Source organism: Cryptomeria japonica, chromosome 10 (assembly GCF_030272615.1).
Source record: "Cryptomeria japonica chromosome 10, Sugi_1.0, whole genome shotgun sequence".
NCBI lineage: Eukaryota > Viridiplantae > Streptophyta > Pinopsida > Cupressales > Cupressaceae > Cryptomeria > Cryptomeria japonica.
In genome coordinates this window covers 246,681,384-246,753,472 of record NC_081414.1, presented here as the reverse complement: position 1 = coordinate 246,753,472, position 72,089 = coordinate 246,681,384, and the positions used below count along the sequence as shown (strand labels likewise).

The following is a 72,089-nucleotide window of genomic DNA, read 5'->3' as shown; positions in this document are numbered from 1 at the left end:
TCTCAAATGAGGTTCTCTTCTCACTTTTTATATCTCATGTTTGAGGGAGTCACAAGAAGATAGGATTGCTTTCAATGATCAAGAATGACAAATATAATCTCAAATTGTTGCTCCCAATATCAAAGAAGAGAAATGTTCCACTGTCGTAAAGAAGGCTTGTTGTATCTGAATAAACAATAAAAGGCCAGTGTTGGCTGGAGAAGTCAATAATTGCACCTATTTTGCATTGTGCATTTTGCATTGTATTGAACTTCAAAGCTTTGATAAATAAACAAATAAGGGCAATATTGACTTGAGAAGTCAATAAATGAAATTGGCAAGTGAAAAGATCAAATCCCCAGTTTGCATTGTAGCGGTGAAGGATTCGATTAAATTGCAAGATAGTCTAAGTTTCATTTTGTTTGTCATGAGCATGAACTATCAGCACGAGCGCATTCAGGTAGGTAGGTTTATGGTAGGCATGCTTCTGTAGTGCATCCCAACTTGCCAGAATGTTCAAAGCCATACCCTATTGGTGCTATCTCTCAAGTGCCCTAAGTCCAAAAATCTGTCAAACTTTGACAGACCATTTCTTGGAATCTAGGACACATACAAATGATCTATTTGAAGCTATAGGGTCATGTGAGGCCCATCTACAATTTGACCTATCTCAAATTTTGAAGACAAAGCCATTTTCATAGGGTAGCATTTTTTAGTTAGTGCGAAAATTGTCAGATGCATGCAATGCAAGGTTGCAAGATAGGCTAAGTTTGATTTCATTCATCGTGGGCACAAACAATCAACACGAGTGCATCCAAGTAGGTAGGTTTATGGTAGGAATGCTCCTATAAGTTTGATTTCATTCATCATGGGCACAAACAATCAACACGAGTGCATCCAAGTAGGTAGGTTTATGGTAGGAATGCTCCTATAGTGCATTTCAACTCACTGCAACATTCAAAGCCATACGCTACAGGCGCTATCTCTCAGGTGCCCTAAGTCCAAAAATTTGTCGAACTTTGACAAACTATTTCTTAAAATCCAAGACACATAAGGACGATCTGTTTGAATCTATAGGGTCGTGTGAGGCTCATCTACAATTTATTATCTAAAATTTTGAAGACTCAGAGCCATTTTCATAGGGTAGAATCATAAATTAGGACGTGTACTTATAAATAGTCATACAAAATTAGGACATGTACTCATAAATAGTCATACAAAATTTCAAGTAGAATCATAAATACAAAATTCATCACAAAATTCCATTTATGCATTTATAATCAAACAATACAAAAATTACATATACAAAAGTTTGCCTCTAAATATGGACAAATCAGCTCATGGCTATTTAAATTTACAAAAATTTTATGTACAAATTTGCTCATGACTATTTAAATATACAAAATTTGGCATTTAAATATGCACATTTCATCTCATGGTCACTTAAATATACAAAATTTGGCATCTAAATAGGCACAAATCAGCTCATGGTAGTTTAAATGTACAAAATTTGACCTCTAAATATGTACAAATCAGCTCATGACCATTTAAATATATAAAATTTGGCATCCAAATAAGCACAAATCAGCTCATGGCCATTTATATATAAAAAAATAAATATAGAACAATTCGCCAACGATATATACAAAATTCTCAAAATCATTCTACCTTGAACTGTAGAATCATGCTTCATTGTAATGCTCCAACACACTAAAAACTTGTAGATGACCCAAAATCAATCAAGTGAGCTTGTTAGATTGTCTCTAACCCTTATTGTGTCAATTATTGCCTCGTGGTTAGATTCACGAACTTTCCATAAAATCTTGTTATGAGGTCTACCACGGTACTTAATCAATTGAATATTTGTTGCAACAATAAGGTTGGAGAAATGAAGAATATGTATGTGTGTTTCAAAGTCCTCGAATAACCAAACATTAGAATTATTGATAAGGTATCTTCTAAGCCATGTCCTTGTCATGACAATAGACCCTATTGGGTACCCAATACCCTCTTTGTAAATGATTGTGGTTATCAAATTTCTTTTAGGCTCAATACAAGACACAAAAAGTAATTTGTTCCTTCTTCATTGTTCTCTTCTGCAACAATTGCGTACACATGACTTACATTTTATATAATGATAAGTCAATACCAAAACAATGTGAGATGTAATAAAAGGAACCAAAAAATTAAAATAAACTAAAAAAATCACCTGGTTCCACTAGGTCTGATACATGGTTGAAATCCATTGATGCTTCCATCTAGTTCAATTGCAGTGCTTTGGAAACTTGATATGTATCAATGGGAACTAACGATCTACAAGATCATTTTTCAACCCAATCTTGTGATTCACATTCTTCCCACAAAACATACATGAAGAGCAGAAACATGCAATCTCTCTAGTATAAATTACTACTGAACTTGCATTTGAACTTTTAAATAAGTGCATGTCACTGGATCTTACAAATGTACAAGAATCTTGATAGTTTTCAAAGTTAGATTCACTGATCAACCAAAAATATATATGAACCATAGACGTACTTGCATTACCTAGTCCCATCGTAGAGTTACACCATCTCCCAATGTTTGTTGCATCTGTCAACTCGGCACCACCAAAACGTACTTCAATTCTTCTCTATCAAGGGCTCTTTTTACGCATGCTTCCGTGCCATCATGTTCTCCCTTTCCATGTCCAACCTTAGTGAAATTCCAAAAATGTTGTACATCGCTTGTCACATGCATCCTAGTCAACCAATAGAATATCCTTGCATTCTTGAATTGTGAGGTGCAATTATCTTACCATATTATATATTGTTTGTATCTTATGTTTATTTCCCTTAAATTATCATAGAAAAAATTAAATAATCCTTGCACAAACTCTGACAAATGAGTATGATCATCACTGATGTTGAAAGTGATACTCTCTTAAATCTTTCTATCCTCCTTTGCGCTATCATTTGCATGCATGAATGTTATATGTACAAAAATAGTAACTTGTCTAGAATGGTAATACATAGATTGCACTTCATTTTGAGGTTGTCGTGTATAATTCTCAGCAAAATCAATGATAGAGACAATGGTACCAAGAGGAAAGGTGTCCTTACATAACTTGAATTTATCATCTAACCACCGAGCTCTATGTGTATACATTATGTACTCATAAACTAGTTTCTCTTGAAACATTTTCATAAATTCAGGTACACATATATCATTTTTCACTAACTCACATCTCTTCAATTCCTTTCCATTTTTAACCCCATATGTGATTCTCTTGTATTTAAAAAAAAAAAACTAGTTTCTTACCAATTTCATGTGTGCTCTCTAAATTTAGACATCTAGGTAAATGTTGCAAACCACCACATGTAGCACAATAAACTTTCACACACATCATCTTATAATAAATGCAACCATCATCTCTTTTACATAGTACACTTGAAATAAATTCTCTTGGTGACTTAGGAGGTGCTTGTGTACTACATTCTTGCAAAACATCATTAATGTGCAAAGTACAACATATATGATGATAAATACCATAGTGCACATGGAAAATTCAATATGCATCCTACAACAACACATGGTGCATATATGATTAATCTTAACATAAAAAGGTTTTGCCATTTCAAAAAATCTTTGACTAATTCTTATTTGAGGAAAATTTTGAAGGAATCTTTCATATAATTTTGTTTGAGTCATATCCAAATAGTGTTTGACATGTGCTCACAATTTCTAGATCTAATTCGCCTTCTAACAACATCTCTTTGGTTGGGTGAAACCCTTGTGTTGTCATGGCAATAAATTTTAATTAATATTATTAATGCATCAACAACAACCTTGTCTTTGCGTGGTAGTCTACCTGAGAACGCCCAAAGAGAATTATAATTAGGATCCTCTCTTTTCTCTCGCCTCTCTAATGCATTTCGTAATGTTGTTCTAATTATTTTTAATGACTTGCTTGTTTTGCTTATTAAACGATGTTTTTTTAATTTTCTTTCTTATTATGGTTGATGTAATAACACGTCAAGTAACATTAGAATATTTAGTACCTGATATTGAACCGATTGCTTGATATGCATCAAATAAATTTGTCACAATAGTTCTTTCGCTATTGTTTTTGGATGATCTTAAGCCAAGAATTTCCACTGTCTCTCTAAATTTCAAATTTATATTCATTTCAACAATTAATTGGCATCTTGCAATTTGATTTAAGCTTTCAAAATAGTGTTTCCATATTCTTTGAACCATTCTTCTACAAGTTCGTTTGTGTATTTTATTGGGCATTGGTTTCAAAATATTCTCATCAATGTCAATTAGGTACTTTGGTTTCCTATAAATAATTCTACGAGGTGTTAACATTGGTGCATTACATGCATTAGGTACATTTGTTACATCAAATTGAGTTGGTGTATGTTCATCATTTGATTGATTATTGATTGTGGTTTCTTCTTCAATTGCATTAGGTTCATTTGGTAAGTCGAATTGAGTTGGTGCATGTTCATCATTTGATTGATTATTGATTGTGATTTCTTATTCAATTGCATTAGGTTCATTTGGTACATCAAATTGAGATGGTGTAGATGGCGTACCTTCTTGTCCCATTGTTCTTAGTTCACGTAATCTCTTCATACACTCCCTTTGTCTTTCCTTTTCTGCCTATTGTTGTTCGGATGTTCCTCACTTGTTCTTTCCCATCGTTAATAACAATTGTCCTAAATAGCATTATTTTGCACATGTATATTATAAAAACTTATACAATCAAATCACCATAAAAAACATGTATTGTCATTATTTTTAATAATCAAAATAATATTGAAAAAACTAATTAGTAGGACAATTCAATCATTTGAACTCACATAAAACAAAAGGTTCACTTACTTTGACATAAACGGTCGCATAATTGCATAATTAGTTGCAATGGGGCCTTCAACAAGTTCCAAAAGTGTTTATGCAGTTGTTGACAATAAAATTTATGTGAAAGAAACACGTATGGGTTATGTTTGATCATTCATGTATTTAGTCCCTAAATTACCCCAAGGAACCAACATTCATAATTCCAATAACCCGTATGGGTTTTTTATTGAAAAAAACCTTGTTCGCATTAGGAAGGAAGAGAGAGAGATAGAGAGAGAGGGGGGGTGATGAGGAGGGATGATAGAAGGTTAGTCTTCTTTGAGGTTGGTGGGCTTTTGTTCTCAATGTTCTTCCCAAGTCAATCCCTAGGCACAAATGGGATTCTTCTAAACCTTTCTCCTATCTCCTCCTCTCTATTCAACACTGCTTGCACCCTATTGTATTGGACATCACTCCTCCTTACCTTCCATGCTAAGGCATTCAAGTCTGAAATGAGGTCCTCTTGAGTGTCACCAAAAATGAACAAGTTTGGTTGTCCAACTGGCTGAATCTCCTCTCTTCCCGGAATGGGCAACTGTTGGAGAACCATGGTTTACCTAACCTTATTTGCTCCTTTAAGGATTTCAATCATATTAATCTATTGATTGAACATCAGGACAGGTCTGCAAGGTATGATGACTGTCCTTCACTTCTCAAGAATGGAAATTTCTCAATTTGATACAAGGAACGTAGGGTTACTCAAAGCAACTTTCTAGGTGCAAAAGGTCAATTTGATCAAATGGCTCAATACAATGCTTTGGATATTGTAGTAGGGTGTCTCAGGTCTCTACTCATCAATTTTGATGATTTGAAACAACCAATTTCTTCCCCTTCCTTACCGATTTCATGAATTGATCAAATTTGCTCCAAAAAGGCTACTAGAATTAGCCCTAGTTTTTAATGAAATTTGTTCACCCTGCTCAACCTGCTAAACTTCATAACAAACCCTTGGAGATGTGGTCATTTGATGTTGAAAGCTCAAGGATTTTTGCTATGGCAAGTACTGTACGGACTGTTTTAGTGCTGTCCCACAAAATGGGCACTTTTCAAGGGTTTTTGAAAGTTTTAGTGAGGGTTTGCAATTTACAAGTTTTCTTCATGATACTAGGCCAACTTAATGCTTCAATCCTTGCTTTAATACATATCAAACCCCTCCAAAGATTCAAAACTTATCTTCTAATATTGTCATTATATCAAACAAATGCCACACTGCTGCCCTTACACAGAAAAACAGTCTAGATGACTGGGACAACAGCTTTTCAAGGTTTTACATGCATTTCCAACATTGGGTAAGCAAATACAATGAAGGTTAAACAAATCTAGAAGCAAAAATGCCTTGTTAGAAGTTGTAACACCCTGCAATACAATTAGGAAAAGAGTTTTATTGTGACTGTTGTTCCTTCATCCGCCTACACTGCACTTTGGCTGCATTAAACTGTTACAACTGTCCTTCTTGGTTTTTATTACTCCTTCACTCTATTTCTGGCCTGCAACAGGTGTTAATGGCATGATATAATAATGCACATAACCTCTCCAAAGGCTTGTAAGTTTGAACATTCAAAAAGGGTGCCACAAAGTATGACAACATTATATTGCGGTGACAAAGAGCACACTGTTTTAGGATCCTTATTTAGGTCCTTTACAAACAACCTGTGTAACTTGTCATCTCAACATTGAAATCACTTGCAAATACATTTTCATGATGCAAGAAAGAGGAATACATCATTCCATACTATCTATTTAGAGAGGTTGGCAATGAGGATCTAACAATGAAATAGTGACTCACTGTTTTGTAGTGCGTTTTTCACCTTTGCCTCTTGCATCCAACCAAGTCATGAGAGAGACAAGGATGGTAAAGTATAATGCTGACTTTTGCCAACTTGATTCTCCTTCAACATTTCAAAGGTACAATGCTATGAACAACAAAGTACCATTCAAACAAATTTGAGAATACCCAAGCCAAGTTGCTCACTTCACACACTTTCCATGGGCTTACAAACACTTGTGCATTGCTAGAAAAGAAAAATGGATGTATGGTACAGTATGTACAGATCCAAAAAATTCCCTCAAAGCCATGGATGAAGAGTCTTTGAAGAAATTAGTTGGATCATGAATGGTCTTCCATTGGAACCATAAAACAATGCCTTTCTCAAGAGCACTTCAAGCAAAACTTGTTCCAAACCCCAAGAAAAGATCAGAGATCACTACTAAAAAATCAAAAGAGATCACATCACTCAAAAACAGGTTCAGTACGGACTCATGGAGCCATGGTATGGACTGTACTCTTAAAAGTGCAGAAAACTAGTTAAAAACTCACAGAAAACAAGAGCAAAACAAGTATTTTTCTTAATTTTCCAAAATGAACAACCCATACAATGATTTTAACATGGTTTATATACATGTTCAAACTTGTTGAAGCCCTTGTACGGACAGGTACAGGCTGGAACTAACCAAAACCACCAAAAACCACTTTTTTTGACAACTTTTGACAACTTTTGTTGCTCAAAAATTGCATTTTGACTTCCGGTAACTTGGCACTCAAACCAATGACTCAACATCATTTAGAAACACTAAATAAACATGCTCCAATGCCTTTCAAGGCTTTACAACATCAAAAATTAAAAAATGCTCATTTGGACCCAAAATTGACAATTTTTGGCCTACTGAGCAAAAGACAAAAATCTTGGAAACTCTTAAACACAAATGAGTTCCAAGCCTTATTACACCACAAAACAAACCTATTAAACCTACTAGAAGCATAAAATAAACACACATGCTTAATTTTCAATAAAATGTTATACCTGCTAGGATTTGAGCATTCAGGTGCTCAGGTGCTCCTGCACCAGGGGGGGGCAGGGGACACCATATGACCCCTTATGACAATATGATGTCCTATTGTCCTAAGGGGTCATATGGTGTTCTTTTTGGCATTTGGCATAACTGATGCAAATTAGATCATGCAGTTGAAGTTGGATGATTGTATCGGTAAAGGATAGAAGTCTATTTGTGATGAAGAGATTGAGATTCTATGAATAGATGACATGATCAGTTATTTGTGTTGTCATAGTTAGCAACTGATGTTCCTGATATTTTATTTTGTCATCTAAGAGATTTGGTTTACCGGAAGACAGGGTTTACCAACAGTGAACTAAAGTTTGTGAAATAGGACTTTAACTAGTAAAGTTGAATTGTTTTGATTGGATCGGTCGATTGGCGATTGTTGATTTGCAGTTTTGATGGTGAACTTTTATCATGGAAAGGTGTGTATGATCGGAACCAGAACTTGTGATGATTACCGGAAGGAATGTTTCAATTTCTGATGAAGTTTTGCTAAGTTTTTAGTAGGGTTTAAGGACCAGTGAAGAAATCATCAAACCGATAATGATTTCTGTTATGACGGTGATCGACAGTGAGTCTACATAAAGTTGGTAACATGACACAACCCGCGTGAAAGATTTTATAGTTGTTTTAGTGCAATTCAAGGAAGATTTTCTAGGGAATCAACGAAATGCTTAGTAGAGTGTTTTGAGGATGCAGATTGGATTCCCGTGATGAGTTATGATCAATCAACGATTGATATTGCATTGTAATTTTTTGTAATGATCTAGATAACGATCTACGATGATATTTTGTGATCTTATTGTAAATTCATGATGTAATTAGGTTTTGTGGCCAACCTAGTTGAGATGGCTATTTAGGTTGACACAGTTGTTGTTTATTGTGTTGGTGGTCTCAGAGAATGTGTTAAGTCATCCAAGTGAAGTGTGAAATCTGCCTGAGAGTTGCAGAGTGTTGTATATAACTAGATTTGATCAAGCAAGTAGAGAAGTGCAAGAAAACATATCATTTTCTTACTATTGTTCCCTAACAGTTGCAACAGGTTAAATCCATTGACTGGGTAGGTTCTAACAGGCCTTAAACATTTAAGTCCCCCTAATAGGACAGCTCTCAAAAGAGTGTTAAATCCTCTCACGAGGTTGATCCTAACAGATCATCAAGCTACTAATAGAGTTGCAAGGCAAATCCCCTGACAAGGTTTGCTCTTAATCGGGTGTATTGTAAGCTTCTAACAAGGCTAAGCTCCTAACAGGGCGTACTTCAAAAGAGTACAAATATTTGTGGGTGCCAACTCCCACCATGGTTTTTTACCTATTTGGGTTTCCACGTCAAAAACTTATGTTGTTCATGTGTGGAATGGTTTTCATGTGACGTTCTTGTTTATATTTCATTTCATGCATTATTTATGAGACACTGGTTATGATGTTTTATCAAAAGTTTATCAGAGGTTACCGGTACAGCTAAGAAGTTGTTTGAGAAAGTATTTGATCTTATTGATAAGGTTAATGAGTTGGTAATTGATCAAGTTAATATGATTATTTTGGTGGTGAAAGTATTGGTAAATGATTTGATTAATGTGTTAAGCAAATATGATAAAGAGGTTATTAGATCTGATTACAAAAGTTGAGATATTTGTTAAATGGTTTCAGATCTGAGGTAAGCTCAAATAAGTTTGATTTTGTGTTAAAGTTTGAATTGGTCTTAATACTGATTCACCCCCCCTCTCAATATTAACTGGATCCTCATAAGATTAATAGTTCTAACACATGTGTGGCCCCTTAGGACCCCATATGACCCTTAGGACACCATATGACCCCTCATGACACCATATGACCCCTCGTGACACCATATGACCCCTTAGGACACCATATGACCCCTCATGATACTATATGACCCCTTTTGACATCCTAGTACACAACATGACCCCTTAGGATATCATGTGGCCCCTTAGAACACCATATGACCCCTTAGGAGAATATGATGTCCTAATGGGTCATATGGTGTCCTAAGGGGTCATATGGTGTTCTAACACATGCGTGGATCCTTAGGACCCCATATGACCCCCAAGGACACCATATGACCTCTCAGGACACCATATGACCCCTTAGGAAAATATGATGTCCTAATGGGTCATATGGTGTCATTAGAAGTCATATGGTGTCTTGAGGGGTCATATGGTGTCCTAAGAGGTCATATGGTGTTGTTAGAGGTCATATGGGGTCCTTAGGGGTCACACATGTGTTAGAACACCATATGACCCCTTAGGACACCATATGACCCATTAGGCCATCATATGGTCCTAAGGGGTCATATGGTATCGTTAGGGGTCATATGGGGTCCTAAGGAACCACACATGTGTTACAATACCATATGACCTCTTAAGACGCCATATGACCCATTAGGACATCATATGGTCCTAAGGGGTCATATGGTGTCCTAAGGGGTCATGTCGTGTACTAGGATGTTAAAATGGGACATATGGTGTCTTGGGGAGTCATATGGTGTTGTTAGGGATCATATGGGGTCCTAAGGGTTCACATGGTGTTGTTAGGGGTCATATGGGGTCCTAAGGGGTCATATGGTGTCTTTGGGGTTCATATGGGATCCTAAGGGGCCACACATGTGTTATAACACCATATGACCCCTTAGGACATCATATTATCCTAAGGAATAATGTCGTACATAATAGGATGTTAAAAATGGTCATATGGTGTCTTGAGGGGTCATATGAGGTCCTAAGGGGCCACACATGTGTTAGAACACCATATGACCCCATAGGACATGATATCGTCCTAATGGGCCATATGGTGTCCTAAGGGATCATGTTGTATACTAGGATGTTAAAAGAGGTCATATGGTGTCTTGAGGGGTCATATGGTGTTGTTAGGGGTCATATGAGTTCCTAAAGGGTCATATGGGGTCCTAAGGGGCCACACATGTTTTAGAACACCATATGATCCCTTGGGATATCACATTGTCCTAAGGGGTCATATAGTGTCTTAAGGGGTCATATGGTGTCCAGAGGGGTCATATAGTGTCCTAAGGGGTCATATGGTGTCGTTAGGGTCATATGGGGTCCTAAGGGGCCACACATGTGTTAGAACATTGTATGACCCCTCAGGACACCATACGACCCACTAGGACATCATATTGTCTTGAGGAGTCATATGGTGTCCTAAGGAGTCATATGGTGTCTTAAGGAGTCATATGGTATTCTAAGGGGTCATGTTGTGTACTAGGATGTTAAAAGGGGTTGTATGGTGTTCTGAGGAATCATATTGTGTCCTAAGGGGTCATATGGTGTCGTTAGGGGTCATATGGGGTCCTAAGGGACCACACCTGTGTCAGAACACAATATGACCCCTTAGGACACCATATTACCCATTGGGACCATAAACCCATTAGGACATCATATGGTCCTAAAGGGCCATACGGTCTCCTAAGGGGTCATATGGTGTCGTTAGGGGTCATATGGGGTCTTAAGGGGCTACACATGTGTTAGAACACCATATGACCCCTTAGGACACCATATGACCCATTCAGACCATCATATGGTCCTAATGGGTCATATGGTGTCCTAAGGGGTCATGTCGTGTACTAAGATGTTAAAAGGGGTCAAATGGTGTCCTGAGGGGTCATATGGGGTCTTAAGGGGCCACACATGTGTTAGAACACCATATGACCCCTTAGAACACCATATGACCCCTTAGGACATCCTAAGGGGTCATGTTGTACATACTAAGATGTTAAAAAGGGTCATATGGTGTCCCGAGGAGTCATATGGGGCCCTAAGGGGACACATATGTGTTAGAACACCATATGATCCCTTAGGACACCATATGACCCCTTAGGACACCATATTGTCCCAAGGGGTCATATCGTGTACTAGGATGTTAAAAGGGGTCATTGTTGGAATCATCAATGTCGTTACACCAAAAGCTCGAGTTGTCAGTGAACAAGAGAGCATCTAGAGACAAGGATCTATGGGAGGTGGGAGGAAGCCATGTCATGAACCCGCAGGAGGTGCTGACCACCAAGTCAACAATCCCCCCTCAACATCGACTGAGGGTTCCGCACCGACAGAATGAAGGGGACCTCTTATGATCTGAACCCGTAACCCAGCGTTTTGATACCTTTTATTGGAATCACCACTACCGTTACACCAAAAGATCGAGCTGTCAGTGAATGTGAGAGTGACCAGAGACAAGGATCCACAGAAGGCGGGAGGAAGCCATGTCATGAACCCGCAAGAGGTGCTGACCACCAAGTCAACAATCATATGGTGTCTTGAGGGGTCATATGGTGTCCTAAGGGGTTATATGGTGTCATTCGGGGTCATATGGTGTTGTTAGGGGTCATATGGGGTCCTAAGGGGCCACACATGTGTTAGAACACCATATGACCCTTTTGGACACCACATGACCCCTTAGGACATCATATTGTCCTAAGAGGTCATATGGTGGCCTAAGGGGTCATATCATGTACTAGGATGTTAAAAAGGATCGTATGGTGTCCTAAGGGGTCATATAGTGTGCTAAGGGGTTGTATGGTGTCGTGAGGGGTCATATAGTGTCCTAAGGGGTCATATGGTGTCCCGAGGGGTCATATAGTGTTCTAAGGGGTCATACATTGTTGTTAGGGGTCACATGGGGTCCTAAGGGGCCACACATGTGTTAGAACACCATATGACCCCTCAGGACACCATATGACACATTAGGACATCATATTGTCCTAAGGGGTCAAATGGTGTCCTAAGGGGTTATATGGTGTCCTAAGGGGTCATGTCATAGACTAGGATGTTGAAAGGGGTCATATTGTATTGTTGGGGGTCATATGTGGTCCTAAGGGGCCACACATGTGTTAGAGCACCATATGACCCCTTAGGACACCATCTGACCCATTAGGACATCATATTGTTCTAAGGGGTCATATGGTGTCCTAAGGGGTCATGTCATGTACTGGGATGTTAAAAGGGGCAATATGACATCTTGAGGGGTTATATGGTGTCCTAAGGGTTCATATGGTGTCGTTAGGGGTCATATGAGGTCCTAAGGGGCCACACATGTGTTAGAACACCATAAGAGCCCTTAGGACACCATAAGAGAGAGATAGTACAATCTTTGAAGATATTGAGAGATGATATATATATATATATATATATATATATATATATATATATATATATATATATATATATATATATATATATATATATATATATATATATATATATATAGACAGATAGATAGATAGATAGATAGATAGATAGAGCTATGCATACACACACACACACACACACATATTATATACATATACACATAGACATGTTATATACATATGTATAGACATACTATATACATACATATATATTTTTATATATTGGTATGTTTTTATGTCAACATAACCTGCATAGGTTTTTAGAGCTAAAAACCTCGATCGAGCTTTTATATTTAAAAAACCCATTCGCGCTTTTATTTAAAAAAAAACCCCAATTGCATTTAGGCTCGTTAATAGCTTTGAACGACAAGGTTGAGGCTTAGGAGTTTAATTTCCCTTTTTTACGTGTTTTGTTTTATCAAATTGGTTTCTCAACTCCCTTGTCATCAGGTTGACACCTCATCAACTGGGTATTTGTAAAATTACCACCATAATTTCACACTTCTTCTGAGCTTTCTAACCATATAATTTTTTCTATATATGGACAACAATAACAAATTAATTTATTTTTTTTCCCAGTGTCTCCATAGTTCTCAAAGACACATGTGTACCATTTTTTTAATAGCTTTTGATCTACTTATCCAAAGTTAAAACAAATTATACATTATTGTAGTGCACTTGATTCTTTACACTTTTTCATTTTTTTATTTTTTTTTTACATTTTTCGATTATTTTGATGCAAGTTATGCTTCACGCACGAACGTGCATCTAATTTTTAGGATGTGCCCGTTTCGAAAAATCATAAAAAAAATATACTCAACATAAAATTACAAAAAAATACACAACTTCTAATGCTCACTCTTAACCATCTTTCTACCAAAGGATTTGTCAAAATACTAAATTTAACTGACTTTTTTGATGCATACACCAGACACTATGTTATGTTTTTTTAGAAAAAATCAGGAACTATTTTTCGTGCACGAAGGATTTGGCCCTCTTAATCTTATCCATTTTAAAATTTTTTTAGTAGTTTAGAAATAAGATTCAGAGCACTACAATTCTTGCTCTTTTTGCATCTTCTAATTTTGAGTGCATGACTTAGTGTCCACTTATACCTCCTTCTTTCATCCAATATAGCCTTGTCCTTAATTGAGTTCCTTGACCTAGATAAAATTCAAATATTCTAATTTTTGTTTCAACAACAACAATAGCAATCCAAATAGAGATATTAGTTGGTGTTTAATTTAAAAGAGCTCTACTTTTTTTCCAATAAATTTTCTAATATTTTTTCCATTATGGATCTCTTTCTGGCCATTTTTTCCCCATAAGTTCTTAGGAAAGTAGTGCAATGTATAATAGCATCATTCCACCATTGTAACCAACTCTCATTTTGGTGAGGTATGGGGGCATAATTCGAAATGAAAATCAGAGAAGCAGGGCAATTGGGTTTGTTAAGGTGAGAAGTCCTGAGCCTTGAAGGGCATGCTAGTAGGGTGGGTTGGGCAAGAAGAGAGATAACATGCCAACAAATTTGGGAGATGATTTGAGAGAGAGGTAGCAACACCAACTTCAATAAGGGTATTTTGTGAAGAGAGGACAATGGAAAGAAAAACAACTATATATAATTGATCTAAACAATTAAGCTTTCTTAGTTCACTTTCTCTTGATTTGGACCATGTCAATCAATGGTGAGAATGAGAATTTGTTTTGTTAGAAATGAGGTTAGAAACTCGCATGGTATTCCTAGTTAAGATTCAAGTATCAAATTATTATTGGGAGAATTTATGAAAGTTGAACCATCTTCTATCACGACGATTTTCCACCATGTTAAAATCACCTACTCGAACCCCTTCAATTGTTGGGAGGTTATCCATCATCTATTCCCATAATTTGATTCAACATAAAGAAACATTGAAAAAAAATATAAAACAAAGACTAAAATTTTTCCCTTGAAACACAATAAACACCACACACAATTATTATTTACATCATTTTTTGAAACAATAATAAATTTGACCGACCAAGATACAATCCCCCAACTTCCCTCCCTTGAGAAAAACTTGATTCCAACTTACCCTCGAACAAATACACAATTTTAAACTCGACACCACATAAATATCTACAACGTGAACTTTGCCCTGTAGATGTCTACAACATGCCATTAAACAAAATACATAAAACTCAGAATTTTACAGTTGGGCGTGAGGTGACAACATCTCAGGGGAAGTATCCATGGAACCAGTTATCAGGTTTTCCTCCCTAGAGATAGCCTGCCTATTACATATTAGTTGTGATTGCTGCTATTACTGTTGTAAGTGGCCGACAGAATCCACATCGAATCCATTCTCCTTTCCCTACTTTCAAAGCTTTATCCTTACGTTTCCTTCGCAATTTCGGCGAAAGGGCTGAACCTGTCTTCTTCTTTGTACAGTTCGGCACTTGTCCAACTTCCAAGTAATTCTTTTTCCTTGTTACGTACTGGCTGTTTACTAAAGGGATCTACACGTTAAACGTAACAGGTTAATTTTTTATAGAGGGCTGTCGTTTCAAGGAAGGGACTGAACTCGTCTGCAGTATAATCTATATAATTCACTTCCTTTCTTCCACATAAATCCATATTGCATTATCCACTCTGTAATCAATTTCTATTCGCCTTACTCGTTTGCTTTCTATTTTTTTCGGACCGACGATTACCTTTTGAATTGGAAGCAATGGCGTCTCTTTCACCATCTCACCAGCAAAATTAGGAATTTAATGCATTCTCTGGAATAGCACCTGCCGGCATAGGAAGAAAGGTTTGTGAATCTTCAAGATTGTTTGATGTGTTCATAACCACTGAAGCAAACATTTCTGGTTGCAGCAAATAATTTCTTTAAATATTTCTGAGCCCAGGTGGGCTCTGTTTCAATGTTTTTGCTTGTGAATTTACTCATTTTTGACGCCAAGAAAACACGAATGTTTTTAACTGTACTTCTGGTTGGTCCTGTTTTTCCCCCTGCAGATTGTCAGAAGAGGGTATGCCAACTACAAGGTACAGTAAGGTGATTTCTACCGACGTGTTTCGTTACAAACTCCTGCTTCTGGTAGCATGAGAACAGCCATATTGTCATGAATTAAAGTGGGCATGGACAGGCTTACTGGGAGAATTACTGACAGGACAATGTCCGGTATATAGCGCCTGCACTAAAATCTGAAACAAATATTTCAGCAGTTAATATGCCAGCAAAGTGGCCAGTACAAAGCAGGGAGGAGGGCCGTAAAAAACTGCATGGTTATTATTAATAGCAAATTATCTGCTAAAATACCTAGTCCTATATTTGCAGGTAATCTTGCTTCATGTACCCGTTCTTAAGTCAGACGAAAGATGAAAGAGATACCAAGTGCCTGCTCTTTCCAATATTTTAAATGCAATTTCGTTGGATTCAATTTTTGCCGACTGTTCAGTGTTCAGTTTTAGGGGTTAAGTTTATAAGATATGTTTCAAATCGCTCGAGTCATATGAAAGTTTTTCGGGTCGTTAATCATTCTATGATCACTACCTGTAACGACGAAGTCGTCAACATATGCTACCACCATGGTCATTGCTTAGCCGTCTTGGACCTTGGTGTTCTGGTTGGAATTATCTAAAGAATGGGTTTTGAAGTTATCTAAAGAATTCTGAAACCCATTCTGTAAGAAACTTTCATCAATTTTTACATAGTAGGGTTTGTGATTCCGCTATAACCCGCAATAGAACTATCTGTTTGAGGTGATAGCTAAGATGCTCTTTGCTATTTCCTACATGAACAGGGGTCTTTTTCATATATATTCCCCCCAGTCACATTGTCACCAAGCAAAGCATCGTGCTCAAACATAAAATGTTAATAGCTTTAACACCTAGATTTGGAGTTTGGCTTGTGTCATCTTTAAATTAGTGTATACTATTATCATCTATTTTGTTGGCATCAACTATTAAAGCTTCAGAAATTGCTAATTTGCTTTTTGTGTTCTTGGAAAGCCCTGTTCCACAGACATCTTCAGAGACTTCATCTCGTACTTTCTTTGTCTACGGAAAAAATCAAGTTAAAATTAAGAATAAATCAGATGAATGGTAGAGATATAGTGGAATTTCTAGTGAGCACAATAACCACCTCTTCTAAAATATATTTAAAGGTCTCTCCAACTTTTGCTACTAGTTTCGATGGAACTTGATTCCCATCCATGTCAAAAGGAGCATAGCTGCATTCACAGACTCAAGAACAATAAGCAAGGAGTTCAAAGTAATACCTTTGGTGCTGAATTGTTAATACTAAAAATGAAATGTTGTGCCATGTATTAGAATACAAGGCACTGGAATCTTGTGATAACTTAACTAATACGTAGCTGGTCAAACAAGTCAATTTACACAAAAAGTCTCTATCCAAAACAAGTTGTGAATGAATGAATGATTTGAATGACGTAAATATACTGCGTATGAATATCTTCATAAACTGAGGATTCCATGATGAAGTGCCATTCCATTTCTACCACCTTATTATAGAATATGCAAACTCTTTCTTTCCAAATTTCCTCCCATATCTTCCACCTACTGAACTCGCATCTAGGATAATGCAATCTCATCCTCAATTGTACGACTAACTGCCTTTCTTTCAATTGTAACCATAAAAAAGAAGAGTAAAAAAATAAACCTAAAGCAAGAGACACACTAACGGTAAGAGAAGAAAACTTATACTGAGAAAGTCTGAGGCCTACAGTACGCGATACAAAAAAGACAGTCGACAGAAAAAGGAAACATCGTGCTCAAACATAAAAGCTAGTGTCTTTGACACCTAGATTTAAAGTTTGGCTTGTATCATCTTTAAATCGCTGTTTACAGTATCGTCTATTTTGTTGGCATCGACTATTAATGTGTAAAGCAGGGGTAAAAGGGCGAACTTGTCTAAGAGTACACCTGTAGTATCTTTAATTTCATGTGCAATGGAGAGTCTTGAACCCTTTTCACCTGAGAAAGGCAATGATTAGATATCTAGTCAGAAATTGTTCCTTTACACAGCACTTGTTCAGCTTGTTGCCCCTTATATTTTTCTATGGTTGATATTGACTTCTTTTACCATCCATTTCAACGATGGCTGCTCAGATTGGGCTAAACTTTTTATGACTTGTATGCTCCATGGACACCTTGCTGTATCTGCAATTTATGTATTGTTTTATTCTTATTGTCAATAAAGTTATAAACATCATATTTAGTGGTAAACACAAAAATCGAGTGTGTTGATCTTATTTACTGTTAAACCTATGTTCTATCCAGATACCTATGTTTTCTTACGATGAAGTTTTTCAGTTTAACTTGGAAACTCTTAAATTATTAATCAGTAGCTATCAATTTTGAGGATTGATATTGTCAAATTTCTTTTCAACGGGCTTTTTTATTTCTCCATGTTCAGCATCTGAATGTAATTTCAAAAGTTCTTCTATTTGACCTTTGACCCTGACATATTATTACATTAATTTTAGCAAGCACTTTGTAATTTAAATGTAAATGTCCAATAAAGATACCAATTAGTTTTTCTTAAAATGAACCATACCTTAGAGCTGCTTTGTACAAATCTTTTTCCTGTGATGGTTGTCCACTCAAAGTTGCTATGACGTGTCTATCCAGCATGCTTTCTGGACATTTTATCAAAACAATTACTAATTGGTATGATCCAAAAACCAAATTTTATCTAAGCTGTGCTTCACGTTTTATAGGAAAAAATTCTTTCCCATGTAAAATCTGAATCAAAATGTTGTTGCTTATGTCCTTCGTGTTTATGTTTCTTGATTCGGTGTGGTCTTGCATTGTCTTCATGGGTGGGTGTGCAGAAGTATTTGTCCTTGAAAATTGCTCGGAGAATTTGTGGCTGTGGTGAGCAGTGTCAAGGTGTAAATACAATGTTTGGTGTCATTTAGGATACAAATATGTGCTGGCTGCAGATTTGCATGGTGTGGCATGTTAATTTGCAGATGTATGCATATGATTAGCTACTAGATTGATGGTTAGCACTGGCAGTGATCTCACATAGCTGTTATGATGAGATTGGTGTGGCTTTGCTTCCTGGTTAATGCCTTTGTTTTGATTTGTTTGTAGGGTATGTAGTATGTAAACTAGAGAATCCGGAGAGGATTGGCGAGGTATATACCAAAACAGAATAGAGGCTTTCTTTGTGTCAAGGCATACACATAACAGGTGAGAAGCTTTCATTGTGCGTCTGCATTGCACGATTTCTATTTCGTTGGCAACAAAATGCAAAGGAAAACAGTCTCAAGAAATTTATCATCTGACTTGTAGATGAGTAAAACTACAAATCACTGACTAGACCTTTAGTTCACAAAATTGATAGTTTTGCAAAACACTAAAAGTTTCAGAATTAAACCATTTGTATACAACATAGAGGATTGCCTTTTTGACTCCTTTCAGCTATTGTTACATTTCTAGTACACCTTTGTTGACATTGACTATTTTTTAAATTGTCTTGAAAGTGGTGATCTAGTAGAGGTACTCTTTTCACACACTTATGAACAAGATCCTCAAATGCTCTATGAATTGCATAGAGTGCACGGTGTCCATCCATATCTATAGTGGATGTGGTTGTTTGTACTTCTGGGTTCAAACTGCAATGAGTGTAGGCCATATAGGGGTACCTGTTTTGTATTTGATGGCTGGTCGAGTAGCTATACATTCAAATATGTGCCTTGTCATTAACAAGAGCAAATAAATCCTTTCAATTCTGTGAGACTTCCAGATAACACTGTATGCTCTATCTTGTTGTAATGCCCCCTTTTGGGATATACCGGATTTTTGAAAATAAAATAAAATAAAATTCTTACTTGACATTCATATCTTTAAGATTGATGTACTAAATAATTTATATAATGATATCATTATGTAATGGCTATGGATTAATTTGCTGGGAAAAGAGGTGTGACTTTTCCTCAATTTTTATTTTTTTTCAAAATTGAATTAAAAAATATATTACATAATTGAAATTCAATTTAGAGAAAATCTTAATTAATTAACATCAAAGCATTAATATCAAGGATCTATGATCATATATAAATAATTTCTATTGAATTCAAAATATCCTAAATTCATTTGTATCTATTTCATAGCTTATTTCCAATAGCTAACCATATTAGGAATCCGATGGAAAAGCTTGATAGGATGCCGGGAGAATGTTCTCCTCAACCAAGCCTAAGGGCACAGAATGAGCCTCCATGTAATTCAGCCTCTTGGCCCACAAGTATGGCAGGACCTCCAGTCCATCCATCTTGGGGTTAGCATAGTTGATGAGGGAACTGGTACTGCTGCATCTTCCCATCAAACATTTCACATTGATTCCAAATATGATTGCTGATGGAATTCAAGTAAATAATTACTAATCCTATATTTCTTGATGGATTTGCTATCTATCCCTTGAATAATCTTATTTAATGATTCTTGAGCAACTTGCTAGAATTATATATATAGAGCTATATATAGCTAGAGTTACATTTCAGACTTTAATGATTCAATGATGGACAATCCTCATGATTGATCCTAATTAATGATCTGGATTGCTGATCTTTTCTTATTCCCTTTCCATCCTGGTTATTTCAATTTTTATTTCATGGATGCCTTCTCCAATCGATTTGTCATTCCTCTTGTATCTTCAAGGTGTGGGAGTCACAACTCTTCAATTCACAAGGGATGCAACTCTTCACATACGCTGTTTGTGAATAAGTGCTGGTGATTATTTACCTTGGTCAGCCCCCTTATTTAATCACCTAGTTTGCAATTAACTTTAGTCGGCACTTCGCTAGTAATTGTATTCTTTCAAAATCTGGGTCGGCCCTTTATCAAATTCCCTTGCCCAATTATTTTTTTTATATTAACATGTCTATGATTTGATATGTTTTGTGCTCTCTATGGCGGGGCATGACACTTAATGCATAATCAAAATGTTGTCCATGGACATTTGGACGACATTTTGAGCCCCTTATATGCAAAAAGAAAACAAATCATTGAATCAATCTCTGATTTGGAGAACTTTTCCATGCAAGCTAGTACAATAGGTTCAGTGACTGGACTTTGCAGAGAGGCATTGTGTCGGATTGTGGGGATAGTCTTTTCATTGTTGTTGCTAGTTTGATATGCCATGCGTTACGTCTTAGATGCTATGTTATGTCTTAGATGCTACGTTGCATGGACCTTTTGCATTGCAGTGTTGTCTCAGGACAAAAGAGCATCGACTTGCTTGGTATGTGCCTCAAAAGTGAGTTGCGATTAGTTAGGGTGTGTCAAGCTAGCAAACATTAATAGCAAAAGTCGGAGATCCATACAAGTATAGTGGACTTGAAGGACAGGGTCTTTGCTTTAAGTTCTTGTCTTGCATTTTGTAGATAAAAATAAGAGTTTGTTAATCAAATGATGGCATGTTTATGAAGGAGTATTGCAATTGTGTAAATTCAACAAAAATATACAATATCACTTCTTAGAGAGTGACTAAAATGCATATACATTATTGACTAGGTGGAATGGAGCGTATAATGTAGATTAGCATTTACAATGAGCAATTACCAAAGACAATTTCCATTAAGAAACCAACAAAAGTTAATATCCACTAATTGAGATGATGCATTCAAAATGCTGGGTATTTCCAATCTATTGATTGCGTGAGAGCCACAGTTGGCTCCAGAAAAGTTGACCATAGTTCTCTTTGCAAGACAAAGCAAGAGATGCACATATAAAATAGGAATAGTCACATAGATACAGCAAGCAAAATGAGGAAGACAACAATAGAAACTTGCATGACTAAAATTGAAGACACTATTAGATGTGCATCTGCAATCTGCCAACAACTGCACTTCAAGGAAGAAATAAGAAATCTAAATAAAAAAGAAAAGCAAACATATCAGATATTGTTAACAAATAAAGAGACATGGTTGGAAAACAAAATACACAACATCTGCAGGCAAGCATTGAAAAAGCGCAGCTTGCACAAAGCTAGATTAAATCAGAATGAACACTAGATTATTGTTGCATTGACAGAAGGACAACACCCTCTTCTAAGAAAAATATGCTGAATATCACAAAAAAGTTTCATGCCAGAAAATTGCACAATGGAGGTTACGAAACTCGGATAAGAGATTTGCTTATCATATCACCAACTTATTTTTGGAAACCATTAAAAGTTAAAACACTAATAGGCAAAATACTTTCTACCACGTGGGTAAGAATTTAAGGGCAACTCAAAGGCAAGATATTTGTAGCAAACGATGTCAAGTACAGGCCAAACCTTGAAAAAACACTATGATCTAATGTTAGATATGTAGATTTCAAAAAAATAAGAAAGCCGACAAACTACTTGTAACAACTCAAGAAAAACGTGTTTGCCATGATATGACAACTAGTGCAATCCACATCTTTTGCAACACACAAGCATATCACAAAATTGGGACCCACTAACTAGAACATTGCAGGAATTGTATTGTGCACATAAGAATAGGTTAGGGTGTAAGTAATCTCAATGGGCCATTGAAATTGCTTCAATTTATTTGATAAGGAAAGATCTAGTGACTCACTGACTGGTGCTCATTATTACATAGGATCAATGCAATGAAACAGTTAATATGCGTAGATAACTCTTTCTTTGGAAAGATATTGGACTACTTTTCAGTTGCAGAGTTCCAGATTCAAGGAAAAGAGCATGAGCATTTCATGTTATGGATCAAAGATGTGTTAATATATGGAAGAGGTAGTAATAGCAGTGTCAAAAAATTTGTAGATAGACATGCAACTTGTAGTATTGAACATTTGGATGGGCAAATAGTAGGATGCATACACATCACCATGCGAGGCAATGCAGGAAGTCAAAGAGGCAAAATTGTCATTATAGTTTTCTGCAATCATCAATATGGAGAACCATAATACTTGAGCCATGTGAGGACAAAATCAACAACAATGTGTCTATGCAAAGAAACTCTCTTCCACATTGGAATTTACAACATATGATTGCTTTGTTTCCTCTTTTATGTCTCTCAATGGCATAAGCGTTAGTGAAAATGAGAACATATTGGTTGTACAATCTATATTGGTTCAGTCAACAATGTTCTTAGAAAGGAAATTGGCTCAAATCTGGAATAATACTTTTGAAATAACTTTCTGCACATATGACGAGCAAACATGGATGCACAATATGTCCTTGTACGCTGTAGCAATGCATTTTAGCTCATACATGACAAAAAATTACAGGGCAATAACAAATACATTTAATAGCATATGCACAAGTTATTAGCAAGAGAGCATTGATGTTGTGAGTATGATGGCATGGCTTGGCAATGTGTCGCTCAACCTGCAATAAATGTCTACTCAACAAGCTGTGTATATCGTCCTTTTACTTTTTCTAAACTCTAGTTTGAGGAAATGTAGATTTATTGACACATCTCTTGCTTTTGAACACACATTTGCTTCAAAGCATCCAAACAAACAAAGAAGGAACTACTTTAATCCAAAGTTGCATGGACACAAATATGGATACAAATACAGATATGGTATCGGATACAGATACGGATACGGCCATTTTTTAAGACTCCCAATATGGATATAGCTGGATAACGACATTCATATAAAACACATATACATATATTTAACACAATTTTCTAAGTCATTAGAGGAGATTTTCATTACTTCAAAAGCAATATACATACATAATTGCTACATAAATAATTTTAAGTTGATTTGACAATTTACAATATGCACAAATAGTAGAGTTGCATTGGAAGATAACCCAAAAAATGAGTCACTGAAATAGAAAAATGTTTCATTTGTCTTTCTCATTTGGTGTAGTTTTTGTTTATACAATTTTTTTCATTTACAATGCATGAATGAAGTTTTTAAAAATTAAAGTTAGGAAGATTTCCGACAATTTTTTTAAAAATCAAATCGCATAGTATCTGGCATGGTTGGAAAAAGGTTTTTTGGGCACATGTGGGTATAGTATCAAATACGTATTCGGGCTGTATCGGATATGGGGATACACGCACCCAAGGAGGGACAAAATAGTTTCTGGCTACTCTGCATTAATCGGAAAATGATGATTCTAGGACTCTAGTTAATCATTAAATTGTGCTGCTATAACCACTTGCGAATGTTTGCTTGGTGGAATTTGTCTAAAAATACATGATAGATAATGACGAATTAAAGCAAAAATTTGTGATTATGTTGTATGCTCTTGCATGAGCAATGTTGTACTCGCACTATTATAAAGTGCCACACCTCCTTGTACTTTGTCATTGTTGACCTATTTGATGCAATCCTTCTGTACTTAGATTAGGAATATTCATGTGAGACTTTTATTCTCTAGTTGAGAAGGTATTAGGATTGAGTAGATCTATCATTGGTGCTCAACTGTCTGTCTCCATGCTTAATCTTTATCATGTTGCAGCGAGTGATTCATCAGTCATTCTTCATCGACATTGGTACCTGGTTTTGTCACACTTTGACATTATTGGTGCAGCATTGGCTCTCTTTCTTCCTAAGGGGGAGAAATGTAATATTCCCTGTCCAATAATGATTGAAAACAAGGAATATTTTGCAAACAAGACTGCGTCTTATGCTGTTTACTAATGTTGCGTGTTATGCGGACTGCTGTCTCAGAAGTTTTCAGTTTGGTATAGAGGTGAAACATCACATAAATGTACAGCTATCAATGACTGCAAGTGATAGTATGATAGCCAAGAATGCATATACAATCAAATTACGAAGTTCTAACACCAAATTGGACTTAAAATCAAAATGTTTAGTTTGCTGACATTATGTCAAACAGTAGTCTGACATCCTCAGAAAAAATAGTGTAACTGGATGTAATCCACACTTCCCTTTCCTTAATTTCAGAAGATGGATGAGTTATCATTCAATGACAGTCTAAGAACATGAAATATAGGCAGCTATAGAACAATTATAAGAGCTGTCATTAATAACAATTCTCAGAATGTCTTAGGGCACAAAGACTGCGATTACAATCATGCATTCACACTTCAAAAATTACAAATGAGAGCTTGGTAAGGAACCTGTCCAAGACGCCTTATAGAAGCAAGCTAGGAATGGTGTCCAAAGACTCTCCAAAAGCTAAATCGAACCTCTTCCAAATTCGCCTTTACTGCTGCAGTATATAGGTCTGAGATCACAGTGAATGACAGCTGGTATCACCTCAGACTTTAACCCAAAAACGATCGCTTTGTTGCATCAAGTATAGCGCCATCCTCAATATGGATTTTGGAGCCAAACTAAGAAGATAAGTGCAAAATCGATGGGTAATGGCAGACCTGGTTCAATTTTGTCTTCAGTCCATATGTGGCCAATTGTACCCCTATTCACCTTCAATTCATCAAAAGGGAAATCGCCTTGGTCTTATAATCAAATTGCTGACCTCCAATTTGCCCTTTGTAGCTCCTATGAGATGATTTGAGCAAAATCATGAAAATATGGCAGCCTGATACGAATTCTGAGAAAACTCTGATTGGTAGTTGATTCACTTCCAAATTGCCCCTAAATGAATCACACCACCTTTCTGATCAAATCACCTAACTCAAATGATGAGTTTGAAGCCTCTTGACAAGTAATGAATAAAATCAAAGGGTACAGCAGTTTGATAGACTTCAGATCTGCAAAGGTGAATCTACTAGCTGTGATCTCCCCATAGTCTGTCTGAACAATTAGGCCTCTCTCCCTTAAATGTTATTGATTATCTATGAAAGCCAAATCGCCATCTCTATAAATTCTTCAAGATAAATGCCATGGCAGCAACAAAAACTTCAATGAGCTCAAATTGGAAGACTGAAAATGTCTCCCACTCTAATGCAAATTTGTCTTCTAGAGAAGACTTCACAAATTAGGCACCAATGTAGATTCCGTCACGAACCTAGTCCAAATGAAGAACTAGGGTTTCATTCAGCCCTTCTATCCAATCTGCTGAAGGTTTGCGTCCTCAGAGATTCCACCAATGCAACGCATCAGTCATTTCATCATATCCAAATCTCTAATCTCCCTGATCATCAATCACCCTCTTCTATTTATCCTTTTCATAACCCATCACGAGATTCCTTCTAGAAGAGGGTAGGTACACTTTATTATTTATTATTATTATTTAAGTGACTTTATAATTTAATTTTATACTTTAGTCACTATTTAATTAAATTAATTCAATATAAAGTCACTTTTTAATTTTTAATTTATTTTAATGACTTTATAAGAAATTAATTTAATTAATTTCTCCTTATTCCTCCACTTAGCCAAAAGGCTAAGTCTTCATGAAAGACTTGGAAAGTGGGGACATTACAAAAAATGTTGGTCTTCATCTTGGACCATCTTTGCAGGAGATTATTCATTGTGGGGGGGCTTTATGGTCTCTCTCATTCTTCTTTGTGTGTTTCTCTCTTTTGGGGGGGAGTTTTGTCCTATTGGGTTTTCTCCCTTTCCCCGCTTTGTGAGAGATTGCATTTGTACATGGGTACCTAACATGGCCTCGTAGTTGGGACCCATTTTGATTTGTTAACTTAAGTCTACATTCCCCTAAGTTGCACTCAAGGGGGTTGTTGGTGTAAATAGCCGGGACCCATCTTGATTTGTTAACTTAAGTCTACATTCCCTTAAGTTGCACTTAAGGAGGGTGTTGGTGTAAATTATGACTCATAATTACACTTTACTTAAGTTGACTTAGGGTAATGCATTTCATAGTAGTTTGCATTTGAGACACTTAGGGAAGTGTGCACATAGGGATGATGTATGTAGGAGAAATTCCACCTTTTGTGGTCTTATCTTGTTGTTACATTCCACCTTTGGTGGTTGATCCACCTCTTGTGGAATATTTTATTATTACTCCTACCTACCCTCACCTACCCTTGTATCTCATTGAGCCACATGTCATGATTGTGTGCTTACATACCCATATGGCCTTGCCTTATAAGCAAGCTTATTTACATTGTATGTAATTAAAACAATTCAACAATTCAATTTCAATCAACTAAATCAGTCGGGTATTTTGCATCATTGATAAGACTACAATTTATTCTTGTCACATATTTTGTTCTCTCTTGTTTGTGCTATCAATTGGACTATAGATCACGTGTCAGTTGCAAATGTTGTTTGGATGAATCAGAAGTCGCCGCGTGGTTTGGTTTGTGTGTTGGAAAGAGCAAATCACGAAACGCCATGTGGGTTGCTAGGTGGCAAATCTGGGTGTATGCTGACGGGAGATGCCGGAGCCGGAAGTCGGGCAAAAAAAGGTGGTGAGGAGTGCTGCCGAAGTAAAATGCACGGCAGTGAAAGAGTCACCGAAGGAGTGTTGCCGGAGTAAAAAAGTCGTCGTTGGGCGAAAAGTCGGTGCTGGGAGGAGAGACCACTGGTGGAGTTGAGAACAACATGCTAGCAAGAGGGAAAGCATGGCGGTCGATAGAGTTGGCGGATACCGGCAGAGGTGGTTGAAAAGGAGAATAGCGGCAACAAAGGTGGCAAACGAAGATGTGTAATGGCCTGCGGCGGTTGCAGGGAATGGACGGAGGTTGGCAGCCAACAGAACACGGCGGGGGCTGAATAAGTAAGGGCGGCGGGGCCCTTAATAAAAATCTTGTGGAAAAATGAAGCAGTACGGGTACGGTGTCAAGGGGGGGACCCCCCCAAAAAATAATAAAATATTTTGATTTTTTTTTTTTGCAAAATAAAACTTTTACAATTATTTTAAAAAACTGTGATTTTAATATACAAGAAATTTAAAATAAAAAATTGCAGAAAATTTTTAATTTTTTTTAACAAAAATCGTACCGTATGCCCAAATCGGGCAAAATTTTTCTCCAAGGCCCTGAAATTGATTTTCACCAAGTATAGGCAAATTTATACTCAAAAATCATGGAAATGGCCTCTCAGACGTATTGGTGTGGTCAAAATCGCCATAGGATGCACCCAATTTTCGCTGCTCCTCAAATCCTAAAATCAAATGCTCTAAAATGTCTCCAAATAGACTACTCAATGCCCCAATCACTCTAATACCATGTAAGAATTTGTCAAATATAGCCAAGATCTAGAGCACATTGGGTAGCACAAAAGAGAGAGACGATAGATTTGATAAGAATAAACTGTATTCTAATCAAGATGCAAAATACTGTTCAATTGGATCATTAAAATTACATACAATGTAGATGAGCCTACTTATAAAGGCAAGGCCATATGGATATGTGAGCACACGAACATGACATGTGGCTCAATGAGAAACAAGGGTAGGTAGGAGAAATAATAAAATACTCCACAAGAGGTGGATCACCCACCGAAGGTGGAATGTAACAACAAGATAAGACCACGAAAGGTGGAATTTCTCCTACATGCATCATCCCTATGTGCACACTTCCTTAAGTGTCTCATATCCAAACTACTATGAAATGCATTACCCTAAGTCAACTTAAGTGAAGTGTAATTATGAGACATAATTTACACCAACAACCACAAATCATATGATTTGTTAAATACTAAGTTGTAGGGTTCGCTGGTCTAAGGGCTTGGTATTGGTCCGGTTCGGTTTTGGTATTGGTCCTGGTCCGGTTTGCCTATGGGTTCAGCTAGGGTTTGTGCCCAAGCGAGCTGGTTCATCTGGGGTGAACCCAAATGCTTGGGTGCCCAAAAACATTTTCTTTTTTTTTGCAATTAGCCACTTGAAATCTGTCGGTACCTAAAAATCTTACAAATATGTCTTTGACTTGACTGATAGCATTAAATTTGTGGTGAGGATTGGATTGAGAAGGATGCATGCATAACCATGTTCATGTGCAAAGGATCCATTTTCAAGTTACAAAACACACCCGGTTTGATCAAGGTGTTGAATACCACCAACATGCACCCTTATATAAAAACAATCTTATCGCTCCTTACCACAGGGTTTACAGTTAATCTTGTATACCCTCAATCCTCCAAAAGTTTGTTTTTGCCTTACTATATACCAAAAAGTGATAGAGGAGTCTCCAAAATGTTAAAAGAGTACCACCAAGGGCTTCAAAATATCCTCAAGATCCCAAACTGGAGCATTATTAATCATGTGAATGGGCATAAGATCTACTAGTTTAATGATCAAAGAACAACATTGGGGTGAAGAACATTCAAATCAGAATGGTAGTGCCAGATGACCATAGAAAAAGCTGTAACACAAGGCATAGGAGGTGTCAACACAAGTTAATCAACCAGAGTACAGTTGGCAGGTAGCAGTGGTTTCCTCTTAAGAGCTCCAGTTTGTTAGGTCTTCCTCTAATATAAACATTATTAATTGCAGCTTGGAGCAGATATTTAATTTTTGAAACAATGATACTTGAACTCAATATTATTATTTTGATATTGAACTTGATGTATATGATGTTATGATGATATGATCATGATGCTATGATTACAAGTTTATGGTGGTTTTGTTGTTTATATAATGCTATGTGACATTCTAATCATATTTCTAGGCTGTGTATATATATATATATATAATGTTTTTGTACTAACAAACCCAAACGAACCCAAACCCCTTTTCAAAATTTTGCCGTACCAGCATACCAATTCTTCGAACTCGAACCCGAACTGGCAACTTAAGTTAAATACAATAAACATATTGACATGGAGAACTATTGCGGAGAACAACTTCTTGTGTATGTTCCATTCACATTGGATGAAAACATGTTGAAACAAGGCTTCTCAACATGGGAAGTTGTTTTTGGTGGTGCGTGAGAAAACAATAAGACTTAACTAGACCAGGGATACCTATGATGTAAATCCATTGTGGGATGATTTGGACAAGGCTATCAATGATGTTAGGGTTTGAAATGAAGACTTTGATGATGAGAGCAATGTGAAAAAGCAACATGATTCGTGTGACAAGTAATACAATTTGTGGTTTGATTTAGAGATATTAAAACTTATTAGTTGCAAGAAACAAAGGACAAGACCATTTGAAAAAGGCAAACATCTGCACGCACTTGACAACACCGAGTATTGCAATGTTAGAGGAATGTTTAACAAAGAGCAACAAGCCATGGTAAAGGACTTGATAATTAAAAAATAGAAGATAGTTTAGGCCATTGCATTTGTTTTTGACAAGAGGAGCTAACACATGAAAGACATTCACTATGAAAGCTATAGACTAGAGCTTTCTCATAATAATAGTTCTATTGGTACAGACTAGAGATTTCTCATAATAATAACCCTATTGGTAGCGAACAATATGAGATAAAAGGCTCAATGGTTGCATATATTGGATAAACAACTTATACATAGGAGGAATAATTCTGTAGTATGCATTTCTCATTTTGTTTAACAAATTTGGTTTTATTCAATCAAGTTTCGCCATATTGGATGAATTGTCAAGCTATTCCTTCTAGATGAGATTTCATTAGTTGGTGTAAGATTTCAACATTGGCTAGACAAAAGGTTATGAGATACAATTCAACACCTACTAAGTATTTTGAGAATCTGGATGTCCTTGTTGTGAGTTGTGTACCCTATACATGATTGCCTAGTGTTCCAATATCCAATTACAAATATTAGGGTGGCACCATACAATTTCTAGAAACAAAACATCAAATGTTGTAGTTTACAAATAACAATGCAATAAAAGATGATATTTTCAGGCCCGTTCATTGGCCTAGACGGGATGATTCGTCTCTGGTGTCAGCAAGCGTACAAAATAAAGATCAATGGGAACCATCGGAGGAAGGGTGGATTAAGACAAATTTTCATGGTGCTTCTAAAGGTAATCCAGGAGATTTAGGTGCAAGGGTGGTGCTTAGGGATTGACATGGAAATATTATTGCACTGGGGGCTCAAAGACTGGAGAAGGGAACAAATAATGAAGCGAAGGCTTAGGCGGCTCTTTTGGTGGTGGAATGGGGGTTAAAATCTGGATTTACAAAATTTCATCTAGAAGGTGATTCATTGATAATTATAAATGCAATAATAAAAGGTGAAATGTAGGCATGGTTGCTGAAATAAATATGTTAAAAAAAAAAAAAATGATTTAAATGTTTTTAGAGATTTCAAAGTCTCATGTGCGAAGGACTGGGAATGATGTGGCTGATGTGCTATCAAAATGGGCCACATCATTCAAAGAGATGCAGGAATATCACCTAGAAGATTTCCGCAATCTGCAATCAGGGGACGTGGTGGCAAAGTCTGTTTTTAACGATAGCTCATAGATTTGGGCAAGTACGAAGGGGTGGGAGGTGGCCATGCCAATTGGTTCAGCAAAGTGGTGGAGTTAATGCCGCATCGGGAGGGGATGTTTTGAAAAGCAAGGACAATGCATTTATGATAATGCATTGATGAAAATGGTAAGTGCCGATGTGGGAAGGACGAAGATTTTGGGAAGGGCGATGATGGTTTGTTGTTTAATATTTTTGTGTAGGTATTTCATAGCAAATTAGTTGAGTCTCTGTTTAGTCTCCATTTTTTTCCTCCAAAGGCCAGTCTACAGAGAGAGCAAGGAAAGGTTGCGAAGGTGGTGATACTGTAACAATTGGAGCAATGGAGGCTAGCTTTACACTAAAAACAGAGAAGAGGTTAGTGCCATTTGTGGGTAGGATCACAGATAGACGGTTGCAAGGTCTTTTTCTGTTCAAAGATGAGAGATTGGTGGAGGCAATGAAGTTAGTTATGGGGTAGGAGATTGCTCTTATATGCCACAGGTATAGGACAAATATGGAGATTTACTCCTTGATAATGGCATGGGGTTTGGAGTTTGAGGATTCGGTGGACACGGTGAAGAGGATTTTGAGAGCTTTCATATCAGAAGAGTATCTTTTGAGCATAGACTCTATCTTTGAATGGGCAGTCCTTGGAGTGGGAATAGATGTTTCTGAAGGTGCGGATGAGCTAGTGAATTATATACCCTTTGTACGATGGCAAGAAGATGAAATGAAGGCAAGATTCAGGGCTCTTGCAAAATGGGGATGGGAAGCCTTGAAGACATTTGTAGAGTTGATGAGAGTCGAAGTTGTGCTAAGGGCGGTGAACGAGGTGGAAAGGGTGGAGGTGGGTCGAGTACTAAGGCCGAGGAAGCAAACAATGGACGCGGTGCTTGCATTGTCCAGGTTTAATGATGGCTCTGGTCCGAACATTTAAATGCAATGTTTTTATCAGTTTTTTAACATGCCGATTAATTCTATATAGGGTTGTGACAATGTAAAACAATGTATGTCTGAACTATGACTGTTATTGAGCAGTTAATATGCTCGTTTTGATGGTTTTTGGGGAGAATTTTGTGGAGGTCATTTTCTGTTATCTCCAAATTTCGAGTATGTATGGTTTGTTTTTTGATGGCCAAGGTGGATGTTTAATACTTTATTGTAATCATATTTTTATAATTTTAATAAAATATATATATTACCAACCAAAAAAAAAGATGATATTTTCAGTTCTATCCTTGATAGAATATGCAGTCTCTTAGAAACAAAACCAAGATCTATAGAATAGAAACATATTGGAGCAATTATGATTGTTCTAGTGCATACCAAGAACATTGGCTGGAGAAAAATAGACTAGTATTCAATTAGGGAGCTTGCAAAGGCATCTCGTTTGTGTAAAAGGTGAATATATTTCTGGTGCTATTGCAGTGCAATCATTCCATGCCAAATTGACCCATTCATTAAGCTAATGATATTTGTGTTCTTTGTTTTTGTCATTCTATGTATTGCTATTTCCCATGTGCGAATAGCTAATATGGTTGTTGTTTTGTAGGTGGCTTAAAAACATGGATAGCAATCAGGACACCTCTTTTGGTACATTGCCTACAATTGGAGAGCAACGGCCACGAAAACGGTAAGGCTTCTCAATAGTGCCCACCAGATATAGGTCTTTTTTGCCTCTCTATTAATGACATGAACTTCTTATGTAATGCCTCTCTATTAATGACACAAACTTATGCTGGCTGAAAGTTGTTTGAATTCATAGCATGTAAATGTTTATAACTTTATATACTTGGTTGTTTCATTGAGTTATTGTATTGCAGAGCTGGATATCGTAATATCTTGGTGATCTCTAGTTGATTGGTTGTGTTGTTTTGTTGTAGCCGGATGGAAAGCATGGAACCAGGCAGCACCTCGTTTGCTAGTTTGCACACGCAAAGCAACCAAAATGAAGAACGGTACCACTTGGAAACACTTATCTTATTTGGGCCTTTTCTTCTAAATTTTTTTATACAAGAATAGCATGTCCAATTATTTTGTGTGGACTCATAGCTACAAGCCTACGACTATATGAAGTTGGTGCCACCACTACTAAAAAGTGCGCACTCGGTCAAAAATTCAAAATACTTACTCAAAATAGTGACAAACTTCTTGTGTTGGTTGAAAGTTGTACAAAATTACAAATTGATAGCATGTAAATGTTTGGATACCGTTGTTTCAATCTAAGTCACCACGTTCGAGTTCGAGTTCGAATTCGTCAACAATAAAATTCAGATGATATTCGGCAAGAAGAAAAATTTCGAAAAAAAATTCACCATTAAATTCGCTTTGTATAAATTTGATTTTTTTAAAAATATAAATAATATATCTAAAAAATATCAAGAATAAACAATATTAAATTTGTTTAATTTAAATTTGTCAAATCTTATATATAAATAATTAAAAAATTGAATTAAATAACTTAAAATATTTAATTTTTAATATATTAAATGTTAAATCTGACAATTTTTATAATAAATGTTAATATATTAGTTAACATTATTATTAGTTAATATTTATATTAGATGTTTAATATTAGTAAACATTATATCGAGCAACAACATTATACTAAAATGCTTTCGTTATAGGTGGTCAATCTTATCGGGCATTTTAGTTAGCATGATATCGGTTATTTTAGTTAACATTATATCGGGCAACATTATAAATTTATAGCCCTTTTTCTGCCGACGCGGCTACAAACCCTACCAGCGGCCAAGCATACCATTGACCCACGGCCCTTCCACGGCCCCCATACCTCCCAACGGCAACAGTAAATTGGTCATCCGCCGACAGCAAAAATCTCTGCCTCTTATAGTGCGAATTTTAAATGATTTTTTGCAAATTTCATACATGTTTTTAAAGTTCGACGATTTTCGAACTTGAAGCCGAAAATTCGGCGAACACGGTGACTAAGGTTTCAATCATAGAAGCAATTGTTTGAAATAAATCGCGATCACTCGCGATTAATCACGAATCGCTGCTGGTCTCGATTTTTTCACCAAAAAATCGTGGAAAAATCAGTCAACGATTTTGACCAACTTTTCCACGATTTTTTTCAAGTTTGAATCGCGTTTTAATTAGAGGAAAATTACAAAAAAAATCAGATTCCCTAAAGATGGCGAGAAAACCTTAAAATGACTACGAAATAGTAAGAAAACGCCGCAAACATTTTATAAAGCATACTACACGACGTATTTAAGTATCCTTGGTCGTCGAAGAGGAGAAATCGACAGAAATCACGAGGGTTTTTTGAGGAAGCGACGCAACATAGTCGGAATTTGGAGGAAGAATGTGCGCATTCTGGGAATTTAAAAAAATTTCATATTCGATATTCCATCGAAATTTTTAATTTGTTTTAGAATTTTTATTTTGTTGCAAAAAACCTTGTCGTTTTAAAAAATTTATGGAAAATTTATCGAAATCCGTTCTTGTGTTTTTAACAGAAATTTATCGTTTGCATTTTTTTCTAAATGTATGAAAAATTTTATCTCTAAATGTTCGCAAAATTTTATTCCATCATATAATGTGTTAATAGTTTGTTTTACTATAATTATTTAATAATTTAGGAAATTTTTTTAATTTTTAATTTTTATTTTTAATCGGTAAAAGGCTGAGGCCAAAGAGATTTTATTAATAAAAATGATAATTACAACTCCATTCAGTGTGGGCACCGGTAGGAAAGAATGGAGGGAAGAAAACCTCCAGTGTAGCCCAGATCCATTAATGGATCAGAAAATTAATGCTAGAGAAAGCTGATAATAAAGAACATGATACATGAATCCTTGGATAATGCATATCCAGGTGAATCTTCTTGAAAGAATACTAAAGGATCATCCATACTCTTCCTTAGTGTTGCATTTCGGCTCTTCCCTGGAGATGATAACCTCGATCATGAATATCAACACAGCTCTAACCTGAATTCTTATTTTGCCCGGTTTGGATCTAACCATTCCACTATTCTGCATAAGAACCTTATTGCACCTTACAGCCCAGATCAACGTTAGAATGTTTATAATAATTACAAACTCTAAAAAAGACAATAGCTTGAAACATAACTTTCTAATTGATTATTAAAGACAACTTCCCTCAGCAGATACCAAGACTTAAAACTTGTCGAGATAATACCTGCAAGAACCCTCATTCCTGCCATACAACAGAATACTGCAAAAAGTGTTAGCCGGAAAATATACCCCCATCCGTAATGCCCAGCCTATACCAAAACATCCGCTGAATAGCTTAAGAGTTGAGAGCACTATTTTCACATCCAATATTGAAGGATATGCATTCAGAGACAATTCTATTGAGAAGATTGGTCAGACATTTGTTTCCAGACAACTCTCCCATATAGAACACTAAAAATGATTTAAACAAAAAGAAACCTAGCAACCATCACAGATCTAAATCAGAGCGGTCATCCATCTTAATTTGAAAAACCTTCCTTTCATAAGACACGAACCGCTTTGCCTATAAAAACCTGCCAATAGAAGTGCTATTACCAGAAGATGACCATATATATGTATATACATATATATATGTGTGTGTAAATCTCTACATACATATATGCAATTATGTATATATGTATATGTATATGTATATGTATATATATGATTTTAGATATAAGAATTTAATAAAGATAAAGTGGAGAGCAGAGCATTATCATTTCTAGCCCAGAGCTAAAAGAGATTCTTGATGAAAACTCCTTCGTCAAAAGGCTCTAGGAATTTGAAAATCTCCCCTATAGATGGAATACCATCTATGCATAAGGATAGTATGCTGCAAATAGAAGAACGAATACAGGAAGATAACTATATATATATATATATATATATATATATATATATATATATATATATATATATATATATATATATATATATATATATATATATATATATATATATATATATCTATCTTTATAAACATATGTATCTATATATATGTATATTTATATGTATCTTGTTGGAACCATTTTGACCATAAATTAAGAGAGTGGAATAGAGGCTAAGATGACAAATAAAACAGCTAAAAGCATAAGCAGAAATCAGTGAGCTAGATAGAGAAAATCATAACTAAGTCTAGAGAGTATATAGATTAAGCACCCATAAGTCTTTAAAATATAAATCTGAGATAGAACGAAAGCAAGACAAAACGGTTGAGAGTTTAAAAAGGTGACGAAAGGGACAACCCTAGACAAACCCTTCATTAATGGTCCAACAATTCCATGCCCGCAATTCTGATAGACAAAAAGGAACAAGAAACGTAAGAAGGCCCCTCCTTCGATAGAAGCCTCATCCTTTCCTTCCCTACTTATGAGGGCCCCTGGTTCCTGAGCACTCTGGTTTTACTAAAGAGGGGGAGGCAGGAGAGGGAGGAATTGGCATATCGTCCGCGATCACTGTGATGTTCTCAGCTTCGAGGTAATTGATAAACCATTTGTCGCGCGGGGGCTTTTTAACCTACAAGAGCCATAAAAGGATGGAAAAATTCCTACTCCTGATAGGGCTATAAGCTTCAAAGGCCTGAAGATCCTCTATAGCCCAAGGGAATCGTGGCACCAGTTTATTCATCCTGATAAGGATACCGTAATCCCAAGGCTTTGGAACAGAAAGTTCTTCATCAATGTTGACCACCACCCTCTCCAATTCGCCCAACATTTCCTTTTTGAAGACCTTTTTGCAAAGCTTCACCACTACATTTTTGTCTTTCTCAAGATGTATAGCTATTGCTAAGAACATCGCTGCGATGTCTGGAATAGCTTTGGTCCGATCCTCATTTAAGATATAAACCCTCCCCAAGGTTTTCATAACAACACCGATAACCAAGGGATTCAAGTGAACCAAAATGCCCTTCAATCTCTCCTCTTTGATTTCCCCTACAAAGGCCATCTGCCATTTGAGCCCTAGAAGTCTTAGTGGAGTATCCATCTGAGCTAAATGGAGGATAAACTAGGACCTCGACCAAACGGTCTAAATATAGCAAGAGAATTAATGCTTCGTGAAAAACAACTCATCTAGCCGTAGAGGGAAGCGGAATGCAGATAAATGATCGATATCGGATGGTTAGGATGCAAATGGAGCGATCTCAAGGATCTAAGAAATAATTACCGCTACCTTAAAGCATACAAGCAAAGGGTACTTATGCCTTCAAACGCAGAAGGAGTGTCACATCCTCATTACTAGAGTACCGTCACATTGGTACTAATCGAGGAGGAGTTGCTAACGAAGGACATCCGAAAAAGAAAAGCCAAAGCTTAAGCTAAAAAAGGCTATATTGAGCCTAGAAGGCTTAGAGAAGAAGATAAGGCAAACTCTGAAGGGATTAATAATATTTTATTCCTATTAGTATGCAATGAATATGTAAATATTAATACCTATATATCCATGTATATATATTTCAGTTGAAATGATATATATGAATACATGTCTATATACATATGCATATTCCTATATACCGTTGCATACTACTAGTCATAAAATCTTATGTATCATCTGATACTATATATCAAAAAAATATATAAATATGTATAGATATATGTATATATCTATGTATAATATTCATGGTTTATACATATACAAATAACTCTATACTTTATGTATATATGTATGAGTGGATAAGAATATATAAATTTATATGTATATATAAATACATGTACCTGTATAAATTTGTATGGGTATGACTGTATATAAATCTGACTCCTATGAATATCAGCATATATATACATATATATGTAATTATATGTATATATATGTGTGACACATTATACATATATATATATAAATCTATATACATGTATATATATCTGAATATGTATATATGTATATAAGTGTGTATATATATGAATATATATGTTGGTTTTGCCTAGGATTTTAAACTCCATGCCTGTTGCTCATAAGTAAGCAAGCTCAGCTAATCAGCTGTTTCCTTGTTTACATGTGATGTTGTCAGACATCTAAGAAAAGACCTAAGAAAGAGCTTCAGGGAAGATGAATGCCATCCGCTCCCAAGTTAGCTAACTCATCAGCCCTTTTGTTGCCTTCCCTATAGATGTGATTGATCGTAAATCTCTCAAAACCCTTGCATAACTCAATGGCCCATGTCAATAGAGAGTTGAGTCTCCAATTGGGCATACTACCTTTTCTTAGAGCGATGATAATAATTGTTGAGTCCCCTTCAATATCCAAATTCCTCACTCCCATCTTTTTGCAAAGATCAAGGCCTCCCAGCAAGGCAACCAATTCAGCCCAATTATTAGTCTTGTTACCTATTGGGTGAGCCCTGAGGGCAATTTCTTTTCCTTCCCAGTTATGGATAGAGCATCCTATCCCTGCCACCCCTGGGTTGCCCCGGGAGGCCCCATCAAAGTTTAGCTTCAGCCATCCCTCACTTGGAGGTTGCCACTTACATGCAGCTCTTTTCCTTAGATTTGCTTCAAGGCCATCCCCAATAAATAAAGGGTGGGATGGATAGTCCCTCCCATATCCCCTTCATCTTCTCATCCCAATAAGTTACTGTAGCATTCTTCTTCAAATCGAAGTTGATCAAACTGTTGATTTTTTCGATCATAGCAGCCTCAATTTTATTGATTACCCTATTCACCTCTAATTTTTCATATTTGAAAAGATGCCTATTCCTTTCCTTCCACAATTCCCAAATTATGGAAGATGGAAGAGAAATCCATAAGCCTTCAAATAGACAGCCTCTTCTTAGGACGGGCCAGGCTTTGAGCATTCCTAAAATAGTTTGGGGAAAGGCAGAGGACCAGCCTAGTTTCTGGGTAAACCATAACCAGCATTGGTTTGCATAGTTGCAATTGAGGAGGTGGTTTGTGTCTTCTTCATCCTTTTCACAAAGAGGGCATCTACTAGGTCCCTCATACCCCATCCTCCTGAATTTATCAGCAGTCAAGAGCTTATTCTGGAGAGCAAGCCATGTGAAGACTCCAGCGTTGGGCAGGCAATACCTGTCCCAACAGAGTTTCAGAGGCAGCTCAGTCTTGGGTCTAAGATGACCTTTAGTGATGTGATAATATCCATCCTTAGAGTTATATTCCCCATTCATGGAGCCATCCCACACAAGCCTATCCTTGCCTAGACTAAAGGAGATGTTTCTTTCTCTTAGAATTGCCACGAGTTTGTCTTTGTCCCTTACAGAGATATCCTCATTATCTCTGACAATCCATTGCCACCCTACTCCATCCTCTGAGGGGGAAATGTAGTTCCCAATCAATTTCCCTCCATTTGATTCTAGGAGTGCTCTTGTAGGCCCGAAGTCGTGGATTTCCTCGATCGCCTTATACCCTCCCCAAGAGTCTGACCAAAACAAGGCATCTTCCCCTGACCCTAGGTTCCAAGTGAGTTTATCTGTGATAATATTTCTACATTCCAGCATAAAGTTCCATATGCGAGAGCCTCTTGGCGGATTGTTTTCTCTAAATATTTGGATAGGGTTATCTTCATTAAGGTATTTATGGTACAAGATTCTTGCCCATTTTAAATGGGGATGTCTGAACATTCTCCATACTAACTTTGCCCCAAGGGCCTTGCTTTGGTCACGGATATTTTTAATGCCGACATCTCCTTCTTTTGGTCTACAAATCTTATCCCAAGATAGAAGTGATAATTTCTTATCTTCACTAGCACCTTGCCAAAAGAAAGTCCTAAGGTGTTCATTTAGCTCATCCCCTTTTTTTGCCGATAAATTGTAACAAGAAAGTTGGTAAATGGGCATTGCTACCAGAACTGATTTAACCAAGGTTGCCCTGCCTGCTGAGGACAGCCATTTCCCTTTCCAAGTGTTAATTTTCATCTTGATTTTTTCCACCATGTGGTCCGAAGTCCTGCTTCCTTTATCCAGAGGGATGCCTAAATATTTGCAAGGGAGGAGACCAGGCTTGATCTCCAAGACCCTGCATATCTCTTCCTCGGATGCAGATTCTATGTTAAACATAAACACAACTGACTTCTCCAAATTGACCTCTTGACCCGAGGCTTCCATATAGGATTTGAGGATACCTTCAAAGGCCCTTGCTTCCCTAATGTCGCCTCGCCCAAAAAGCATTGTATCATCTACAAATTGCTGGTGGGTAATCGAAGTTAGACCAATGGTAATGGGTAAACCTATGATTCCCCCCTCTACCCTAGCCTTTGAGATAGACTTACCAAGAGCCTTTGCCATAATGATGAAGAGGAAAGGAGACATAGGATCTCCCTGCCTAAGTGCCCTAGAGCTACTAAAAAAACCTTCAGGTGTGCCATTGACCATGACAGAGAATTTGGGGGTGGATATGCATTCAAAAATAAGGTTGATCCAAGATTTGGTAAAGCCAAATGCTTCCAAACATTTGCATAAAAATCTCCAATCCACTTTGTCATAAGCTTTACTAATATCTAATTTGATCAACATGCTTGGTGCTCCATTAAGCTGAACTGAATGAATAGCTTCCTGAGCTATGATTACCCCGTCATAGATTGATCTATCTAGCACAAAGCCTATTTGTTCTTCGCTAATGATGATAGGGAGAAGTTTCTGAAGTCTAGTTGCTAGAGTTTTGGTAAGTAGTTTATAAAGGGTATTACACAGGGTTATGGGCCTATATTCATTAAAGCTATCAAGTTTCTCTTTTTTCGGAATCAGAACTAAGAAAGTATTGTTGATCTCCTTCAATATCTTACCTGAGTTTCTAACACCCTCTAAGGCCTCCGTTATCTCCAGACCCATAAATCCGTAGCATTTTTGGAAGAAACTAGTTGGGAAGCCATTTGGGCCCAGAGCCTTATCCGGATTCATTTTCATGAGGGCAAATTTGACCTCCTCTGTAAATTTCTCAAGCAGACATCTGTTGTGTTCTGCAACAATGAGTTTTGGAATATTTCTAATTATATTATGTTAGCCTCTAAGGTTTGAACTAGCAGTATTGTTAAGGATGCCTTCAAAAAACCTTACTGCTTCCGCTGCCACCTCTGACAGGTCTTCCAGATTTACTCCTTGGTCGTTCTTAATGTTAGAGATTTGGTTTACCCATCTTTTCTGCTTGGTGCTGTTATGAAAGAACTTTGTGTTGCGATCACCATCTTTCAACCATGTTTCCCTGGATTTTTGTCTCCAGAAGATTTCTTCTTTAGCCAAGATCTTTTCATACTCTGTTAGTAAAATGTTTTCCTTTAAGAAGAGAGGTTCATCCATCCCTCGATCCAAAACTTCCCTATTAACATCCTTAAGGTCCTTTTCTACTAACAGTTTCTTATCAAAGATGTTACTGAAGTGCTCTCTATTCCACTCCAAGAGCCTCCTTTTGATTACCTTCAATTTGTTTGCAACAATATACATCTTTGAACCTGAGAATAATGATTCACTCCACCCTTGTTCAATCAGGTTGATGATGTTATCATCCTTATACCACATGTTCTCGAATTTGAATGGGCAGTTTCTTGGTCCTTGATCTGCCATAATGTTAAGTTGGAGTGGATAATGGTCAGAACCGGATAAAGGTAAGATCTCTGCTTCCATAGTGTAATTGAAATTCATAAGCCCACCATAGATAAAAAATCTATTGAGCTTTTCAGCAATATTGCTAAAGCCTTTCCTTTTGTTGTTCCAAGTAAAGGTGTTCTCTGCTATCTGGATTTCCAACAAAGAATTCCTATTGATCCAATCATTGAAGTCCAATGCCGCGGTAGGTAGCTTGTTACTACCTCCTCTTTTGTCTAATGCCTTAGTGATGGCATTGAAATCTCCTCCAATAATACACAACTCATTCAGATTGCCTCTTAAGAAAGTCTCAAGTTCCAACCAAACTTGAGCTTTATCCCTGTTCTAAATAGGACCATATACATTGATCAGGTTAAATCTTAACTTATTATTATAGCATTTTACCTTTCCGCCTATCCAATTCTGTTTTATCTCTGATGGTGTAAAGGAGGAATATCTAGGATCCCAGAGGATTGTTAAGCCTCCTGAAGCCCCTTGAGCTGGGGAATACTTCAGTTTTCTAAAACCTAATTTCTTCTTAAAGAGGTCTATTTCAGTTGAGTTCATTTTAATTTCTTGGACTAGAATTCTGTTTGGATTTGATTCAGATCTACAACGTTTTATGATACGCTGCTTGTTAGGGGCATTCATGCCCCTAACATTCCATGATAAGAGTTTCATGGCTTAGTGGGGAGGAACTTCCCCTCCCCTACATTAAATAGTGATGAAATTTTGGGTTGGCCCATAGCTTCCCCATCCTTGGCTCTTAATTCAACAAGGGATCTCCTAGCTCTCCTTTTAATGGGCTTGGCGCAGTCAGGAGAGTCTTTGCTCTCCTCTATATTATGGATGCCTAGAATGTTTGGGTTCACATTTTCCAAATTATCTAGGTCAATGAATAATTCTTCTATTTCCATATTAACTCTGGTTCGTTCCAATAAGTTTTTTACATATAGCTCCCTCTGTCTTTCCAATTCTTCGGAGTCACAAACCTCATCAAGAAACTGTTCCATTAGGTCATTAATTACTTCTTCCCCAATAAAGTTGGCAATAATGTTGACTTCCCTTTCTACTTGCTCTTTCTCTTCCGCTTCTGCCACCACTGGATCACTATTCTGGGATGAACTATATTCCTTTGCTCCCCCACTTTCCTCAATATCCTTATCTTGTGTTGTCGGCTGTTCATACTCAGATCCTTTATCCTGAACAGGAGGACACAAATCCTTCACTAGTGGTTGCTCAGAAGGGAATAATTTTACTTCTGTTGAAATCCCCAAGGGGATCGTACAATCTTCTTGCCCCTTGTTAATGATAAATTCTCCTTCTTCAATATCCTCAGTATCCTTAGTTTCCTCAATATGCCTAGATGGCAAAGGGATTTCCTCGACCACAAAACCCCCCTTTTCTAGATTGAAACTAATGTCTACCCCAAGAATCCTACTGGATCTCAAATGAGAAGGAGGCAGAACTGGAGTCGATGCAGCGTCTAGATTGAGAATCCCTTTGAAGAATTCAGGATAGATAAGGAAGGACGACGCCCCTGATTTAATCTCAATAGGTTTTAAGGTTTTAACACCATAATTATTATCATCACACAGTTCGCATACTTCCTATATTTATCACTAATTTCTACAAATTTGCCAATGTGATTACCAATTTTCCTAATAATTTCAATATCCATTAATTCAACTGGTAGGTTAGGTATCAATACCGGTCTATCTATCTTTAGAGATTGCATCTTATTAGGGTTAAAATCCGGAATCCAATCTAAAAACAAAAATCAAAACCTTTGAAAGTCGGAGATTTACCTGTTAAGAGTTCCTTCTTGTGTCTTGAATTACCACAATCAACATACAGAAAACCTTCGGATAGGATAGCTATACTTACTATCCAATTGAAGGATGACATAAACCAATCTGCAATAGCCTCCGATGAGATTCCAAGACCTTACCATCTCGCAAAAACTCCTAAGGCCTTGCAAGATTGTTGAATCCACTTAACCAAATTCTCATTAATCTCTAAAACATTGACCAAGTTTGAGTTAGGGTCCCCGTTTGAACCCGATCCCGCCGTTACGGGTTTAGGAGGCAGCAAGGCTGTCTTACCCTTTCTTAAAGAAGCCTTAGGTGCAGATTGAGTTTGAGCCGGCCTTCTGGGATTATTAATTTTGCTTCTATTATTATTTTCTGAAAAAAGGGTAGCCCGGGGATTTGGTTTTAAATAACCTTCCTCAAGATTTTGCAGTTGATTGAACCTATTGGAAGTGGTCGACCTAGAATTGCCTTGGCCGCAATCCTTGCCATTTGCGGCCCTTGGAGGGTTTTTCATGGCTGCCCTGCGAGCCCTCCTAGGTTTCACTACTTGCCATTCCGTCTACTCCTGAGACAGGGGAGCCCTAATCCCCGGGTTGCCATAACTAAGTGCATATTTAGTCCGCTCATAAAACCATTGTTGGTGGAGAAGATCTGGCGATTTCCTCAAAGGAAATTGGGATGAAAAAATTGCTCGATGCCTACCCTGCCTATTTTCGCACATTTTCGCTTCTTCGACCTATATTCATAATTTAGGAAATTTTAAAATAGATTATTTAAATCAATTTTATTTAATATACTGTAATTTATCAAATTGTAATATATTAAGATAAATTACTATAATATACTATAATTTATTTTATATTTTTGCAAATTTATTTAATATTTTAAGATATATTACAATACATTTAATATTTTAAGATAAATTACTGTAATATATTTAATTTATTTCATATTTTTCCAAATTTATTTAATATTTTAAGATATATTACTGTAATATACATAGTTCACGGGGTTTAGGGACGTTTCCTTGGGGGGACAAGTCTCAAGGACAGTGGTACTTGGGGCCGAAGTTTGGGAATGTCGGGGGGACAGCGGCGGGGGAGGGGGGGCGGGGCGGTAGGGGAGCAGTGCTGACATATACATTTAGTACCTAAAAAATTAGTTTAAAAAAGATAAAGATGTATCACATAATAACCAAAGTCTAGTATTCAAATGACAAATGTCAATATATCAAATATAGACACTGGAACAAGAATTTTCAAAAAATTTCGTTTCATAATCATCTTAATCACGATCCAATGTTCATCAAATACAATCAACTGATCAAGTTATCAAGATTCAACAATGTTCAAACTTCAAAAACAAAATACTAAATAGCACTAGATATAGAGTCTAATGACTCTAATCATCCCCAAGCTCCTCGCCAAACTCCTCAATGTCCTCATCACTCAAACTGGTGGACCCCACATTCTCAAGCTCATCTATACCCTTACCAACCAGCCGTACCTCTGTAGCATCATCATCAACCTGTGCTGGCTCTTCTAGCTCTACATTTCATTTGGCTATTGGACTCTCCTTGTACATAGATGTGTTGCGGTCAATGAGACGCAATGCACTATGTACTGCCACAAGCTTCTTTGCCCTCCTAGAAGTAAGCCTATTCCTCTTAACGGAGTGGATGAAGTGCTAAGTAGACCAATTTCTCTCAACAACAGAAGAACTAGAAACCTGGGACAGCAAACAAATGGCTAGAGTAGTTATCAAATATTTAGGTCCATGCATAGTCCACCACAACTTGGGGTCCTCTTCTAACATAATCTCGAGATTTATCTTCGTTGCCTCTAAATTCCCCATAGAGTGGCAAATTTTGTCCACTCAGTACGAATCTGGCTAGCCTCTGTAAGAAAATAGATTTTGTCAACTGCAGTAATGAATCCGTATTTCACCTCAGGATCCTCTATAGGTATAATTCTACCTAGCCTTTGCACGTACCACTTCGGGTTCAATGCATAAGCAGCCATGTGTAAGGGAGTGTTGAGCTTCTCCCACCTACGATGAATGATCGGCTGAATATGCTCATTGTAGAATTGCAAAGTAGGGTCCTCTTGCACAACAACCTTCATTTGACCAAGCATGGAATCAATGCATTCATACACCTCTTCAAGGGAAGGTGCATTAGAATCCCCAAATCTAATAACTGTGAAGACTGGAGCAATGATGGAAACAATATATTTGGCATTAGCCCAAAAGAGATCATTCTTCACCACCTCCTTTGCCCTCAACCCTTGTTGTGTCTTCGACTTAGGTCACCTATTTCATTTTGTTGTCATAACCATTAGTTGCAATGGCTCTTGCAACTTAGGCATCCTCTCCAAGAGAATAAAGTATGATGCATACCAAGTCTCTACAGGCTTTAGGAATTCCTTCTTGGAGAAGTTCTTAAGGAGTGCATGTGAAGTATGGTGGTTGCAGATAAACATCTTCACATCTCTAGCATCACTAACAATTTGATTTGATCTGCTGTATTTTACCCATGTCCTCGAGTGCATTATTCATGGCATGCAAACAACAAGGAGTCCACCAAATATGTCTATAGGCTGCCTTAATCATCTTCCCTGCTGCTCTACACACGTGGGCAGCATCTGTCACTACCTGCACCACATTTTGTGGCCGAACCTCCTCTATAGCATCCTTGAGGATTTGGAACCGAAAATGATACTCCTTGCTATGCCCTGAACAATCAGTAGTCCTAAGGAAATAAGGGCCCACTGTAGATGTAACCATGATATTGATGAGTGGATGATGCCTAATGTTTGTCCACCCATCCATGGCTATGCTGCAACCACTTGTGACCTAGGTTCTCTTCATCTTCTCCATCAAATTATTAATCTTGGAATAGTTTTGATCCAAGATTGTTGTCCTCAATTTAGTCTCACCAAGTGGCACATATGATGGTCTTGCCCTTATTATCTTTGCCATAGCTTCCTTATAATAAGGAGAGCAGGCCATGTGGAATGGAATGTCATTGGCAAAGAAGAGTTTGCCAATGGCATCATTTGCCTCATCTTTTGCTTGCACATTAAATAAATCAGCCAATGGTTGTGAAGATGGACTAGCCATCTTACATTTACCCCTAGCCTCTGCTGCCCCTGAATTGGATGGAATTGGTGGCCTTTGAGTTTGCAAACTAGAAGAAGAAACTACATGAACCTGATAAGCCCTATTCCTATGTGGCAAAGTACATGACGTAGGTACTTCATCTTCATTGCAGCCCCATAACTTTAACATTTCAGCCCCGTACTTCAAGTTTTTATGCACCTTCTTGCATCCTTCTACACCTTTGCCTCAAACAAGAAAGAAGTGAGCATTAGTTCTAGTAATGCTGCTAAACAATTCAAGATTACACATGTTGAACTTCCACATTCTAGTGCCCCCAACTGTCCCAGGTTGTGCTGGCACCTTAGACGCAAATTGTTTTAAGGGTGATTTTGGATCAAAGGGAGCCTTGGCCCATTTTTTGAGGATTTCAGAAGGGCAGTTGAAATTTCCACTCCCAACAAAACTTATTTTAGTTTGACTTGCCCCCACTTCTTTTGTGCTAGGTTCATCAGATGATTCATTTTCACTATGAATTTCAACCTCCTCATCCTCACTCATGCAATGTTAAAAAAAACTAAAAAAAATTTCAAGCAAATAATTTTTTTTCAAAGAACTTAGAAATGTTTGTAAATTTAAAATTTTTGGTTGCTTGAAGTTGAATATTAATAATCATCATCATTATTAATGATGCTAATTATTAATATTCAACTTCAAGCAAACAATTTGTTTTCAGTTTCTAAGTTTTTTTTTCTAAACTTCTTTGTTTCTAATGGCTGCAATTTGGTCCTTGAGCCAAAAATTTGACCAATTAGCAAATTTTCTTTTTAAGGAATTTAGAATGGCAAATGCCTACCTTCAATCTTGCAGCAAGAATGAAGAAGCTTCCTCTATCCTCTTCCAAGTTTGCTGATTCAACTTGCAGTCCACCTTCCTGGTTTCCAAGCTAGAGCAAATAAGATGTTTTAAACTTTTTTGTTGTTGCAAATGACTGAAATGAGACTAAATGTCTCTTTATGAGCTTTCTACCATTTTAGGGTTACATTTACCAAGGCATTGTTATGTTTTTTAATTTTAAAAACTCTTTTTTTTTTTGTTATCGCCGCAGGAGACGCCTAGGCGTTTCTTTCCCCTTCGAGGGACGTCAAGCGTCTCTTCTAAGAGAGACGTCTCTCCCGTGCTCTTGGATGGAAGAAACGTCTCTTCTCTGGCTGAGAGGCATGGTGGAGGTGGAGGTGCGGTGGAGAGATGTTTTGGACGCGTCTCCCCATCCAAGAAACGTCTTTGTCTCGGAAACTCATGGTTTTTTGGGGAAGCCGCGTCCCTGTGGAACACTGGTAATATATTGTAATTTATTGTTTATTATTGTAGTATTTAATATTACAGTAATATATCTTAAATTAAATAAATATATTTTCTTACAATATCTCTTTAGTATGAAATGACCTAAAATATGTGAAAAAGTAGTTTTTGATTGTTTTTCAGCAATTTTTTGCTTTTTTTTGTAAATCCGATTTTTTCTCGGTTTTTTTCAGAAAATCTCATACTTTTGTTTTGCTGATTAATTCCCCAAACGATTAATGCTTCTATGATACATACATAATTGCTACATAAATTATTTTAAGTTGATTTAACAATTTACAATATGCAAAAATAATAATAGAGTTGCATGGGAAGATAACCCAAAAAATGGGTCACTGAAATAGAGAAACATTTCATTTGGTGTAGGTTTTGTTTATACAATTTTTTTAATTTAAAATGCATGAATGAAGTTTTTAAAAATTAAAGTTGGAAGATTTACGCCAAATTTTTAAAAAATCAAATCACATAGTATTTGGCATGGTTGGAAAATCAAGGTTTTTTGGACACATGTGGGTATAGTATCAGATACGTATCTGGGCCGTATCGGATACATATCTGTTTTGGACATGGGGGATACACATGCCCAAGGAGGAACAAAGGAGTTTTCGGCTACTCTACCTCACTGGTTCATAGCTCTGGGTCAAAAGCGTTTTGCATGGTACCGGAGGCATGTCATGCCAGTGTTGGTCACATTAAAAAGTTTACCTGGCACTTTTTAAAAAAAAAAAATTCATTATACCAATCATTGAGACATTTATCAAGGTCTTTAGCATGATCTTGTAAAATAGGATAACTATAATATCCTTGCACTGTGAGGCTATGCCCACCTTCGAGCAACTTTTCTGTACCCAAAAAAGGATTAGGCAAAATAAAATTTTATGATGGCCAACCACAAGCTTTACTTTTGATTTATACATTTGAAGAGAAACACTATAATAGGTCTACTAGAGTTGTATGTTACCTGGTGTCAGGTTTTCAATAAAATTCTGTTTGCATCTGCTGCAAACCTCCCTTCCATTCTGCATAGGTACCACAGCAAGTGCTGATAATTTTTTAAGGCTGAATAGGTTTTACCTGTCATTTTCTGTGAATTTTATAGCACAAGGTGTTGGGAACTATTCTTGTGTTCCCCATGTATATTCTGGTCTGGACCTCAACCACCCAGAGATAATAGGTAAAAACATTTCCATCTTTGATTTTAGCTTCTCAAAGAAGTCTCAGTGGATCAAAATGTGTCCATCTAAACCAATTACGGTCATTGACTATCTCTGTTAAAAACTGAGTGGAAGCCAATCTGCTTCCAGTCAACAAATCGTTTTTCAAAAGGATTATCCAATGGGTTAATAAAAATTCCCTGTTCTGATCAACAAAAAATTACAGATTGCTGGGATAAATAGTAAATACCCAATTCAGATTTCTGGGAAGAAGAAACATTAGTCACGAAATTCTGTGTATAAGACATCTAGAAACATTCAAGACCTGAACATTGTTTTCCATGCATTGCTTATAATTCTGCTTATTCTCAATTTTAAGCCGGGTCTTAAATTCACCGTCACTTTCAAAGTGGTCTATTAACCAGCCTTTTTCCTAATTTTTTTGGATTGTTGGCAATCACCTGCTAGAGAATGATTCCTCTTACCACTAAAAGAGAATCTCCACTCTCTTTCCACCATTATCTCCTTTATCTTACCTGTAAACTTTATTGGAGGATATTCCACTTTAAACTGTTTCCCCACCACCCTCTTGGCAGAATTAAGGCCATAGAAACATGGGTGATATTAAATTAAATTGTTAGTGCAGCGACAATTTTTCAAGGAATTTGGTTGATTATTCAGGTCTGTCACATGAAAGTTCTTCAGGTCTTTAATCATTCTATGGTCACTGCCTGTAATGACTAAGTCATCAACACATGCAATTGCCATGATCACTACTTGGTCATTTTGGACCTTGGTGTTACTGGTTGGAATTATCTAAAGAATTCTGAAACCCATTCTGCAAGAAATGTTAATCAATCTTGACATAGTAGAGTTTGTGATTCGACTATGACCCATGGAACTGCCTTTTTGACGTAATACCTAAGATGCTCTTTTCCCTTTTGTACATCACCAGGTGGCTTATCAATGTATATTTCCTCAATCACATTTGCACCAAGGGAAGCATCCTTCACATCTAACTAATGGACCTACTGCTTAACCTGGGCAGCTTCAGCAAGGACAAAGCTGATGGTGATCATTTTGGTCACATGTGCAAAAGTTTCTTCATAATCTATGCCTTATTTTCTCCTATAGCTTTTGGCCTCTAATTTAACTTCGTGCTGGTTAACTGTCCTGTCTGATTCACAATTAGTCATGAAGAAGCCATCTACACCCAATAGCTGCTGGTAATTCTGTCCAGACCCGAGTATCATTTCTTTGAATGGCTTTAATTTTTTAATCACTTCAATGATTTATTTGTGTTTCTTGCTTGCCTCCTCAAAGGTGGAAGGCTCATCAGCATTCGACACTTGAGCCATAAGGGCAAAATTAATTGTCTGATAGTATTGATTCCCATCTACGGTCTCCAGCTTGATCTTAATCAGCATCTTATTTCGTTGAAGGGTACTTCCTTATATGGCTATTTCTACCTATATTTGGATCATATGATGTGGATTAACAACTTTGGCTTTTTCTCCTTTAGTTATGTTCACATTTTTAACTGTTTAGTAAAATTTTCGGATCCCAGGGTTCTTTTTACCCTATTAGTTTTCTATTGCAACAATGTATTTCTGAGTTCCGGGAACCCATTTTAGTAATTTATAGACATTCATATACTTTTTACTTTATTCCAAGTGTTCATCTTAGACTGCGTCTTGCCTTCTTTCTCAGGGACTTTTCTGTTGTAAACAATTATTTGAGTACCATTTCGGTACCTTCATCTCTGGGGAATTTAGTAAAATCAATACTTTGAAGTGTCAGATTTTGAAAGTTTGGCTGCTCAGGTTGTTCCTTTGTTGGAAAGTGAATTTTCCTGACATCAGCACTCTCCATCACTTCACCAAAGATATATCTTGGGATGTGTGGATCTTATTTGGCTTCAATTCATTCACCGAATGAGCCCTGCTGGTTTCACTATATCTAAGGAAGATGCATTTATTGATTTTATCATTTGGGATGTGTGGATCTTATTTGGCTTCAATTCATTCACCGAATGAGCCCTGCTGGTTTCACTATACCTAAGGAAGATGCATTTATTGCTTTTATCATTTGGGATGTGTGTATACAAATCTCCATAGATAACTAGCTATTGTCGTTCTATCTGAATTTTGTTAAACTATTATTTGCCAAGTGATCAGTTCTTCCTATAAGGAGTAGATTTTTGGTCTTCATTTTTGACCTGGCACCTCTCTGATTATCTGCAGATCAAGTAATATAGCAATCGATATAATTGTTATTTGCAGCTCTGTGATTTCCACATTGAACATGTGATTCTTGTTTATTTCAAATACTTAAATTTCACCTTTGTGTTTCCAATTTGATTAGAGGAGATCACATTCCATGCACAATCCTGGAGCTTTGCACCAGAAGATATGGAACTGTTTTTGAAGGTGATGTTTTGGTTGCCTATGGCCCTGCCTATCCCAGGAACACTGGAGTCCAGATAAAAGCAGAGATTGTTCATATTGATCTTGTTGACCGAAATGGGCAGATGACAATAACTGTTAATATTAGCAACAACCTCATAGAAATGTTCCTGCCAAGAATGTTGCCTGGATCCAGTGTTCGCATCACAAATTTCCTTGTCAAATCCAAAACAAAGTATGAAAGAGGCGATGCGAATTGTTGTCTTGCCCTTACTTCAAAAAGCATAGTCAACACTGTGATGAGAATTTGCAAACAGCTCAAACTAACTCCGGACAAAACCATTTCGCAGCTGATACAAGAAGATTGTAGCTATTCAGTTGGCTCATTTGGTGCTGTTATTACTAGTTACCACCTTAAAAGAAATCAATGTGAACTACGTGTTAAGGATGGTGACCTTCAAAATGACATGGCCACTGTAAGCATTGCTCTATGCGCATGCTCTTACTATGTTTCCCATGTATTGCTAACAATTCTGCTTTTTCTCAATTTTAATTTGTATATGAAATTCCCCCCCGCCCCCTCTCCCAAAATGGTCTCATTTTCAACAATATTAACCAGCCCTTTCACTGATGTTTTTGGATCTGTAGGAATCACCTACTATAGAATGATTCTTCTTACGACTAGCAGAGAATCTCCACCATGCTTCCTCCTTTATTTCCTTTAGCTTATAATTACCTGCAAGCTTTATTGGAGACTTCCACTTTAAATTATTGCTCTTACTACCCTCTTGGCAGAATTATGGCCATAGAAATATGAGTGGTAATAAATGTAATTTTTAGTGCAGTGATGTTATTTTTTAAAGAATCTGGTAGATTGTTCAGGTCTGTCATATGAAAATTCTTCAAGTTTTTAATCACTCTATGATTGCTGCCTGTAATGATAAATTCATCAACATTTGCAACCACCATGGTCATTACTTGGCTAATTTGGACCTTGGTGTACTGGTTGGAATCATCTAAGATTTTAAAAAATTCTGAAACTCTGATTCTGCAAGAAATATTCATCAACCTTAACATGGAAGGGTTTGTGATTCCACCATAACCCATAGAACTGCCATTTTGAGGTGATAGATGCTCTTTATCCTTCTACATAACCAGGTGGCCTTTTCATATATATTCCTCAATCACATTCCCACCAAGGAAAGCATTTTTTACATCTAGCCAATGGATCTACTGCTTAAACTGGGCAGTGAAGCAAGGATGGAATAACCTTTGAATGGCTTTGATTTCTAAATTATTTCAGCTATCAGCTTGTGTTTCTTACTTGCCTTAAAGGTGGAATGCTCTTCAGCAATAGATGATTGAGCCACAAGGGCAAACTTAATTGTCTGATAGCATTGATTCCTAACCATGGTCTCTAGCTTTAATCTTAATCAGCTCCTTATTTCATTGAGGGGTCTTTCCTCACATGGCTATTTGTACTTGTACTTGGATTATTCAGTTTGGGGCTTACAACTTTGGTTTTTTTCCCTTTATTTATGTCCACATTTTTTATTGTTTAGTAACTTTACAGATCCTAGGGTTCTTTTTACCATACTGCTTCTCTATTGTGACATTGTATTTTTGAGTCCCGATGATCTGCTTTGGTCATTTACAGACACTAAAATTGTCTTGCAGGTTGTAATTACAAATCCCAATACAGATTTGTATACCAAAATCGAGAACCTTCTCGTATTAACACACACACCATTCATTCTTTTCAAGAATGTTGTAAGAGATGGGCCAAAGGGGACAAACATTATCCGTGCAACAAAGTCCACATTCCTGGAAGAGCTCAATGACGAATGCACAAGGGCCAATTTGCAGACTCTAGCAAAATCTGATATCCAGGCAAGAGCCAGTCACAGTCCAAAGTCAATGCATAGCTTGATCATGTAAAATGTTGCATTGAACAAATGCTTAATAGCATTGACAACAAACACGTCTTTTGCAGGTAACAGGCACTTTGAGAGCAAAGAATGCTTACCAGCCTCCATTTGAGCCTTTCTGCAAATCATGCGAGCATTTGATTTTGCTTGATGATTCCACCACAGTTAGTTCTGTTCACTGCCCAACCTGCATAACAGAGACTGAGATTTCATTTTGTCAGGCCTTGCAATGCACAATACACAAGGAAGACGGCAACATTGACTGCTGCTTACATCAAGAGCCTCTTCAACAAAATTTCCCGGAGCTTGCAAACATTTCATATGAACAATATAACAAAGACATTTCAACAGCTGTGTTTTTGCTATGCAGGTTCCAAATCCATGGAACATTTACACTAGTAGAAAATTCTATTGTCCATATTGCCAGGTACTGAGCTGCCTGTCTGTCGATTTTTTGTAACTATTTCCTAGGAAAAAGATTTCCTTAAAAACCAAATCACGGGGTTTTACTGCTGCTCAGTCATTATATAATCTGCTTCTGGAAAACAAGGCTCTTTGTTGTGGTGAGTGAAGACTATTAAAATTGAAGAAAGAATATTTTGCAGCGCCTGGCATCACTGTCTGCAAGAAAATGAACAGTCATATATCTACAGCCTCTTGTTGTAAGCTGTTATACAAAGAACTGATCGAGGCATTTACTGTATGTTTATACAATTCAAGTTGTATCTTTGCTCATGGAGAATATTGCTCTAATTCCTCTTCCATGATAGCTGTCAGGATTTGCTAATTCTGCATGTAACTAACTAGCAAGAAAATCTGGTTGCAAAATTTCTTGAACTTCACTGCCATCAGAATTTGGCTCTGTTAATTATTTTTCAAGGCAACTGATGTTTACTGGAAGAAATGAATTTAGCAATTTTATTGATATTCCATCTCTTGTGATTAATATGATTTGTGAAGGCACCATTCATTGATCCAATTTGCAGTACTTGACTGCACTATAGGAAAGGATTAAAGCATTGCTAGTAATGAAAATAAAGAACATAAGTGTGTTTAAACAACCTTTTCATTGCCTTTAATACAGTTCATGTGTAGCCCTGCGTAATTTTCATGACTGCTTTAAGTGACTTCCAGGTAATCAACTTGATAGATCCCTATGAATTATTCAAGACTTAATTCTCATCAAATGATTTATGGTCTCACACGAAACATTGATATTCATTGATTTGAAATGTGAAATTGGATATTTACACGAGCAAAATTAACTAAAGAACAAAGCCTGCTACTGTCAGAATTAAGTGGAGAAAATATAGGAAACCAGCTAACAATTATGGAGTATCAAAGCACACATGGTGATTTAAAGGTGAAGAGAATGGGAATTCTTTTAGATTTTGTAAAATGTAATGAGTTTATTGGTTTCTACTTTCTAGTCATTATACAATATGCAATCTCTACAAATGAAATTAGAAATTACCACAATACCAATGCAATTAGAAAATGATACACTGTATAATTGATAAACACATTGAATTGGACCACCCAAATGTATAAATATTTCAAAAAACCATGTTTAACTGTTTGAGTTGCAACACTAACATCCCAGGTAAACATGAACTATGTCTTGCCAAAACAAAATTGCCTAGATACCCTTTGGCAGGAACTTGGCTTCACTGCACCTCTTGTTGAGACTGCCATCTTCTCTGCATCCATACACAAATAGTTATATTTCCCAAAGGATATGCACAGTCTCCTTGATGCCTGGCTGAGGTGGTTCTCATGTTAGAACGTCAGGTCAAATTATTCCTGTGCTTTATCAAATGGAGCCATGAGAATTCTGTCACATAGAAAAGGGAGCATTTGCTGACACATTCATTAAATATGAAGAGGAGGGTAGGTACCTGGAGAAACTTAACGAGTAGAATGAAACCCTTCATTCTCTTCATATATAGCTGGGGAATTATTTAACAGGTAATCTTTCTGTGGTTTTGGTAGTGCTACTTAATACAATTCTTTTCTTTTTTCAAGTGTGGTTAACTGTTTTCTCATGGAATTCTGCTTTCGTTTATAAAGTTTCAGTGACTGAAAAAACATAGTAATAGCATTGCAAAAGGAAGTACAAAGGAAAACATGTTTACATGTTGCTGAATGTTCAGTGAGACTTGAACAATCTTGTGAAAGATTTTGAAAGGTGTTTCCTTGATGAACATTACAAGATTTTGAAAACCACTGCGGGCTGAAGAAAGGGAAGGTTAAGACTAAGGTAGTTGTCTTTTTTGGCATGGGTGGATCAGGGAAGACAACTCTTACTGAAGAGTTGTTTAACCAAAAGCAATCAAATTACTCGAGCAAGTTTTTTGTTTAATGTATCAAAAGTGTCCACGAGAAGTGAATTACCTTCTTTGTGACTTAAGCTTCTCAAAGATCTCTTCAACATAAAATCCCAGTTTTACAAGTATAGAGGATGGACCAAGCTATCTCAAAGGCCATATATGAAGGAGCCTCCTTTTACACTTCCTAGTTGTTGTAGATGGCATTGACCATGAGGAGTAGTTAAATGCTCTACTAGTCATGGATATCTTAAATAATTTGGCAATACTCTTGTTTCTTGTTACAGCTTGGGATGTTGGGGTGCTTATAACTGCAGTGATTACTGTTCGTTATGATTTAAGAGTGGATAGAAATGATGGGAGAGAACTTTTTTATTGGCATGCCTTTGGCCAACCCCATCCATCTAGGGACTGCAAGGTACTGGTTGATGCCTTTGTAGCAGTGTTACAAGACTCTGCAAGACACGCAAAGTCTTGTTGAGTCTCAAGACAGGCCTGTCATGCCGGGTTTATGGGCCCCTGGACTCGGACTTGTTGAGTTTGACCAAGGCTGGCAGATCGGGAAACTCATCGAGCCACGAGCCCCAGACTCTACTGTCCCAACAATTTCAACAAGTCACAAAAAAATTAAAAAAAGGAGTTTAAGTTAAAAACAAAAGACTTATATTTGTTTCCCCAACCCCTAAAAGTCATTCTTATTGTTTTCAAGCATAAGGAAAGGAAAACAATGCTTTGAGCAAAAATAGTATGTTATTGAAGAGAAAACCAACAAGTTGATTGAAGATCATTTGGGTAGGTTAGTAGCTTGTATTGACATATTTAGAGGATCTCAAGAAGGATTTGGAGGAGGTCACAACTAATTTGGAGATGCATTTTTTCATTTTTAGAGCAAATTTGAAGAGGTAAGTTAATATTTTTTGTTATTTTTTGCTTCTTTTTTTCTTCAAACTTCCATTTTTTTGGTACATTTGTTTTATTTTATTTCATTTTAGGCTAATGAAAAAAAAAAAGAAACCATAGCTGTTTTTATTTATTTTTCCTTAATTCTTTAGTTGCACACCCTAATTGTTTTTAGTTTTTTTTGCTTTTTTTTTAATTAATTAATTTATTTATTTTAATTCAATTAGAAAGTGTAAATGCTAATTTTTTATCATTTATAATTTATTGAAGCTTACCATTTATTTATAGATTAATCCAAACTTTGAAGTATAATGTCTAGTTCTACCCCATTTAGAAAGGATCCTGTTTGGAAACATGCTATCCTCGAGACAATAAGGTGAAATAACATGTTTCCATTCCAAAACAAAATACAATGGTGAGGTATTAATCAATTGAAGTATCATCTTGCACAAATACCAACACATGATGTTAAACCATGCACATTAGCACCCATTGATGTTGTATGTGAAGTACAAATGAAAATAGAGGCTTTTGAAGAGAAAAAATAATTAAAAAGGAAGCAAAGAGGAGAAATAGCAAACATTGGTGGAGAGACCTCTTTAGTTCTCCATTTCCTATATCCATGAGTAGTGGTAGTGGTAGTGCAAGTGTGAGTGTTGGGCCTTAGAGCCATAAAAGTAAATTCCAAGTAGATTTGTATTTTGCTTTGTTGAATTTTGCAACACAAGCACTTGCAAGATCAAATGACAACATAACACCTTCCACAAATGAGAGCTCCAAAAATGAATTCTATATTACTAAAAAGAAAAGAATACAAAATGAGTTACAATTGTACATTGAGATGCTTATAAAGAAAGCACAAAGATGCCCTAAGCTAATTTTAGGATAACTAAAGTGCAAGCATGAGGAGCTAAATAAAGCTCAACTCTAGTTAAACTAGATGCACAAAAGCTAAATTGGAAGCAAGCACTCTTAAGTGAACCTAAACAAAAAAGAAAAAAAATATAACTAGTTGTTAAAAAACAGTTAATAGCTAAATATGCTTTAACACCCCCTCTTAAGTGAAACTTAGAGTGAGTAAAAAACTTTGAATGCAAAAATGGGTCTTGACAATAATTGGCTTGATTAGATACCCATGTACAAACCAATTAAGTCTCTATAAGTGGAGAAAAAGAGAAAACCCACATGGGAAAAAACCCCTCTCTAAAAGAAAGAGTTGCAATACATGAAAAAAAAAATTACTGCTAAAAAAAGGAAGGCCTCAAATAGACCCGCCAAGGACAACTTCTCTCACAAAAGTACAATCAAGATTCCCTCCATAGGAGAGGAAAGAAGAAATGATGTATTGCCCCATAAGAGAGAAGCTCCAATGCTAAAGATGAAGGCTCATAGACGAATGCTTAAGATGATCCAAGAGTGGTAAACCGCGTGTCTCCCCTTGGGAAGAAACAAATCTACTAGCCAAGGCTAAAGTAACTACATGAAAGGAGATGGAGGGAATAATCGTGGAATAATTGAAGGAACACAATGGACCACTGAGAGGGGGGTGAATCAGTGGTAATCAATAAAAACTTTAAGCTTCTAAAAGATCTAAGCATTAATAACTTTAATCACAAGACTATGAGGAGAGATATTAAACAGATGAGCACATACACATAAGAAGAAACCCATAACTCAAGTGCATACGAGGAAAACCCACGATGGGGAAAAACCTTGGTGAGAAATGTTGCTGGAGTCTACTGCTCCAATTCAACCTCATAGGTAAATCACTGAATACAATATTTAGGGCACCAACCCAAGGAGCACCAACCCTTGAATTTTATGGGCACCAACCCAAAGGAGCACCAACCTCTATAGTTTATGAGCACCTACTCAAAGGAGCACCAACCCCTAGTTTTAGGGCACCAACCCCTAGCTCTAAGCACCCACTCAGATATTACAATGAGTATATATGAATACAGTTCAAGTACCTTGTTGCAAATAAGGTTTTGCAACTCACAAATATTATTCTCTTGAGATTGAACTGACTCATTTCTGCTTTCTAATCTTGAGCTTCAATCTCAGCTCTCAGCTCTCTATCTGTCTCTGCTCTTGTTCTCTGCTCTCTTCTCTCTGTCTTCTACTCGAATCACTTCTCCCTCTTTGCCTCAGCTTCACCTTCTGCTTCTACAACTGCTCTCACTCTTTTACTTGTTTGTACCCCCTTCTTTCTGATCTCTACAACTTTTCTCTGCCTCATCTCTTTTCTGCAGCTGTTACACTTTCTACTTCTTCTCTTCGACAACTCATCCACACAGACTTGCACACCTCCCAATAGTGCGCACTCTGCTTTTCCTTATCTCTACAAGCTCTTGCACTTGTCCACACAGTTCAGCCAACTTAGCTGCCTCAACTACTACTATCAAATCTCATCAACTCCCTCTTCATTCAGTCAGCTCTGTACCAACAAGATTTCCGTCTAAGAATAGATTCAAAATCTGATCTTCTCGACCTCTTAAAAAATCATGTCTGCAGATGGTTTTTTATTCTCTGTTCTTCCTCTCAAACAGATAGCAGCAATTAATAAATGTACCATCTTCTGTCATTGTGGCAGTTCCACGCACCACATCATCAAACACCTCAGCCATAACACATTCACACTTAGTCTCGAGAGCATGCATACATTCCCCCCAAGAGCTAAAGTTCAAATGTACATATGAGAGATCAGACAAATTCGATCTTCTAAATCTACTCCTTATATTTTATGTCCATCATCATTAATTGGAGCAGCTTCCTTCTTTAGTTCAAACACTGGGTTTAGATTAATATCTTTAGGAATCTTCACCTGCTTCTAGCCTGGACATCTCGTCAGTTGAAGATCTTCTTATGTTCTCGAGCCGCTCACATGATCTTCTGTAGGTTCACCATTACTGCATCATGTTTGTCTTTAGATCATTCTTTGTACTTGGATTACTAAGTTTAGTAATTTTCCTCTGCCCAAAATGATCTGCAATCCTTCCTCGAGCCACACAACCTGCCTGCAACTTGGTTGCCATTAATGTGTTTTCCATCCTCTGTTGACCTATTCTGACAAGATCGACAACTACCACACTAGAATTCTTTGTCACCAACTTCTACATATCAAATATCTTCTTCGACCAACCAGGGAGCCATATGTCTACATTTCCTTTGTCCAGATCATTCGGCCAAGGTCGGTTAACCACCATGTAGATCATTTTGCCATCGGCATGCAAACATCTTCTTATTCAGCGTCCAAGTCACTTGGTCAATCTTGGTCAATCGTCCATGTGGACTTTTGAGTCTACCGACTTGCAGACATGACAGCAAAGTTGGTCACAATCTTCAATTTTGTTGGCAAAAATACCCTTTCATCTTTTCGACAAGTCTCCTCTGATTCGCTTCGTACATGCCACGTCTTTGGGTCAAACTTGGTCAACGCCCATGTAGACTATCGGCCTGCTCAGATCCATTGAACTTCATATTGTGGCTAACCTTCGTGTTATACGCCTCACATATATGTTCTATTCATGCAGGATAACCTTCTGTCATTCTCAATAAGCCTTCGCTTTACTTTTGTTAGCCCGCACCACATTACCATAGTCTCTTAGCCCACGCGGAATAAGGTTTCTCCCTTTTTGTCTCCGCTTGTCCTTAACCCGCACTATATTCCTTAACCCTGTTTCACCACGCGGGATAAGCTTTCTTCATGCTAGCAAAGCTTTTCCCTTATCCTGCGTTGCTCTTCTCATCCATGCTTGGTCACGTGGGATAAGCAGACCCTTTAATGCCTACTTCGCTTTTCCTTATCCCGCAGGCTTTTCACATCCCATCTTGGTCACGCCCTTCACTTCCTTTTGTTTTCTTATCCCACTGACATCATCCTCTTCTCGTGCGGGATAAGCATCTTCAAGCAATCTCCCTTTGATTTCTTATCCCGGGAGACCATTTCTCTCCAAGTTTCACCATGCGGGATAAGGAGGCGTCTTTATTTTTGTTATCCCACGCGAAACTTGTGTAGCGTCTTACTTCGTGCGGGATAAGGTTTTTCTCTTTTGTCTTCGTTTTTCCTTGTCCCACGGGACCACCACATAACCATCTATCTCGTGTGGGATAAGGTTTTCTTCATGGCATGCTTTCACTTGTTAGCTCATGCAACATTTTGTGTGCATCTTAGCTTGTGCGGGATAAGGGAATCTACAATCTTCCCTTTAGTTTCTTATCCCACGTGACTTTTGTTGGTCACTTTTAACACCAAAGGATAAGAGGGAACATCTCTCCGCTTTGACCTCTTTTGACTATTGACTATCTTATCCCGAACAACCATCACTGATCACTTTTGACAACACGAGATAAGAGGGACCACTTTGTTCAAAAAACTTAAGTTATCACGCACGACATTTGTTGGTCACTTTTGATACTACAGGATAAGAGGGACCACCACCTTGTTCATTGAACATAAGTTATCCCGCGCGAAAAGCACATGACCTTTTCCACAACGATCAACCAACATGTTGCGAGATAAGAAGAAACATCATGTGCACCTCACAAGTGTTATCCTATGAGGTCAACACTTTCTCTTAGGAACGCCACGGGATAAGAGGATAGCCCGATTGATCCGTCAACAATGGTATCTCGAACGAAGAACCTCCAAATCAAACGACCACATATCAAAATAGTTTGGTCTATCAACATAGTGGGAATATGTCATTCCACCTTCAATAGATACTCTGATACACATCCTCGGTCTCCTGGTCGGCAGAGCTATTCTGATACAACTTCAAGCAAAATTGTGATGCAACTTCCAGATCGACCGGATTTATACTGATCAAATCACCTGAGCAAATTTAGGACATCCAACAAGAACTTCATAAACATGTCAAGGAACTTCATAGACACAACATATGGCATTGTGGGAGTCTACAACAACACTGTCTTCTTCAACAATATGATCCATCAACTTGATCACTGTGATCTTTGCAAGTCTTTCCAACTCATGACATCAATCAAGCTGATCTCAACAGCTCTTCTACTTAATCTGCAACCTGCAAGTTGACCTGCCTGGTTGACATCAATGGCATCAATGACACTCTTATGCAACTTTATCAAATCAGCCTTGCACACACACGTGTTGACATCAATGACAATTATAATGCCAACAATCTCCCCCTTTGGCATTGATGTCAACACCAATCTTCACTCTCCTCCTTTGACAACAATGGCAAAGGGCGAGTCAAGCAATTGTGACCTGTAGATATCAATATGCTACACTACTCCCCTTTTGGCTCATACCACTTATATCGACAGATTCTCTATAGTCATCCTCTTGATCCTTAAGCAAATTGAGGCACATCTATTTCTGGTACATAGCAATGAATGGAACTTCCAATTTTTGGTCATGACACATCTGCAGTACCTGCACCCATTATGTTGACCTTAATCACTCAGTTGGAAACACATGTCACTTCCCCTGTGACAATTACATTGTACATGTGGTCAATAACACGGTGCTAACTTCAACAACACCACAACTTCTCCTCCTTTTGTAGCAGAAGCACCTGCTATCAATTTGCTAGCCCTTTCTAAGCAATAGTCTCCCCTATTATTTTCTCATCCGCTGCACATGCAATCTTTCTATTATCTACTTGAGCAATGGTCTTCTCCTAGGACAAATAACCTCTATACTCCATTTCCCTTGGAGCACACACATATTCAAGGGTGAAAAAGGATGTAATCAATAAGCTCCCCCTGAGCCAAAGCACCTTTATGATTGTTTGCACCTTTGTTGCCCAAATGCTAGATGAACAATTATTACAATATAAAAATTAGTGCCAATACTGCTTATAAAAAATGTTTGTTTCCCTCTGAGACCTGCAACTAACATGTTGAAACATCCTACGACTTCTGCTTATTTGATTACTTCCATCTTCATTCTTGATAACATGTTTTGCAACCATTTTGCAGTGTGGACCATCTGTAGGCTCTTGCAGCACTAATCAACCTCACATATGTAGATGTGCAACACAACCAAATGCCATATCACAGTAAACTGTAACGATATGCCAACTAGGTATATACTTCTTCATCACTTAATCACCACTAAGGCATATATTCTTTCAACTCAACCATTCTTAGCAAGCAAGCAAGTATTTTCTCCAGACCATATTTTTGCACTCAATGAGAATCTTGTATTTCATAAAAATCAGGTGCAATATAGTCTTTGTGTAAAGGCCACCCAATCCAACTTTCTGGCATCAATATACATTTTAGACATGGATGACTTCCATAAAATATTCCCAACATATCATAAGATTCCCGTTCTGGAAATTAGCACCTTTCCAAATACGTAGAACAAACGAGATTTTGGGATCTTCCCTTGGGACAAATACTTTTATACACACCTCTTCGGGTTGATCTGCATTATCGTTTATTTTCTTAAGATGATATACACTAGGTAAGGAACCCCCTGGTGCTACATCATAAGCACACTGAGAACAAAGATAATTAAAGCCATAAACATATAGAGCAACGACTATAGAGACCCAATCCTCGGCTTTGATCTGTTATGTTTTTGTGCCTTGGTAATCAAAACCCAAAGGTCTATGAGCTAACTTATGCTTGGCTAGCCAAGCAAATAATCGACCTTGCATTTGATTACTATTTATTGTCAAAGTATTTGTATAAGAATTTGACATTTCTAATGGAATTTTCAAAATTTATTTTTTATTTCCTGCTCATTACTTTTTACTAATGATTATTTATTCGCCAGCAACCTCTCGAATTTTCTTCAAATTTTTCAAAGGATATGATATCTCTGAAATGGGTTCAGATGTTTTGGGAGTTATCTCTAAAGTCGATTCAAACTGAGATTCATAAGATTGATGAAAAAACTTCTCCTCCTTATTTTCAATAAGAATACTAGACCCAAAATGAAACCTATGTTTCCTAGTGAAATACCTCTTTCCTTGTTGAAACTCGTTTCTATCTTCAGATATTTCTTCAGTTATTTTTTCACAAAGTTTTATTATAGCATCTATAATAGCTTCAGGTTTAGGAGGGCAACCAAATAAATAGATATCCACAAGAATTAACGTGTGGGAGCTATAGTTGGGAAAGCCATGAAATTTTGTTTACATATGCATAGCTTGCTTGAATGTTTAGATCATCATACCTCTTATGCCATGGCTAGCTTCCATCATGATCAGTAGCCGTGATTAGGTAAGTGTAGGTATCACTCTGTTACCCTTTCTCTCATGTTTATTTTCTGCCATTTCTTTGATAATCTAATTAGTGTGTAATATATAGCTACTAAGACTGAGACTGAGTGAATTAATCTACCTCCCCCCGATTATGCCCCCAGTCGAATTGTAGGGGAAGGGCTACTCCTGTTGCTATTAGGCTAGATCCCCGATAGCGAGAAGGGCTTATCAACTGATAAAAGTTCATGGCTTGAAGCTGCATGTTGGAAGCAAGATAGAGTTATTGTTACCGAACAAAGGCAAAGGCAATGGGAAAAAAGCAAAGGGATCAATAGTCATTCTTGAACCAGAGGATATCTAGTTTCGTCCCTCATGTCCCCCTATATAAATATATGGCCTCGTGAAACAATAGCACATGAAAGAGTTCTCATACCTCGTGAAACAATCTGTTGTCCAAACAAAGTGGGCTACCCAAACCATACAATAGGCTATTGAACCTGGTCTACCTTGTGTTGCTTCTATCACTAGTTGTGTTAGGCTAATAATCCTCCTATTTTGAAGCCCTACTATTATAAGTAAGGGTCTGGTCAAAGTTGTAAAGAAATAGTACGGTAAAAGGTTGTTACCAAAGCAAAAGCAAATACCCCGTCCAAGTGAGAAGTGGTCTTACCCGAACCTTACCTCTTTACTGATTAATTGATATTGATGTGCCAAGCATTACTTACAATAGAAATAGTTATAGCGCTAGCTATCTCACTTAGTGCTTCCATCGATCACTATCTCACTTACTAATGTGCTTCCACGTAATACTTCCTTACAAGCTATCTCGCTGTCTACTTTGCTTCCATTTAGAGATCAAGTATCAATACTTCCAAGCAATATAAATAGATCTTCCACCCATCTTTTTCAGCAATAACTCACCAAATATAGGTCTTCAACCCTCAATCCTCGGAAACTAATTGAAACATGGAAGCAACCTAAACTACCTATTATGCATACAAAAAATCACTCTCCTCATCATGATCCTCTCTATCACTTAATGTCCTCAATTCCATTTACATTTTCTCCTCTACATAAATAATTTGCCTCCACTTCATCATCATCAACTATAAAATTTGCCATCTCATCTTCTTCCTCCATGTCTTCTTTTTAAACATGGTCTTCCTTATACCTACAGCATCCTATCCTTGCACTAGTCCTTTTCAAAATTTGGGGGCAAAAGGTATGATCAATTAGTAGCTCCCCCTAAGATCCTACATCTCCTTAAGCCTTGGAAGATGTCACTTGTGCATTGAATGCACAATGCCTGCCCATGGCCATATTCTCTTGTTTTCTTCTCCAAACTTGCTTGATCTCCCTTTGTCTCTTACTTGCAATTCTTGGAGCAGCATTTATCATTTTCCTTTGTCTAACAACCCTTGATCTACAATGTTTTGCAGTGTGGCCAAATTTGTTGCAGTTGTAGCACACTGTGTTCTTGCCAAATAGAGGAGTAGAGGGATATCTATCAAACGGATTTGTTCTCCTTCTCCAAATCATGTCATTGTGACAAACTGCAGATGGAACAAAAGAACTTATTGGCCTTCTTGGAGCACTTCTGATTTTGTTCCATGCAAAACTTTCTCTCTGATATGTTCTGCCAACTCTTCCATGTTGACCATAATTGTTATGCCTTGTGATTTTGTTGGAAGAGAAAGTGGAAGGGTTGTCATATGACTGAAATGTTCTACTTCTACATTCATGACTCTTATGACCAACTTTGTTATAATTGTAACATACAATATTTACATTTCTTGGAGCAGCAAATAGACTCTTCCTATCATACATGGGAGTAGATCTATGCATGTTTCTACAACTTGACATACTATGTCCATATGTATTACATCTATGACAAACCACATTTCTATTTCTAGAGAATGCACCTTGATCATTCCTAGATCCCTTTTTACACTCACTTGCCCTTTGTCCATATCCTTTGCATGAAAAACAATAACCAAATAAGAATGACTTATAACTTACAAATTTATTTTGCCAGTTGGGTGGAGATCTTGCAGACTTGTTTGTGTCATTCCTTCTTCCTTTGTTGTTGATCTTGGGATGCTCATTTGCAGCAGACACATGTCTTGATTTTCTCCTATTCTCAGTTTTGTGTGCAACAACATTGTTTGATCTTCTTCTAGTAGGAGGTTTTATAGACTTTCTTGTGTTCCCATTTCTCTTGTAGCCATCTTCATTCAGCTTTCTTTTTCCTTTTAGATCAAAATTTTTCTTTCTTGTTGCAGCAGCATGCGTCTTCATGTTTTCAGTTGTAGTAGTCAGATCTATTTTCTTCCTTGGAGCATTCCTGATTGTGAAGGTCTAACCATTACCATTCTCACTTGAAGAAACAAAGTGTATCTCCTTCTTAGATGAGTCCTCGCTAGTAGAACATTAACCAGCATCAAATCCAACACCTCCTACATCCTCGGAGTGTTTTTGTTTACTCAACATTTTATCTAAAGCCTCAGTGTTGCCCTCATATTTGATTCTCACCTTGAGCTCCTCTTGGCACTTCTCAAGTTCTTTTTTGAGATTTGTCAATTCATCTTCTAGCCTTTGAGACTCCTTTTCTTTGGCCTCCAATTTTGATTTTATCTCCTCACTTGACCTCTTGGTATCTTCGAGTTGTGTTTTCAATGTGTTGATATTCTTATTGGACTCTTCAAGATATTTGGTCAGTTGATCACATTCTTCTTGGACTGTCTTCTTATAATTCTTATATTCCTTCCTAACATTTTTCAATTCTTCAAGGGTAGACACCAACTCTCCTTCAAGGTCAACTACAGCATCTGCATCTTCTTCATCTTCTTCATCACTGCCAAATACATCTTGCATTGTGGATCGTTCTTTGTTGTCACTCTTTGATGTTTGCTCCTCACATCATGTCTCTTGTGCCATAAATAGATGAGCTTCCTCTTCATTTCTATTGCAGCAACTAGTTGATTTTCTTTTATCATTTGTACATCTATCTGTTCCATTATTCTTCTTGCTTCCAAAATCTAATTTAGTGGTGCAAGGCTCATTTCCATAGAGTTTCTTCAGTCTGTCCCATATGCTTTTTGTAGACTTGCATCTCTTGACTTCTGAAGACATTGTCCCGCGGTATCAAAAGTGACCAACAAATGTTGTGTGGAATAACTTAAGTTTGTTGAACAAAGTGGTCCCTCTTATCCCGTGTTGTCAAAAGTGATCAACGATGGTTGTTTGGGATAAGATAGTCAAAAGAGGTCAAAGCGAAGAGATGTTCCCTCTTATCCCGCGGTGTCAAAAGTGACCAACAAAAGTCACAAGGGATAAGAAACTAAAGGGAAGATTGCAAATTCCCTTATCCCACATAGTTTAAGATGCACACAAAATGTTGTGCAGGCTAACAAATGAAAGCATGCCGTGAAGAAAACCTTATCCCGCATGAGACATATGGTTATGTGGTGGTCCTGTGGGACAAGGAAAAACAAAGACAAAAGAGAGAAACCTTATCTCACACGAAGTAAGAGGCTACACAAGGTTCGCGCAGGATAACAAAAATAAAGGCGCCTCTTTATCCTGTGTGGTGAAACTTGGAGAGAAATGGCCTCGCGGGATAAGAAATCAAAGGGAGATTGCTTGAAGACTCTTGTCCCGCATGAGAAGAGGATGATGTCAGTGGGCTGGCGAGATAAGAAAACAAAATGAAGTGAAGGGCCTGCTTATCTTGCGTGACCAAGATAGAATGTGATGAAGCCCACAAGATAAGGAAAAGCGAAGTAGGCATGAAGGGTTTGCTTATCCCGCGTGACCAAGCAGGGATGAGAAGAGCAACGCAGGATAAGGGAAAAGTTTTGCTATCATGAAGAAAGCTTATCCCGCATGGTGAAACGGGGTTAAGGAATATAGTGCAGGATAAGGACAAGCAAAGACAAAAAGGGAGAAACCTTATCCCACATGGGTTAAGAGACTATGCTAATGTGGTGCAGGCTAACAAAAGTAAAGCGAAGGCTTATTGAAAATGACATAAGCTTATCCTGCATGAATAGAACATACATGCGAGGCGCATAACACGAAGGTTAGCTACAATATGAAGTTCAATGGATCTGCGTAGCCCGATACTCCACATGGTGTTGACCAAGTTTGACCCAACGACATGGCATGTACAGAGCAAATCAGAGGACACTTGTCGGAAAGATGAAAGGGCATTTTTGCCGACATAATTGAATATTGTGACCAACTTTGCGGTCATGTCTGCAAGCTGATAGACTCAGAAGTCCATATGGACGATTGACCAAGATTGACCAAGTGACTTGGATGCTAAATAAGATGTATGCATGTTTATAGGCAAAATGATCTACATGGTGATTAACCAACCTTGACCGAATGATCAGGACAAAGGAAATGGAGACATATGGCTCCCTGGTTTGTCGAAGAAGATATCTAATGCGCAGAAGTCGGTGATGAAGGATTCTAGTGTGGTAGTTGTCAATCTTTTCAGAATAGGTCGACATAGGATGGAAAACGCATTAATGGCGACCAAGTTGCAGGCAGCCTATGTGGCTTGAGGAAGGATTGCAGATCATTTTGGGCAGAGGAAGATTACTAAAATTAGTAATCCAAGTACAGAGAATGACCTGAAGACGGACAAGATGCATTAATGGTGAACCTTTAGAAGATCATGTGAGAAGCTCGAGAACATCAGAAGATTTTCAGTCGATGAGATGTCCAGGCTAGAAGCAGGTCAAGATTACTAAAGATAGTAATCTAAACCCAGCGTTTGAACTGAAGAAGGAAGCTGCTACAATTAATGATGATGGGCAGAAACTATGGGGAGCAGATTTAGAAGATCAAATATGCCTGATCTCTCATATGTGCATTTGAACTTTAGCTCTTGGCGGGAATGTATGCGTGCTCTCGAGACTAAGTGTGAATGTGTTATGGATGAGGTGTTTGATGATGTGACGCATGGAACCACCACAATGACAAAAGAGGATACATTTATTAATTGTTGCTATCTGTTTGCGAGGAAGAACAAAGAATAATAAACCATCTACAAACATGATTTTTTAAGATGTTGAGAAGATCAAATTTTGAATCTATTATTAGAGGGAAATCTTGTTGGTATAGAGTTGACTGAATGAAGAGGGAGTTGATGAGATTTGACAGTAGTAGTTGAGGCAGCTGAGTTGGCTGAACTATGTGGACAAGTGGAAGAGCTTGTAGAGATAAGGAAAAGTGGAGTGCACGCTATTGGGAGGTGTGCAAGTTTGTGTGGATGAGTTGCTGAAAAGAAGAAGTTTAAAGTGTAGCAACTACAAAAAAGAGAGAAGATAGAGAAAAGTTGTAGAGATCATAAAGAAGGGGGTGCATACAAGTAAAAGAATAAGAACAGTTGTAAAAGCAGAAGATTGAGAGCAGAGTAGTCTGAGAAAGGTGAAGCTAAGGAAAAGAGGGAGAAGTGATCCGAGCAGAAGACAGAGAGCAGAGAACAAGACCAGAGATAGATAGAGAGCAGAGAGTTGATATTGAAGCTCAAGATCAAAAAGCATAAATGAGTTAGTTCAATCTCAAGAGAACAATATTTGTGAGTTGGAAAACCTCATTTGCAACAAGGTACTTAAACTGTATTCATATATACTCATTGTAATCTTTGAGTGGGTGCTGAGAGCTAGGGGTTGGTGCTCCTTGGGTTGGTGCCCATAAACTTTAGGGGTTGGTGCCCTAAATATTGTATTCAGTGATTTACTTGTGAGGTTGGATTGGAGCAGTAGACTCCAGCAACATTTCTCGTTGAGGTTTTTCCCCACCGTGGGTTTTCTTCATATGCACTTGAGTTATGGGTTCCTTCTTAGCATGTGCGGGATAAGGGAATCTGCAATCTTCCCTCTAGTTTCTTATCCTGCATGACTTTTGTTGGTCACTTTTGACACCGTGGGATAAGAGGGAACATCTCTCTGCTTTGACCTCTTTTGACTATCTTATCCTGGACAACCATCATTGATCACTTTTGACAATGAGGGCTAAGAGGGACCACTTTGTTCATCAAACTTAAGTTATCCCACGCGACATTTGATGGTCACTTTTGATACTGCGAGATAAGAGGGACCGCCTTGTTCATCGAACATAAGTTATCTCGCACGACAAGCACATGATCTTTTCCACAACGCTCAACTAACATGTTGCAAGATAAGAAGAAACATCATGTGCACCTCACAAGTGTTATCCCACGAGGTCAACACTCTCTCTCAGAAACGCCGCGGGATAAGAGAATAGCCGGATTGATCCATCAACAATGTTATCCCGAACGAAGAACCTTCAAGCCAAACGACCACATATCAGAATAGTTTGGTCTATCGACATAGTGGGAATATGTCATTCTGCCTTCAATATCTACTCTGATACACATCCTCAGTCTCCTAGTTAGTAGAGCTATTATGATACAACTTCAAGTAGAATTGTGATGCAACTTCCAAATCGGCCAAAATTATACCGATCAAATCACCTGAGCAGCTTCAGACATGCCAAGGAACTTCATAGACACAACATATGGCATTGTGGGAGTCTGCAACAACATTGTCTTGTTCAAAAATCTGATCCATCAACCTGATCATTGTGATCTCTACAAGTCTCTCGAACTCATGACATCAGTCAACCTGATCTTAGCAACTCTTCTACTTAATATGTAGCCTGCAAGTTGACCTGCCTGGTTGACATCAATGGGATCAATGGAACTCTTATGCAACTTCATCAAATTAGCCTTGCACGCACACATGTTGACATCAATTCCCACAATAATCGCAAGATGTGTGCCATGGAAGACTACTCAACTATCCACATGTTTAAATTATGATGTGCCAAATCAGTTGAAGCAAATCCAAACAATTATGAAGATATATAATGAACAAACTTTGGAGGCACTGAAGATGGGATGAAAGGATTGCTCAAACTGTCGTCAAAGAGGAAGTGAAGATCCTCAAATATGTCCCCAATGTTTGCAATGTGTGACTCAACAAATAGCTCTACAATATGTAATAAGAAGTCATCCCACAAAGTTGAAATTGGAAGGGAACAACCAACCTACTGAACTGAATCAATAGGGGCTATGCATGAGTCAACACCAATTTGATTAGGAATACTAGAAGATGATGAAGACTGAGATGGTGTCTTAACATACGGAGTGACATTGGAGATATAAGACTTAAATCCATTAGAACATGAAAGACTTGTGATATAATCAAGCATCTCAAAAGTACCATTGTCATAGGGTATGCAATTTGCATGTGCAAGGGGAATGACACAATCTATTGCAAGATCCTCCTGAAATGGAGAGATATGAGGGTCTCCATAGAACTCCCAAAGGCAAGTCCAAAGTGCATAGGGACACTCAATGTCCAATGAAGCACATAGTGTCAAAATCAACACTATAACCAATCACTCCTACAACATGGTCATTAATGATCTTCCAAGCATATTGACCCCTCTCTGAATTTGATTTAGGGACGAGTCCATATAGATAGGGTAAAAAATCAAGCCACCAAAGATGTGTCAAGATGCCCTTTTGCCAAGACTCATAATCACCCTTTGTCAAGCTGATAATGGAAAGATGAATGAAAAAACCCATTATAGCTCCTCAAATGAAATAATTAGAGCCCAAGAATTTCACCATTTGTAAACAACATCAAGTAGAGAAACCTCCAACAAATAAATCCATCTCAAGTGCAAAAACATCCAAGTTATTAACTAGACAGTGAAAACAGGGAAATATGAATAAAATGTATCTAAAGAACAATCTGCAAAAAATAGCAATAGATCTAGATAAGACTATGATAACTTTTAGACAATATCTTATTTTCAAAACACAAAGTTTGGATATGGAAGATATGGCTCTAGAAGCGCAAAATCAAAGGCTAACTTTAGAGGCTTGGTACGAAAAATTTGGTGTAGAATCTGATCAAACCACCACCATGAGCAGATTGGCGTCGGAACTAGGCTTTCGATGGTATGCAAAAGTTGAAAATCGAAGCTTGTATGACTAAGTTATGAACATAAAATTGAGACTGGGTCAAAATAAAAAATTACAACTAAAGGAGACTTGCGTGCGTTCGTATGATGATGTCATGTTGATGTCAACATGATGCCAAAGATGGAATATTCTTGAATTATTCTCATTTGGCTAGAAAAATGATTATGTCAAAATATTCTTTTACCAAACAGAATATTTTGCCCTCTTTATTGAAATAAAATTAAAAAATGGCATAGAAAGGGAATAGAATATTCCTTGAGTTGACACATTGCACACACATATTGTGAATGGTGGCATGTATATATCTAATGTGTTATTT

The 72,089-nt window shown here is 37.3% G+C and overlaps 1 protein-coding gene across 6 annotated transcripts; it reads left to right on the top strand.

Annotated features, from left to right (window-relative positions):
• The first annotated feature begins 14,970 nt into the window (after positions 1-14,970).
• LOC131066596 (uncharacterized) lies at positions 14,971-54,250 on the top strand. Of its 6 annotated transcripts, none has more exons than XM_058001407.2 (8): positions 14,971-15,312; positions 15,568-15,653; positions 15,860-16,181; positions 32,606-32,686; positions 32,937-33,011; positions 51,350-51,866; positions 53,068-53,280; positions 53,384-54,250. In XM_058001407.2, exons 4-8 carry the CDS (start codon positions 32,619-32,621, stop codon positions 53,750-53,752), a joined length of 1,242 nt encoding a protein of 413 aa, XP_057857390.2. In that variant the 5' UTR covers positions 14,971-15,312; positions 15,568-15,653; positions 15,860-16,181; positions 32,606-32,618; the 3' UTR covers positions 53,753-54,250. The 6 variants fall into 6 exon arrangements, with proteins under 6 accessions (XP_057857390.2, XP_057857388.2, XP_057857391.2 ...); XM_058001405.2 differs by adding an exon at positions 18,965-19,063 and having other exon boundaries at positions 14,971-15,653; XM_058001408.2 differs by lacking the exon at positions 15,568-15,653.
• The last annotated feature ends 17,839 nt before the right edge of the window (positions 54,251-72,089 follow it).

Excerpts from the sequence above, each read along its gene's own strand:
- LOC131066596 (XM_058001409.2), top strand. The coding sequence starts at position 32,619 with ATGGATAGCAATCAGGACACCTCTTTTGGTACATTGCCTACAATTGGA. Across the intron at positions 32,687-32,936 it reads GAGCAACGGCCACGAAAACG|CCGGATGGAAAGCATGGAAC; the intron begins GTAAGGCTTCTC and ends GTTTTGTTGTAG. Across the intron at positions 51,867-53,067 it reads TTCAAAATGACATGGCCACT|GTTGTAATTACAAATCCCAA; the intron begins GTAAGCATTGCT and ends ATTGTCTTGCAG.